Below are 72,089 nucleotides of genomic sequence, written 5' to 3' on the forward strand. Positions count from 1 at the left end.
ATGAAGTTTAGAAAAATGTCTTATAGAAGATTAAAAATTGATTTTAGTTCCTAGACTCTATTTAATGCCAGCGTATTAAATGTCTCTCCTTTTTATTTATAATTTTATAGTGTTCGTAAATTAAATTTTATGAAAATATTATAAATTTTAATTCTCATTATAGTATCTTATATAAGAAACTATTTTCGTAAAGATTTTTCGGTACACATGTTTTTGCATATTTTCTTATGTGCCATTAATTCATTACAATATTTTAGGTACAAATATTTCGGTACAATAGGTTAGTATAATATATTTAGGTATGGACATTTCAGTATACTAGTTTAGTATCATATATTTAGGTACGAAATTTTTCGGTACACTTATGTTTTTGCATATTTTTTTATGTGCCACTAATTCACTACAATATATTTCGGTATAAACATTTCGGTATATTAATTTAGTAAAATATATTATGATACAAACGTAAGGAAGTAAAATAAATATATTTAACCGTACACTTGCTTTAATTGCTTTTTAGGAGATATATTGAATGGTATAATTACTATCCGAATACTACTTGCTTTAGTTCCTAGTCGTCGGGTCGTCAACAAGGCTTTTTAGTTCCTGAGTTGCAGTAGTTGTTGGATCATCGATCTTTGTAGCTAGAATCACTGGTAAGCTACTTATCCTTAGACTTCAATTCATTTCATTGTGTTTATAAACATTTTGCTTCTGTGATTTTATTCTCTCTAATTCTCTGCTTCAATTTCCAGTTTCTCAATAATCTGGTACTTTGAAGCCATAAGTTAATACTTTTGGTAGATGGAGTTTTTGTCTTTTTGTTCTTAGCCATAAGTGGTCTTGATCTTATGATTTTGATGAATTTCTATGTTTTGATCGCATTAGGACGGATCGCATGTCGATTTTTTGTGATCTGTTACGATGTCTTCTTTGCTGTGATGATGAGCATGATAATGCTTATCATTCTCTCAGTCAATTTCCTGCGAAAACCGTTTCCAACAAGCGTGATTACTATCATGAAACTTCCCACAGAAACACTATGCAACCCTTTAAACCGCCATCAACCCAATATACTCATGTCCTATCTCCCTTTAGTTCATCTTCATCGTCTCCCAACCCCAAGCCTGCGTCGTCTTTGTCCAAACTCAATACATCTTCATTATCCCCTGTTTCACGACAATCTTGTTCCTTTGAATCGAATTCAACATCCCTTGCAACCCCAACATCTTCAACTAAGCTGCCCCAATCCACTTTTGTTCATTCATATAATTCATCTGAATCACCCCTCAACCCCACAACATCTTCATTCAAACTGTCGCAATCTTTCTCTAGTTCTTCAGCTAACCCTCCTATACCTTCGGCATCGTCATCTACGTCTTATACTAAAACATCTAATATCGTCTCGTCCTCTAAGCCACCTCAGGCTTCATCTAGACTAAATTCATCATCCCCAAAGCCTCCAACTTCTTCTCCGAAACCACCTTCATCTTCCTCTACACCAACAGCTTCTTCCAAACCATCTTTGTCTTCCTCATTTACTTCATCGTCCCCTAACCCTCCAACGTCTTCGTTTAAACCTCAGAAATCTTCTTCTCTGAATGCATCATCTCAGTTTTCTCCTAAATTATCTACATCCGCCTCTAACCCATCTCCGGCATCTGCTTCGAAACAATGTCCATCTTCCTCTACTGGACGTCCCGTATCTTCCACTAAGCTCCATCCAATGTTTAAGCCAGCTCTATCTCACGCCTCTTCAGATGTATTAGATCAGATGGGGAAGAAAAGTTATGTATGGGTTGAGAAGGATTCATTACCTATCTTCGCAATTCCTGACAATATAAAAGATTTGATCAAAAATGACATTGCGCCGAAGGTTCTAAACCAGCCTCTGTCTCCCGCGACTTATAAGGATTATTTCGCTGCTCTCTTATATGCTGAAGAGTTCTTCTATGAGGTACGCTTGAATATTTGCCCTTTCGTAATGCCTTTTTCCTCTTACTTGTTACTTACAAAAACTATGACCAATGTCTAACCTTTTACTTGAGAAAATTTTGAAAGATACGAGGGATTCTATCTGCTTTTGAAGTCTCGTTAAGTTGTGTTCGTCGTACTCTATTGCAGCCATTGGTTGGTGGTATGAATTACAGATTGAATCATGCTTTCGTTTGAAACAGAAATGGACTCATTTCGATTTGGAGAATGTTACTGTAGAGTTGCAGAGAGCAGCAGTTTATAAAAAACCAGACAGGGAAGAGAAAACCTTTGTAGCATTTGATATGGCTTCTTTTCCAGAGAATCCCCCATTCCTTTTGTCGAGGGACTTGGTCCATGTACGACCATCGGGGACAAATGCCGAGCCATTTCAGGTAAACTACGAGCATCGATCCATAAACATTCATTGGATTCTAAATGTGTGTCTCATTTCCTTTAATTATCCATTGACATGATCTTACCTGTTATACAGGGCTTTATATATCGCGTCGTCAAGAGCAGTGTTGTTTTAGTAGAATTTGAAGATGACTTTTATGTTCATCATTATTCAACCCGAAAATATGACGTCAGCTTCTCATTCAATAGAGTCTGTTTGAAAAGAGCTCATCAAGCTGTACAAAATGCATCTGATGCTTTGTTTAGGAACTTCCTCTTTCCTGAGTCTGTTTTGCGTACGAACATTCCCACTGCACCAGCGCTGCTGTGCACTGGTCATAAACTTGATCTCAATCAATTATCTGCAGTTCGTCATATTTTAAGCATTCGTGGCTCACCACCTTACCTATTGGCTGGCCAGCTCTGTGTTGAAAAGAGCATCTGTGTTGAAAAGAGCAGTTTTAGGCTAACGAGAACTGGAGTGGTGATTAGTGAAGCAGTGCACCAGTTATGCCAAACTTCACACGGAAATAGGATCCTTATATGTGCTCCTAGTAACCGCTGTTGTGATCAGCTTATGAGAAGCTTGTTGAAATGGATTCCTGAGTCGGATATGTTTCGAGCAAATGCTGCATTCCGCGAGAAAGAGGAGGTACCTGAAGACATCCTCCGGTCATGCCTTTACAAAGAGACTTACTTCTCTTGTCCTCCGACGGAGGAACTTTGTAAATTCAGAGTGATCTCCTCCACTTTCATGAGTAGCTTTCGGCTGCATGATAAAGGTCTAACTGCTGGACATTTTAGTCATATTTTTCTGGTGGATGCTTCATCTGCTATTGAGCCAGAAACATTGGTGGCCTTGACTAGTTTCGGTGACAAAAATACTACTGTTATAGTTACCGGTGAAGCAGGAGACCGTTCACGTTGGGTTCGAGCTGACATCGCTAGGAAAAAGGGACTGAAGATTTCATTCTTTGAAAGACTTTCCAAGTTAGGGCGATAATGTGTTGAAGCCTCAGTTCAATGCTCATCACACAATTGGAGCATTTTCGAGAGTAAGACTCACTGAACACCTACAGGCTACTTTCTGAGTTTTTTCGTCCGTCGCCATCGAATATGTACGCGTATTTTATATTATTCAAATGTGTGTGTGTGTGTGTGTATCATCGTACTTACGCTCATCTAGATGTTCTGCGTATGATTTCTTGTGCATTAAGCTTACAACAATTTTCTTAGATGTCTTTGGTTTCTGAATGTAGTATAGGTTTTTTGGGGGGGGGATAAGAAAGTGCAGTAGTAGAAGCTTCATCTTTCAGAAAAGAAAAGGTGCACTTTAAAATTTAACGAGGAAAGAAAGGGCTTATGGAACAATAATAATCGTCAGCGCCCCCACAGATCGGGCATCCTCATGCACAAACTTTGTACGGTTCCAACCGCAAGGAAAATGTGGTGACTTTGTAGACCGACTTTTGGAAGATTCTCGTTTCAACTAAATACTTGTGCAGATGGAAATTTTATCTGCACAAGTTCAGTTGGGGAATTTAACATCTGAACAAGAGTACTCGATTGAGAACGAGCACTGGACTAATTAGTGTATTAACATTCAGAAAGATCATTCCCAGCTTCATCTGATATGCTTTTACATTTCGTTTTCACGGCAACTTGCACGTCAAATTCACAAAACTTAATCCCAAAACTGAATGAATTAACAGTTTGCCGTGCACACACCAAGCATAAGAACACTGATTCAGTTCCGAGTTTAGTGTGCGATTCCCCAGTTAATGGTTGGAATGTGCTTTCAAATGCAGCAGAAATGTAAGTCGCTGTGAAGGCAGACAAGTCTAATGAGTAGCAAAGCAGTCGACGACAATGTAGGAACACATTTTTTTTTTTTTAAATTATTAGCTTTACTCTATTACACGAGAAATTTTTAGTTGTGACGGGTACATAGGTGGTACACCACGTGTTTTTATATAAGTGGTGAGAAATTTTATTTTTTAAGTCATTAACTTTTTAACACACTGTTGACCCTAAAAACTATCAAGCCTACGTGGCGCTCAGGCCGAATAATTAGTAAGCTAACTACGTCCTTCAGTTGTATGTGGGGCATGCCAACTCGTCAGCCGAGCTCGGCCGAGGAGTAAAATTTGTTGATGTTGCGTTGGGTGCACAGCTGACTTCTCGATCTTGCGACTGTGGCCGAGGAAGGAACACGCCTCGGCCTTCAGGTTCTAGAGCTTGAAGACAAAGCTACTAGTTCTGCGAAGTTCACAAATCGTCGGTGCCGGATTCGGTCACCGTGATTATATTCGTAAGAGTATAAGCACGTCTACACCAGAGTATAGGGACACAAGTATTCAAAAAAAAATATATGTCTTGATTGTGAAAGTGGTTAGGCCGTCAGAATGCCGAACTCTAAAACCTACTTGCGAATAACCAATCATAAACGACTTGGCGTTCAATGTGCCGAGTATAGTAACTTGTAACACCTCACTTCGCCAAGAAAGCTAACAAGATGACCCCTGCCGATAAGGATTCAAAAATCCTTCTCGACCGAGACTTGGATAGATAACCAGTCGGCCCTGTCGCAGTGCTGTTTATCCAAACTGAAGATGCTTCACAGTCGGCTGAATCTACGACAACAGTGTTGTTTATCCAAACTGAAGATGTTCGACGGTTGCCTTCACAGTGCTGTTTATCCAAACTGAAGGTGCGTTGGCGAAAAGAGGAAAACAAAAATCTCAAGGTTGTTGAGAGGTTTCGGGTAGAGCTTGAGAATGCGCAGGGCAATTTGTGTGTTGAATTGGAAGGGGTTGTTTCGATGTCTTCTCTCCCTATTTATAGCAGCCAACCTGTATTGAATCCCAATCACTCCCGGATTAGAACTCATTTCCCTAATTTAACTTTACCTCGGCCAATCCTACTCCTACTAGGACTTTGAACATAACTTGTTATCAGGCCATATTCAATTCCAGCATCCTGATCCTATCGAAACTCCTTCTGATAATAGGACTCATCCATATCCCTAATTCCCTGATGGGATTTGGCCAACTTCAACCATGCGACCAGAAGCTAAATAACCCCCAATGGCACCTATACACGACCTCTAAGCTGATAAGAATTCTAAACTCGACCCAACCAACACTGGGCCGAGAACCATTCTAAACTCGGCCCAAAACAATATTTTTTGGCCCAAACACACACATATCCCACCATTTATATAGTGACATGTGGTGTACTATCCTATGTGACGGTTACACTGAAAAATCTCTCCTATTACACAACTAATAATATATTTGTTATTATTTTTTAATTCAGGGGGGTCGAAGTTTCCTGAGATTGACACGTTCAAAGAGGTGTACGTGCGGCCCGGGTATGAGTTTATGGAGGAGCCTATGTAAATTTTTATAATTCTCAAATTTATAATTATTATTCATTTTAAATAAATTTCATATAAATATTAATTAACTTATTTTTATAATTACAAGCTACTATGGTGGAGAGGAGCCAAGCCGTCCTCGAGGAGGTGGCTTCCCAATTTCCCCTAACACCCCGATAAAGGATCTATCCCCCCCGGGATGCGAGTCTTTTTATCATGATGGACACCATCGACTAGAGACTCAGTTCTAGGCCGGGATGGTATATTGGGGCATGGAAAATGCCCACCATTGTGAGACGAGTCTCCTCTTCCACCTTAACCTTAGGACAAGTCATATCGCTGATGGAGCAAGTAGCAGAACTCTAGCAGCAGGTGGCAGCCCAAATGAGCACATTGCGACCCAAATTGCCCACATCGCCACCCAGAGTGCCCATATTGATGCCCAAGAGTCTAGGATAGCCCAGATTCAGATGTTTGGCTTCAACATCCCTGCCGCTACACCTCCTCCTCAAACACCCTCGACCTCCCAGGCCCCTGCCCAAGCTCAGGTGACTGGCAGAGTTGACAGTGATGATTTCATATTGTAGTCTTTTTTTTTTAACATTCCTACTTTTTTAAAAATTTCCGGCTTGTACGTACATTTTCATATTTATTTTAAATAAATATTTTTCCTTATCAATTAATGTTCCTAAATTCATTACACAAACAAAATTATTTTGTTTAAAAATTCATTTTATAAACATTTAAAAGAAAAAAAAATTAAAAATGGTTTGCGCGACGAAATAGGTCATCGTCCCCATTTATACGCACAAGAACGGTGATAAATCTTGTGAGAAGAAATTCTTCGTCCTGCTAAACTATATGCGACGAAGTGACTCTTTGTCACTCTGTTCTTGTGCCACGAAAACTTTCGTCCCTTTACATTTCATGTGACGAATGTGCTTCGTCCCTTTTAACTTAGTGCGACGAAGCTTCAGTTCGTCGTGCAAACACTTTTGCGCAAGGATTGTTCTTCTCTTTGTTGCACAAGACCTTTCTTTACGAGCCTTACGCAACAAAGAGGTGGCAACGAAGATTTCGTCATGTGTTATTTTAAGCAACGAAAATCTTCTTTGCGCGACGGTTATTGTTTTGTCGCGATAATTGTTAACAGTAGTAGTGTTATATGATACTAGTTTGACATATTGACTTTTAAAGCTTCGTGTTTTTTTATTATTCATGCTTTAGTGTTCAATATTATTGGTCAAATAGTACATGAATTATGGGGCAAGTATGCTGGGAAGAGAAATAGAGTTAGAACTTGGGACGCAAGAATTGTGGAAAAGTGAAGCTACCACTGGTAATTTTTTACGCCAATAAGAGCAAATGAGGAAGTTTTAATCGTTAAGGGTATATTAATACTTTCATATCAACTTTTTGTTATAATTCTTACTGAAAATATGAGTACACCCCTTGAAATTCAATTTTCTTTAATTAAAACCCATCATGATAAATTTCTCTAACAAAAACTTAATGACTGGACTCCAACTAAGCAATATCCATAATTAAGTTTGACATTACAAAATATGTATTTTTGGATGTCTAAATTACCCCTAATAACACTTACTTTGGGTCTCTCACTTATTATCTACATTTATTTTACATTATTTCATTCAATTAAATGTTCAAATACCTTATGGGATTTGGAAAAAAAAAATAAATGTCATGATTCCTATGCATTTAATAGCAAAACTTTACATGATACCAATGTTCCTTATATGGTTGTTTTCACATGATGCTAACAGGTAAATTAATATATTCTACAATATAAAAAAGTTATTTTATTCAAAATTATCAATATTTTAAATGTAACATAGGTAAATTATTTTGCACAACATATATAACAATATAAGTTCCTAGTAAATTATGTAATGATACATGCAAATTAATTTACCTACAAAATAAATAAATATTTTTTATTCAAAATTACTTAAATACCGATATTTTGCCAAAAAAAATATAAAAAAATTTACCTACATGCAAAATAATTTACCTTCAAAATAAAAGAATGTCGATTGATTGCACACTCTATATAATAATAACAAAATGTCGCTAGTATATATGTAGTATCACATGAAAAATAATTTACCTACAAAATAAATAAATGTTTTTAGCCAATTGATTCAAATTAATTAATTACATATTATTTTACATAAAAATATAGATAAATTATTTGAAAGCATATAAATAATTTTAACAAAATGTGTCTAATACATACTTGTAACATTCCGGCCCGGGCCCCCACCACATCCCGGGCTCGACTCTATCGCAACACGATATTATCCGCTTTGGGCACCGACCACGCCCTCACGGTTTTGTTTCTGGGAACTCACACGAGAACTTCCTAGTGGGTCACCCATCCTAGGGTTGCTCTCACGCGAACTTGCTTAACTTCGGAGTTCCTACGGAACCCGAAGTCAGTGAGTTCCCAAAAGGCCTTGTGCTAGGTAGAGATGAGAATATACATATAAGGCTTACATGATCCACTCCCTTAGGCGATGTGGGATGTTACATACTTTCAAAATAATTTACCTACAATGATTGTCAAACAAATAAAAGAAATGAAACATATGATGGTAAGAGAAGTATAAAGTAGATAATTTTATAATAATAAGGCACTTATTTCTCACAATTATGGTGAATAATTAAATTCATTAACATAATTAGAGTGTTGTGGCATAATTGTAAATGGTTTGAAAATAATAGGTATTTATTTGTTTACATGGCAGTCTACTTTAAATTTGGATTTTATTTGGATGTTTAAAATGAGATGGGTTTTTTTCAAGAAAATAAGTGTTGCAAGGGCTTATATCTGAAGAACCCTAATTCTTATAAACTTAAAAAGGTGACTATAATTCTATATAGGGTCCAAATTTTAGTATTTTTTTTTTTTCAAATTTCCCATTTGAAAACTCCTACAAATTCCATATGGAATTCAAGGATTTCCGTGGACTTCAGTTTTTGACATTGATAGATTTTTATAGTGACATTTCTTTAGTTACAAAATTTATAAACTATTATAGAATTAAAAATAATAAAAATGATTTTTATTACAAATAGTCCCTGAGAATGACTAACATCATTAAGATAGTCTATGAAATTGAAAATCGATCAATGTAGTTCTTGAAAATAGGTGTCACAAATCAGTGTGGTCCTTCAGTCAAAATTGTGTCAAAAATTCTATTATGCACTGATGTAGCGCATAAATGAGTCCCATAAGTCTTTTTTTTAATATAACAAATGGACCATAAAATTGACCCACAATATCAAGAGAATCCCTGAAATTGAAAATCGATCAATGTAGTCCTAAAAATAAGTGTCTCAAATCACTATGGTCATTCCCCACAATTATGTTAAAAAATTTGTTATGTGTTGATGTAGCACATAAATGAGTCACACAAGTCTAATCAAATTAAAAATAAATTATAAATAGGTTTAATAATTTAATAATTAATTTAAAAGTTTTCAACCTAGAAACCCGGTCCCGCAATCACCTCTGATCCCAACCCACACTCCTCTACCTCCATCTACGGTAGTTTTCACCATCTCTTATCTAAAAACAAATCATCAAGATACCCTTCACCAAATTGGACTAGGATCAAGACCACCTATGCTGATGGCTCGAATTGTCGACAACTTTTGTGTCACCACTGTCAACATTTAGGTGATTGACACCCTCACAACCTTTATCTTGGAGAGTTTGTTGGGCGCTCCCGCGGTGATCCTGATGACTCGGAGAACATCGAACTCTGCCTTGAGATAATTTCACTGTGGAAAAAGTTATTTTGACAACTTTTTTAATTAATTATAATACTACATCAACACATAACAGAATTTTTGGACAGAATTGTAATGGAATGATCTTATTGATTTGGGACACCTATTTTTAGGGACTACATTTATCAATTTCGATTTCAGTGACCATCTTAATGGTGTGAGTCAATTTCAAGAAGCATTTGTTATAAAAACCCAAACAAAAATGCTTTTGAAAAGAAATTTGCCGAAGGTTTCTGTGGTAACCCCTATCTCCTGCCTAACGTTATCCCCCCTCCCCCAACAAATCTTAATGGTGTGGGTCAATTCTTGATGAAGGTTTCTGTGGTAACCCGTATCTCCAGCCTAACGTTCTCCCCCCTCCCAATCACCTCCCCCCCCCCCAAAAAAAAAACCAACCCCCCCCCCAAAAAAAAACCAAAGAAGAGATTAACGTTTTCCCCCCTACCAAAAAAAACAAAAAAAAAAAAAAAAAAAAAAAAAAAACCAGAAAGGAGCGAATCTCTTCTTTGTGTCACAACTTTCAACATTCTCCAGACCTCTTATATGTGTTATTGGTCATTGATAAATGATTTGTATTCTTTTTAAATTTTAATGAAAAGAAAGAGAAACCTATGGGGACTCCCGATGATGAGACTCGCAGTCTTACACGATGATGGGTGGGGTCGAAGTGAATCTAGATTGGTGTTCGTTGGTTTGTCCGCGTCACTGCGTTTGTGGTGGAGTTGGTAAAGATAGGTGAAATTGATCTAAATTGGTCTCTATTTTTTTTATTGGTTGTGGTTAGCTTAGAGGGCTCCCTAGATGGAAATATGGGTTACTTTCGAACTCAAGTAAGATTTTGCATTAGAAGATCAACTTCTTTGGATGACTTTTTTGGTGATCAAAAAGCACATTCAAGAGAGAAGAGCAGGAAGCTCAAATACAGAAACGAGCAAAGCTTTCACAAGTGAAACATGCAAAGCCATAAAAATAGAAAGCAATCAAAGGATTTGAAATTCTAAGGGGTGAGGTGGGATTCTTTTTTGTCTTGGTTATATAAATTTCTTGCTCTCAAATCCTACAAAATCCAGACCTTAATGAAATCCTACAAAATCTTTAATTTTTTTTAATACACCTCAATTTGGATGAACTTTAAAAATATCTATTAAAATCTCTCTTTTTTTTCTTTGAAAAGGGGACTAGTTGACTTCACCACGGCAATCCACCCTTTCGGGGGACGGGCAGACTCACAAAGGCATTTGAGCCTCCCATGGCCACTATTGTGCGATTCACCAATGTCAGAAATTAAACTCATAACGTGTCGTATAGAATACGGACTTGGAATTTATCCCAACCACTAGGCCACCCCGTGGTGGTTATTAAAATCTCAATTGACTACACCTAGATTTGCATTGATTCTAAAAATGTCTATTATAATCCTAGTTGACTATACAAGGATTTTAATGTTGTAAATATGGTGGATGTCCACAATTGCCACTAATCCACTAAGCTACAAGTGGGAATAATGTTGGCCAAAGCTTGCCTCATACGATTCTCATTTTCTATAAATACAATCCCACACAACATCAAAAAAGGTGGTGAGGTTCACGGGTGAGAGAGGAAAGAAAAGAAAGAAAGAAAAGAGAGGAAGGAAGAGGAAGAGAGAAAAGAGAGGAAGAGGAGAGGAGATAATAGAGATAGTTATCTTTGTACTCTTATTATTTCAGATTATAAATAATGAAAGCACCACTGCTGCCCCGATGACGTACTCCAGTCACACTGACTGTAGAGGAACCTCGTAAATTTTATGTTTTGTTTCATTTATTCCACTGCACCCACCGTCGATTTTACAACACGTTATCAGCACGAAAAGCTCTCACGTCAGTGGAAAGCACAACGCCACAAATCATGTTCACCTCCTTCAGCTAGAATCTCACAGATAAGAAAAAACTTTCATTTCATCTTCAAATCTCAGTACAATTGGTCTTCTTGAAGCAACTATATATATTGTTGTATGACTGTATATCATCCTTTGCAGAAGCAAAAGAGTACAGACTCAAAATTCGTAGAGAATTTGACACCCATGTAAACAGCCTCGGAACTCTAACTTGCGGACCTCGGATTGAAATACTTTCTTCTTAAAAGTTGTTCCTCCGCTCAATATCTACAACACATCAAAATTTCAGAAACCTTTAACGGTGCGATCATCGCAGATATCTGAAATACCAAACCAGTTTCCAATTTCCGCAGAAAACTGGACAGCCACCTTATGAGTACCAAAACTCCATTTCGGTAGCTCAGATCGAAATTGTTTCTTCACGAAAGTTGTTCGGTATCCTCTTATCCATATCATATTAAAATTTGAACTAAATCTAACGGTTGGAATTTCTCATAAGTTGCAGACACTCTTGACTCCAAAACTTATGGGAACCGTTTCGACTTTTTCGAAACTCACCGGAGGAGGAACACCAATTGGAACTTAGTGTTACTATTATTTCCTGGATAACTAAAATGACTTCGAACTGTGAAATAAAAATAAAAATAAAAGGAATCAAACAAAAGAAGTGGCAGACCAAGAAAAAGAAAGAGCAAAAGATGAGGACTTAATCATTGCATTTTCTGTTTTGGCATATTTATGTGCATGGTGTTGGTTTAAAGCCTCTGTCACAAGTTCTATTTATTTAAAGCAATTTATTTACAGTGGGTAGAATTATTATCCTTTGCTTTAAAGCTTTGATATTTATGTGAATGGTGCTGAATCAAAGCCCTTGTCACAAACTTTATTTACTTTAAAACAATTTATTTACCATGGACAGTTTTACCGCTTATTGCTTTAAGTTTTGATGGTGCTGAATTAAAGCCCTTGTCACAAGCTTTATTTACTTAAATGCAATTTATTTATTATGGCTGGAATTATCGCCTATTGCTTTAATTTATTTATTGTACTTATCTTTTGTTACAATGAGTATATATAGGACCTAAAGTTCATTGATCAGATCAGAACATGCAGTTTCTTGATCCTCATCATATAAAATGATTGGACCTGAAGTTCCATCATGCAAAAGGACCAGGTATGAAGTCCCTTGATCCTGAAGATCAGGACATGAAGTTCCTAGATGAGTACCGTAAGTTTGAAGTGCCGCAGTGCCTCAACTTAATTGTAATAAAGGACATAAGAGTCTCAGTTCACAGACTATTAAATAAGGACCAGAAGTTCCTCATGTCCATACTCAAAATGGTTTAGCAGAAGCATTCATTAAGTGGGTGAAATTGATTACCAACGCTCTGCTCATGAAAACAAAAGTGCCAGTTTTCTACATGGGGACATGTAAACTTTACATGATGCATTATTAATTCGGTTGAGATATATTACCAACCATCAATACTTCTCAATACAACTCGTGTTTGGGAACAAGCCAAGCATTATACTTTTACGAGTTTTTGGTTGTATTGTCTATGTGCCTGTAAGACTGCCACAACGTACTGAAATGAGGCATCATAGCAGATTAGGCATTGATGTTGAACACCATCTATAATTCAATATTTGGAATCCTTGACTGGGGATATGTTTACCGCGTGGTTTGCGAACTATCATTTTGATAAGACAATTTTTCCGCCATTAGAGGGAGAAAATAACATCATTCCAGAAGAACGATGAGAATATATCATTCCAGAAGAATGATAAGAAAATACTGTTCCAGAAGAACGAAAAGAATTTGTCTTATTTTGATTCACGAAGCAAACAATGAGAAAATGAAATAGGAATAATTGAATGATGCAACAAAAGTGATGAAATCATATATACTTGCTGCAAATGTGCCTACAAGAATTAATGTCCCTGTTGGACAAAATAATGGGACAGTAAATGATTTATCTGTTGCACGCCTGAAGCGTGGCAGACTTTTAGACTCAAAAGGTTTAGTTATTTGAAAGAAGAAGAATATGGCACTACTGAACTATTGCATTCCCGAAGCATAACTATTGCATGACAGTCGCCGCATGGATACACGTCCCAGAAAGGACAATCCGCGAACATGGGAATATTGATGTCTCATGCATGAAGCATGATTGACATATAGGTTCTAAATGACTCAACTCCTGGAAGTGAAGATTAAAATCCAAGCTCTATAACGCTCAAGAAGAGGTTATGATCCGCATTCTTTAAATTATGACTATCCTGGAAGAGATAGTGTAATGCCCTTGAACAGGCAACGGATATCCAAAAGAAATGAAAAGTTTTTATGCATGTGCATGCACATGAGAATATGGGATCATGGATTGATGATAACCAATGGTAATTTTGGTTTTTATAAGTAGCTACTAAATTCATCAATGAGCTGTGTTGATATTGAGTCTCGTTCTTTTTCGTCAAAAAAATTATTGGCCAAAAATGGAGAAAGGCAATTCCATTACAATTTTGTAAGAACGTGGAAAAATGGACCTATATATTTGAATACAATACAAATAGCCAAAAGATGTTGAACCAAGGAGGTTACATATGGGCACTTGTAATACAGTGTAATACACTCACATAATATGACAAAAGGTTACTAATTGAAACCTAAAATTATACTCTTGTAAACAAGTTCATATAAATGGAGAATTATATACGAAGGGTTGTGAGTCGCCTACATCATATCTCCATAAGTAAATCCCTCACGTATACATGGGAGCAAATTGCTCTGTATAAATTCCAAAGGAAAATGTGTCATGAAGTGTAGAAAATCCCTAAAGGATTTAAATTGCTTGAAGTAAGCCCCCGAAGGGTAAAGCATAAAATATGTACTCAATACCAATGGATGGTATAAATTGCCTTAGTGAGTAATATCATTATGATATTGTTGCAACATACTAAAATCTCTTGCAAGAGTTAATGACATTAAATTAGAACTCCTGAAGAGTTGATGATATTAAATTGAGACTCCTGAAGAGTCAAGAAAAATTATAAAGTGTTGAGAGATATATTGTCTCGAGCTGCAGATCGAACAATCTACCAACACGAATCTTATCCATGATGTTTATGATATTTAAAGAACCATATGGATTGAAGATTATGAGTTGAATACTCAAATGATGTAGACACTAAGAATAATCATTTATCTTCGTGAGGGTAAAGATAAATTAATATTTAGTCCAGAAGTACCACTTCTTAGTGAAGTATATGCTTTATTGTATTTGGCACAATACATTGAATGAAATAAAGCTTATCTATTAATATCTCCAAGAAATTACAGATATGTACATACACATGAGTTAAAACAAACAAACAGGATGGAGCCTTCACAAAGGTTTCTCATGTGAAGCCTCAATACTCGGAAGTACCCCAGAAAGGGGAGGCACTAGAGATTGATCATGTGGCACCCCAGTACTTGGCAAAACATCAGAAGGGGAAGGCATCAGTTGCTTTCGGAATCTAGCAACGAACCTCTGGTGATCACTTTGCATTCGACTTTCAGATTCCTGCATTGGTCGAGCTTTCTTTTCATGCTCGTCGAGTAATTATTTGCAAGCACGTGTAACACTCTATTCTCGTGCTTGAGCCCTATGATATCTTGTTTAAGACTTGCTACCTCAGCCATCAATCATTCAACTTGGCGAGTTTGAGCAAGTAGGCGTTGGTCCATATTGGAAACAGAGCCAGCACACTGAACACTGAGAGCCAATGAGTCTTGAACGGTCGACTCATCAGACGTTTTGAAAAGATCATGTTATCCTTTGGAGTGAGAAGATTCATAGCTACCACAGTAACGGTTATGTTATTCTTCATCACAGAGTCCCTAACCGTAAAATGACCATTAGAAGATAAGAAGGACAAGCGTCATATGTTATCCTGACGATGCTCGTCTGTATCACTCCTAAGACTCAAATCTAAGCAAATGTTAGATGGGCAAGTCATTTTCAGAAATGATGAATGGAAAATGAGGTCAAGTAAAATTTCAGAAGTACAAGAAGGGGGAAATTTCTACAAGCGGCAACTTTCTGAGCATACTCTTGAACACAATAGATGTCTCTATAAAAGAAAAGGCAACATAGCCACTCATTCAGAGATCGAAGAGGCATGGCTCTCCGAATTTCAAAAGCCAGATTTTCCTGAATAAAGTTCATTGGTATTTTTCAGACGCAATCTCAGCTTTTTTGGATATCACGTGCAACTTTGTCAAAGATCTCTGACAAAGTTGAAAACACGTAAATCTTACTGTTCTAATTACACCACAGTTGCTGACAAGAGTAAAGGTACAGCACCACCACTTGCTATTGGGAAATCTCTATATATGTCGACCTCCGCTCTCCATAACAAGGCAGACCTGCAAGAATGTCCAACTCTTCCTCATCTCCGAGAATACCTCTTCAAACAAGTCACAATAGAGCAAGATTATCTCATATCTTCAGGGACGAAAGCAAGACTATCTTATATCATGCAATTTCCCTGCCATTTCCTTTGTCTCTATTCTTACCTGCAAAAACAAGGATAAAAAAAGCAATATGTCAGAACCTCCACTCAAACTTCCAGTCAAGAACCGACTGCCTGGAACATTTGCCTGGTTACTTACCTTGCATTGCCCTCGAGTACTCATCTTCAGGCAAGGGTTGCATTTCACTCCTGCATCAGTGGACAAATACTACAAGAAAAGATGCCACACAAGCATGGGGAAAACCAGGAAAAATACCACTTATGCAAGGGAAGCAAGTAAGGCAAGTGAAAATAATAAATTGAAGCATGTGGAGACAAGCACAACAAAACACGTGCCGATTCATCCTAACAGAGCCGAAGATCACTTGTTACATGGGGCTACTCATAGTTCCATTTCATTCAAGAACAAGTCCCAAAGCCCTTGAAGGAATCTCATGTCCGATTCAAGATCAAGTGTCCACCACCCTTGAATCAAATTCAAGCTCCAGATAAAATGAGCAAATTCAGACCTTTGGATCACGTCTAACAGAAGGTCCTCCAGCCCAGTTCAAGAATAAGTCTGTGGAAAGTTAACAACAAGTAAAGCACCTCTTTCAGCAACTCTTCTCACTAAGAGATTGAAGCAGAATGATCAACGATCAGCCTAAATGATTTGAAATCAGAGGGAGATACTCATCAGGGGGAGCATCCAAGACAGATCAAGATTTTAACAAGACAATCAAAGACTTGTGGCCATCCAATGGGGAGTGTTGTAAATATGGTGGATGTCCACACATGCCACTAATCCACTAAGCTACAAGTGGGAATAATGTTTGCCAAAGCTTGCCCCATACGATTCTCATTTTCTATAAATACAATCCCACACAACATCAAAAAAGGTGGTGAGGTTCACGGGTGAGAGAGGAAGGAAAAGAAAGAAAGAAAAGAGAGGAAGGAAGAGGAAGAGGGAAGAGAGAAAAGAGAGGAAGAGGAGAGAAGATAACAGAGAGAGTTATCTTTGTACTCTTATTATTTCAAATTATAAATAATGAAAGCACCACTACTGTCCCAAGGACGTACTCCAGTCACACTGACTGTAGAGGAATCTCGTAAATTTTGTGTTTTGTTTCATTTATTCCACTGCACCCACCATTAATTTTACAACATTTAAAGTCTTTTAAATTTTCTCAAATTATAGTTTGACTACATTCCCTAAATAGTCCAGTAGCATTTTTTGTTAAACACTAAAAAAAAATTCAAAAAATGCTATTAAAACTACTTCTTTTTTTTTTAGGAAAATTTACACATAGAGTACACTTCTAATACTTAATTTTATATTGAGACAACACTCACTACAAGAAAACATGGCTTAGGTGGCTACAGACATTGGTCCCATAAACAAGAAAATTCGTCACATTTGACTCTATGTGACGAAATTCTAGCGTCACAATTTTCGTCACATATACACAGTCACCTATATTCCGTGTGACGAATTTTAAATTTGTCACATATTTATAGTATGTGTGACGCTACTTGCGTCACTTAGTACCAATATGTGTGACAAAGTATGCGTCACAACATACAACATTATGTGACCTATTTTTGCGTCTCGTATCAAATTTATATGTGATGCTTTTATCGTCACCCAATATGATGCCATGATGATATAGTTGCACTTAGCTACGCTGAATTCGTCACATATTCCTTTGATATGTGGCACAACTTAAGTCACATATGTTTAAATCAAATACCTATTTAGGAATAATATTGACAAATTAATTGTTTTTTCCTGCTTCGTAATCTAGAATTGCAGTTCATAACAATTATAGGTAATACTTCATATTTTCATTAATTAACAATTTAAACACATAAGTCGAATACATTCACCAAGTGTACGTCCCAAAAATTAAAGTCATGGTAACCTATCTCAAAAGTGAAGTCTAAAACAGCTTAGTGCTAACAAAAGATAGCTTCAAGTACTAACTGAATAGAAGCCTGCTACGCTAGAATAATGAAGGGCATTAACACTTATAGACAGCTTTGGTGCTATTATAGGCAACTTTGGTACTAACAAAAGATAAGTCTGAGACACATTTAGGTGCTAACAAAAGAGGTATACCATGTGGAAACTTGAAACTAACAGCAAAAGACATAATATTGAAACCAATCCTCTTCCAAATCATGTTCTTCCAGCTCAGGATAAGTATTTTCACCTTCTGAAATATCACCATTTGATTCCGTAAAGTTGTTGTTGGTCTTCCCCTGACTTGCAGCCAAAAAAGCCTTGATTTTTATGAACATATTTTCATCAACATTCTGTAAATCCAATCGAGCTTTTAATTGTTCTTTCTCCTGTTGCAATATGAGGAAACCATCTGATAGAAGCTTGATCTGAGATCTCATATCAGTTAACTCAGAACTTGAAGTCATAGAAGAACAGCAACCATAGGTATCTGTTTGAGGAAAAACACATACACCATTAATAGATTTTCCCTTCCTCCCAAAGTTTTCAACCATGATTCCAAACTCATCATCCAATGACACATGTACGGAATCTAATGGAGTACCCTCATGTGCTTCTTCAGTCAGCTTCTCCCTTAGTTCATCCTTCTTTTTCTTTATGTTATCCTTTCATAATAAAATAGAAATAATTCATTTTTTTTTTCATTTCAAACATATCCAGCTATAATAAGCTTAAGAAAACACAACTTGAGTCCTTGTATGTGATCATTAACTTATTTAGAAGGAAACAAAGTATAATCAGTCTGTAAATATAATTTGTAACTTTTGTTTTAATATTCAACTCATTTGAAATGACAAAACTGAGTGGCTCATGAATAACTTACATATTTGTCTTGAGCAACATCATTGATCCACTTGCCATTCTTGTCTTTGTGGAGAGCTCCCCAACTGTCAATCACAGATAATGGATCTCCTTTCTGCTCAATAATGAAGAAACATGCATAAGATTGCATAATGAATTATTATAAGTACTTTAATTTCATTACCATGTGAGCCTTCCTAGCATGTTGGATGAATGACCTTGCTCCTCCCTTGTGATGATACTTTTGTTTCTTCCTATTATCAGAATTTTTCTTTGAAAGCTCCTACATTAATTACACATGTGATAGATGACAATCAAAAGAAGAGTTAGTATTGTAGACATGTACAATTTGGAAAGCTCCTACCTCCCAGACTTGTAATATATATGCATGTGTTTGAGTTGTACATGCATATTCATTCAAATTTAATAGAATACTATTGTCTAACATCTTTTCCGATCAGTTAGATTCTAATTTCCATAAACACTATATAATACATGTAAAAGCACCTATATATTAAATAAGTTGGTAACATTTAATAGGATATCTATTAGACGATATGGGGTGACTGATGTTGTATCAGTCATATGCAACATAAGTCACCCCATATCGTCTAATCATTATATTAGACGATATGGGGTGACTGATGCTGCATATAACTGATGTTATAGGGTGACTGATGTTGTATATAACTAATGCTACATATGACTAATGCAGCATCAATCACCCCATATCGTCTAATATCCATATGCAATATTAGTCACCCCATAGCATCAGTTATATGCAGCATCAGTCATATGCAACATCAGTCACCCCATATTGTCTAATATTATCACAGCTTTATATTAAAAAAGATTGGATAAGATACATACCAAAAAGTGGGTAGTAGCGTAAACATTATCGCATAACCAGTCCCAATGACTCTTTGGTCGCTCATTCCATATATGATCGTTGGGCAACTTTACTCGTCCTCTTGCAGGTGTTCCACATGACAAGTAATACTTATACAACCAATGCCTAAACACAAAGTACAACTTCGCCATCTTCTTATCAACATATTCAATAATCTTCAGATGGGATAGGTCCACCACAAATAATACCTATTGTTAAACATAAAATATACGAGTGAGTGCTTGAAATTATTATGAATAAACTGAATTAAAATCAAACTCACAAGCAACTTATCCCGCAGTGTCCTCTTTTCTTGAGGTGAGACCTTCATCCATTTCTCCTAGCAAACTGGTGAATGAGTCTGAATAATATTCCCTATCTCGGTAGTGAAAAAGCTTGATACAACCAGATCATTTGGAACTTGAAGTTTGAAATCAAAGATGACCGGCATCTTCTTCCCACCATTGGCCTCCAAAGTATTGGGGAGGCCTTTCCCACATGACTTTCCACATGTCATCTTTTTTGCAGTGAAGTCAAAATTTGGCCTTTCCCACATGACTTTCCACATGTCATCTTTTTTGCAGTGAAGTCAAAATTTGTCTCTATAAATCTTTAAAATATATATATCTTATCAATGTTATAACTTGTTTACAACAACATTACTAAGAAGAATTAAATTAACTGTAATTAGCCTTTCTCAAATACCTAAGTTTATGTCTGTTGGCTCTTTAGGTGAAGGAGCATGTGGTGGAAGAGATGGTGGTGGTGGTGGAAGAGATGGTGGTGGTGGTGGAGGAGGTGGTGATGGTGGATGCGGAGGTAGGACAACCCTGACTCGTTTCACCCTCTTTCCTCGTTGCATAGAAGTCATCTAGTAAATTGGAAAAGGAAAAATAATAGCAGACTAGCATCATAAATAATTATTATTATAAGCATATCGAAGACTCTCCTTACACAATCTCAAGTTGAGACTTTCTTATTTAGAAGTGCTTTCCCTTTATAACTAGTTAATGTTTGTATATTGGTTGTTATTATATTTTCTCCAACTATGTGTAGTGGAGTGTTTCTTTTCATTATTGTATCTAGGGTGGCACAGCTCCTCATGGACCTCACTCTGTTTGAGCTCTCTTTCCCTCTTTCCTATTAATAGGTGTGTAATCTTGTAATGATCATCAAGCATGAATATACAAAGTATTCAGACACAAAATTACTGAAGTATTCAAATACTCTAGTAGCAAATTCAACAATTTATCCATCTATCATAATTCATATCCATACTGAAATTCAACGAATGTAGATGAACATCTTCAATTAAGTGAAAAAAAAATGTTATGACAAACTCTACAAGGACAGAGCACTTGATTGTTCTGGTCCACATGGCGACAAGCAGTGTGAATGAATGACTGGACCCCTTCTCTAATAATCGAAACTACAGTGATTCCGACAACAAATCCATTGTCTATCTTCAGTACTAGTATTGGGCCTCAGATTTTGACATAGTTCAATAGGTTGCCATAACAATTTTTCAAAAGTTTGTTAAGATAGACATATAACATAACAAATATGAATGTCAATAAACTGAATTCCATAAATTCAAATAACATGAAATTCAATAGCAGCTAGATTCTAAACAAACAAGCAGGGCATTAAGTATTCACACCCATCTAGGTACAATTTTTAAAATAAAAAAAAAAGCTAGCATGCCATTAAGTATTCACACCGATATTGAAAACCCTAGTTTAAAAATATACATCAACATCATCCTAAAATTTAATTAAAAACTAAAAATGGAGAAAATCTTCCACCCCAATAACACGAGCGGGATTTCCATAGTTGGGGTTTCTCCAATATCTCGAAAACCCAATACATAAAATAAATAAAAAATTCAAAATTTTCACGATTAAGACAAAATTCTAAGAGAGAAATAAAAAAATGCAGTAATTTCAAGAGAGAGAGAGAGAGATTTGAGTACCTTTGGATAAGAAATTGGGAGAAAGGGTAGCTGATATACTAAGTCGCCTTAGGTCAAAAGAGAGTAGAGTGTGATAGCAAGCAAAAGAGGTATGGGGAAGACGAAAGAGCGATGGTACTCGCCGCCACCAGCAATCAGTTGGCAAATTTGGGAAAGGTGAACGTGAGCTAGGAGAGGAAGTGGAGCGAGAGTAGAACATATGAATTCTAAAGAGTTTGGGCTTTTGGATTCTATTTACTTTTATGTTTTTTTTCTTTTTTTCTCTGTCTTCAGTAAAGGAAATGTGATGATTTGTCTTTCCTCACACTAACCCAGGTGGCCTTATCTTATGTTTTGTGAAGAAGGCAAAATTTTTGTCACCCAATATAATTCATTGGGCGGTAAAATTTGCTACCTAAAAATTTGTGAGGACTTTAAGACTTTTATGTGACAAACAACATTTCAAAAAAATTATGTATCCCGCACAAGTATGTATGTGATGCTTTCTTAAAATTCCTCACTTATTACACCAAATTGTGATGAATTTTTGGGCTTCACAAAAAATGTCGTTACCTATTCCATGTTTTCTTGTAGTGACTTTTTTAAACATTTCAAGAAGAGACAAAAGTTAATACATGTGGAAGATGATATCATTCCTTTTTTTTTCTTTAGATTTTAAGTTACGAAAATACCCTTTATAGTGGTAAAGTCCTTTCACACTTCTATCTCATTCATCTTTTATTCCCCTTCTCTTCCATAAATATTGGTCGGATTTTGCCTTCTCTCCTTCTTTCTCTACTCATTTGATAGCCTATACCTACATTTTAGCACCAGAAAATATTTTCAACAAATTTTTTTTAGAATACCAAGAAAAAAAATAGCTCCATTAGCATTAAGAAGAAGAACGCACAAAAAGAGTTATTGAGGCAAGTTGATAACTGGGTTATTAATGTTGAGAAACTGCAAGGAAGGAAGGAACTTCCCTTCCCTTCCCTTACTGTTGTTGCTGTTGAACAATTTTATTAAGTGGATAAAATTGTTTTCATGTTTTTGGGTTGGGTATTAGTTGTTTTTATATTTTTGTCTCTCCTCGATATATTTAAAAACTAGTTGAATTCCTTGAAATATAGTAAAAAAATTTGTTTCTATATATAAAGCTCATTTTTTATAAAAGTTTTAATAGCATTTAACAAAAATTGCTATCAATTGATGCTATAGAAACCACTTTTTTTTAGTAGTGTGACTGCTCATGAATTGCTTCGGCTACATGATAAAGGCGTGAACTTCAGTCATACTTTTCTGGTGAATGTTTTAGCTGCTGTTGAGCCGGAAACCGTTCACGTTGAGTTCGAGCTGACATTGCTAGGGAAAACGGATTGACAATCTCAGACTTTGAATGACTTTTGAAGTCAGTGCTATATTGTATTTGTATAGAAGCCTCAGTCCAATGTCCATCACGCGATTGGAGCATTAACAAGAGTAAGAGACTCGTTGAACACCTATGGGTTTTAACCAAAACTTTCTAAGTTTGTTTGCCAATTGCCGTCGAATGTGTGTATATCACCGTACTTGCGTGCGTCTTGATGTTTTGCAGATGATATCTCATGCATTAAGCTAGAAACCCTTTGTCTTAGATGTCAACCGTGCCATTGTTTTTAAATGTAGTTTATGAATTTGGTCTAGTGCCGCTCGATCTCCACTTTATTGAAGTTCAAATATCATAGACAGGCTTCAGATGAAAGAAACCTGCTCTCTACAAAATTCAGCATGTACCTAATGCTGATAGGAGGTTTGGAGAAATGTTTAGTAAAACAAAAAGAAATCCCACAAATTGAGCAGTTGACATTCCCATAGCAAGGAAGATGTGGCGTATTATTCTCTCTAATCCTCTGCTTAAATTTCCAGTTTCTCAATAATCTGTGTACTTTGAAGCCATAAGCTAATACTTTTGGTAGATCGAGTTTTAGTCTTTTTGTTCTTAGCCATAAGTGGTCTTGATCTTATAATTTTGATGAATTTCTATGTTTTGATCGCATTAGGACGGATCGCACGTCGATTTTTTGTGATCTGTTACGATGTCTTCTTTGCTGTGAAGATGAGCATGATAATGTTGTAAGTTGTGAGTGTCAAAGAACATGTGCTCATTGTTTCTTGACATACAGTAATTTGGAATATCCCTTTAATCAGTTAATAGGCCAGATTAAAGGGATGAGCGTCTATATATTAAGAGGTCCCTGCACTCACAGCATCATCCTATTCTAGTGCAAAACCCTATTTTTGTGCACAAGGACTCTCAGCTGCTAGAGTGTAGAAGTTCCTCCTTGAAACCCTAGCAGTCATGGCTTCTTCTTCTTCCTCCACTTCGGAAGATAAGTTTATTTCCCTTTTAATTGTTTGATTGGTTTATTGTAATTATTTTGGTTTTATCTGTGATCCTAGTAACTTGTTGATTTTCAGATTACATCTTACATGTGGTATCAGAGCCTCTCAACTCGTCTAGGATTCAAAATTTCGATCATGGTTGGTTTTGAATATATTGGTAACGTTTCAATATCATGCCATTACTTTTATCCTTACAATATGTAAAGCTTCATCGAATAACATGATTCATTGATTTATATTGCTGATAATTCAATATGTGGATTGATTATCGTGTTGGCCTTGCAAATAATTTTTTAGTTATTATTATTATCTGACCCATCTGCAGAAATTACTTCTGCGTGTAGTTGTATTATCCTTGTCTGCAGATACAAATCAGCTAGGGAATTTGCAAAGTTTTGGGGTTCGGATTATTGGTAATCTGTTTGAACAAATTCTTAACAAATTAAAGGCATAATTATTTGTTGTTTTGGTTAAATGTCTTTTACTTGTGGATCCGGAGGCTTCCGCTTAATCTTAGAATATTTTTGTAATTGCTTTTCTAACTACAGTTTTGCAGCATGAATCACAAACATTCATGGCAAAATTTATATTGTGAATGACTGTTGACCAACATGTTCAACTAACTTTATGATTTAGATGTCAAATTACATCATACGACATATATACATAAGATGTATGGTCGGTAAAATATACATTATTCCAAGGATTTTGTAGTATTTAGTATTCCTTTTCGATATCTCCGATGGAGTAAATTTGTTTGGTCGAAGGATCAGAGAGCTCCAGTATGCTGAAGATTTCTCCGTCATGATTGAACCAGCCATGGTTCATTACCCATGCACTAGGGTTTATGCATAGAGCTTGAACCCCATTATGAATAGCTTGCTGCCAAGTCTTGCATAATGAATTATTTGCCATGCTTTATTATGGGTTGAGCTTTACGAGATTTTCATATCTTGCTTTATAATTTGATTGGTAGTGTTAGTGCTGGGTTTCCTAGGACTCGCCCAAAACCCTAGTGAGCATTATCCTTCAAGGGTGAGAATAAATTTTGACCCAACGGAAGTAAAATTAGTAAGTTTGCTCATATTTTTCTTGTTGTCTAAAGCAACCTTTTGAAATTATTTTGAGTTGATGGATTGAATTAAACTTATGGATACTGACTTCGTGGGTGAGCCATTGTATAGGATTTTCATGATTTAAAATTCTGAATTTGGATACCATGACACTAACATGTTTTATGCAGGCACACATGTTCATTCATAGCTTAGATGAATGTGTGAACTGATTCTGCAGGAATTAGAAAGGTTTGAGATCCCCTATCTTGCGATCGTAAGGAGCTTGATCTATATACACATATTAACGTCGTGGCCATTTTGGTATCACTTTTAAATTGTTTTCTTATCTTAAAAGGAGATTTTGATATATCACAATGGACATGCTAAATGTTGTTTTAAAAGAAAAATGAGATTTTAGTAAAGTTATGAAAACAAGACTAGCTATGTTCATGCAGTTTAGAGTACCTTGCAATTTGTCCTATTTTAGTCTCTGATTTTGATAGATTTTTCATAACTCCAAAATTTTATGAAATTTGGTCATGTCATAATATCAAATGGATTGTAGATGCTGGTAGTTTTTCATGTTTCTAGACAAGAAATGGATTTATTTTTTCATGTTTCTAGACAAGAAATGGATTTATGTTAAATATTTAAGTGTGATACCATGTTGCTAGAATAGTCTGTTTGTGATATTATTTTGATATATCTATGTAACTCCTAAATTCATGAAATTTTAGTATGATATAAATTGAGATGTTTATTTCAAATCTGGAAATTTTCACGAGCATTGGTTTGCAAATGAATTATTGGTGTTTTTTTTTTATCAGGACTGTACCGCAGAATTTACGCAACTTCTGCATCACATTCCATTTCGATTTTATTTTTAGCCCACTTTTAAGATTGAAAAAAAATTATGAAACTTTGGCTGACAGTGAATTTATATATCTACTTAATTTCTGGAAGTTTTCATACACATTGGAAAAAAAAATTGATTTTTTGGTGAATTATTTAGTCTCCGGTATGTACTGCAGAAGTTTTTGCCATTTCTGCAGGACATCCCATTTTGTATTTTCTTTTAGTAGACTTGTAAATTCTCAAAAATTATGAAATTTTGGGAATTAACAGATTTGTATGTTTACTTATTGCCTGAAAATTTTCATGCATATCGGATGAACAATGAATATTTGGTGAATTTGTAATCTCAATTCTGTACTGAACATTTTCTGCAGTTTCTGCAACACCTCTCTTTTCGAATTCATTTTTTGGCTCTCTTATAAAAATAAAAATAAATCATGAAATTTTGCGAAACAGTAGTCATATATGTCTAGTTCATACCTAAAAATTTTCATGACAATCTAAAGAGAATTGAGTTTTTAGTGAATTTGCAAACTAAAGTGGTATTGCTGAATTTTTGGTACTTCAAAAACTAGTTATGTTATGCAATATTGTTTTCACTAATTTGTGCATATCCAATAGTACCAATTTTTTGACATGTTTATTTGCTCTAATATGTCCTGGTTTTCATTGCAAATTCTCAATTCTAATTTATTAGTGAACACTGATTAAATTTTGGTTGAAAAGTGTATTGGTTTATTTCGCTCAAACCAATGTTTTGTTTGGTCATCAATTTTGATTATGATTATCATTGTCTTTTGAGACAAAAATTGGAAAGTGGCATCAGTTTACTAATTGATCATTTTAGTCCCTATCGAATAACTGAATAACCATGTTTCCTCTTTCGTGAACTCTATTGTTCAATGTCAATAATGACATATTTTTGTGTCTGATTTAATCTTTTGAGAATCATTGAATATCCAACAAAACGGTTATTTAATACTGTTCTAAAGGATTATTTTGAAAAATCAGAATTCTAATTTATATGGTGAATACTTTTATCCCAAAGAGAATTTCAAGAAATCATTTACCAACTATAAATTACTATTATAGCAACATAAAATACTTCTAACATATTTTCATCTGGCCAAAGCTATTGAAGCTATATGTATTTTGTGTATTTTATGTTTTTGGCTAGCTATGCAGATATTTTCTTTGTATGATTAGTTTCTGCCCAAAGGTGTAACAATCATGCAATTTACAGTTGATTCAATCCTCCACAGCTCGACTACTTCCATGATGAATCTTGCAGAATCGAGAATGAGTAGGTAAATTTGCCAATCTTTTACCTTAATTTTCTCTAAGTTCTAAATGGGATTAAAATTATTGTTGAAAATTTGATGTTATTGAGATATCTAAGTGTTTATTTTAATCGACCTTGTTTTAGAATTAAAACATAAATTTTGAGTTTGGGTTCTCTTATTAGGTTTCATTTTACTTTATGACATAATCTTTAACACATATGTGAGCCTTCTGTCATACACTAAAATAAAATAAAACATGTAGTCATTGCATAAGTTTTTATTTATGAAATTTTTAATTCTAACCTACTTTAAAAAGAAAAGAAAAAATTTATGTATTTGATCTTCATTGTTTCAACTAGCCTATATTTTGTTATATGAAAACCACTTTCTCTAGTGTTTAAACTTGCAATTTTGAGTGTTTGCCCAAGTGGGAGAAATAATGTATTATGGGCTTCACACTCATCAATTTTGCATGGTTTTAATGGTTCATGGTTTTGGTAGATAAAACGTACATTATCATACTTGTTTATATTTTATTTGTTATATATGCAACTAATCTTGCAGGAAATTCTAGAAGGGTTAATAAGTATATTCTGCTCAAAAGTGTTTTGCTTATTAATTCTTGTTTGTTTTTAAGCAATTGGACTTGTGATTTATATGTTATTGATGAATAATTAATCTGCTCAAAAGTGTTTTCTTATTCAATCCAACTATAAATCAGTGAACAATTAAACATGGAATTGACAAGATTGTATATACTTCATCTGCTCAAAAGTGTTGAAACTATATACGTTTGCCCTTGTATTTTATGTTTTAGCTATGAAAACCTAATATAATCAGATTATGTCCACAGATGATTCTGGAATTTTATGTTTTTGTTGCAATCAGAAAACATTCCGTAAAAGTTTTCTATTTCTGTCAAATGTTAGATGAACAAAACTGACCAAATGATTTTGTATAGTTTTTCAGTCACAAGAGTCACTTCCCTACAGATATCTAGAATAAAGATGTTGAGCTCACAAATTTTATCTTTTAGATCCCATGACTAATGTTTTGCTAATGGGAATATTTGAAAGGTATCTGTTTCATTTTGTAGACGATCCCATGACTAATGTTTTGCTAATGGGAGTGTTTGAAAGGTATCTGTTTCATTTTGTAGACATTTTCAAAGTTTTTTTTAACTCTCTTAATCGGTGGGAGTAATAATAATTTATATAATTTTGTCTCTTTTAATCAGTGGGAGTAAGAGATTACCTTTTGTGTTAAACATTTGAAGTGTTAGTGGCTGATATTTTAAGAGTTTTTGTTTAAGTTTTGTTCATAAGTTTCATAAAAGGTCCTAATTTTGTAAATAGTATGTTGTATTTTACTTATCCTCTTATCATATTATAAATTGACAGAAAATATGAGCCATGCTTGCATGAGGCTCAGTTCAGGAGTTGATCTTTTGCTTATCAACATGAATTTAACAAATGATGTCAAGCAACATTTTGCTCGTAATTTGATATTCGTGGTAATAGAGTAAACATGTAGAAGCAATTACATGTTATTTTCTATAATCCAATATTTAAACTACTAGTGACAAGTTGTTAAAGGTATAGTTGCAAATTTTGTGGGACTCAGTGATCACCTACCACTTGGCCAAATAAGGATCATGTTCTTGGACACTCAAGTGGGAGAATGTAAGTTGTGAGTGTCAAAGAACATGTGCTTATTGTTTCTTGACATACAGTAACTTGGTCAATCCGAGTTAATGGTTGAGAAAATTATGGAGCCTTATTTGGTTAGGTTTAGGAGTCCTTATTTAGTGCAATTAATTATGAAAACCTTATTTAGTTGACAAAGAGTTCGTTACCATTTAGGACTATAATGAAATCCTAATTGATTTGGAATATCCCTTTAATCAGTTAATAGGCCGGATTAAAGGGATGAGCGTCTATATATTAGGAGGTCCCTGCACTCACAGCATCATCCTATTCTAGTGCAAAACCCTATTTTTGTGCACAAGGACTCTCAGCTGCTAGAGTGTAGAAGTTCCTCCTTGAAACCCTAGCAGTCATGGCTTCTTCTTCTTCCTCCACTTCGGAAGATAAGTTTATTTCTCTTTTAATTGTTTGATTGGTTTATTGTAATTATTTTGGTTTTATCTGTGATCCTAGTAACTTGTTGATTTTCAGATTACATCTTACAAATGCTTATCATTCTCTCAATCAATTTCCTGCGAAAACCGCTTCCAACAAGCGTGATTACTATTATGAAACTTCCCACAGAAACACTTTGCAACCCTTTATATCTTTTACACCAGCTGCATCACCCCTTAAACCGCCATCAACCCACTATAATCATGTCCTATCTCCCTTTAGTTCATCTTCATCGTCCCCTAACCCCAAGCCTCCGTCGTCTTTGTCCAAACCACCACAAGTTTCTTCAATCAATACATCTTCATTATCCCCTAAATCATGACAACCTTTTTCCTTCGATTCGTGTTCAACATCCCTTAGAACCCCAACATATTCAACTAAGCTGCCCCAATCCACTTTTGTTAATTCATCTGAATCACCCCTAAAACCCCCAACATCTTCATTCAAACCGTCGCAATCTTTCTCTAGTTCTTCAGCTAGCCCTCCTATACTTTCTTCTTCGTCATCTACGTTTCATACTAAAACATCTAATAATGTCTCGTCCTCTAAGCCACCTCAGGCTTCATCTGGACCAAATTCACCATCCCCAAAGCCTCCAACATCTTCTCCCAAACCATCTTCATCTTCCTCTACACCAACAGCTTCTTCCAAACCATCTTCCTCTTCCTCATTTACTTCATCGTCCCCTAACCCTCCAACGTCTTCGTTTAAACCTCAGAAATCTTCTTCTCTGAATGCATCATCTCAGTTTTCTCCTAAATTATCTACATCCGCCTCTAACCCATCTCCGGCATCTGATTTGAAACCATGTCCATCTTCCTCTACTGGACGTCCCGTATCTTCCACTAAGCTCCGTCCAATGTTTAAGCCAGCTCTATCTCACGCCTCTTCAGATGTATTAGATCAGATGGGGAAGAAAAGTTATGTATGGGTTGAGAAGGATTCATTACCTATCTTCGCAATTCCTGACAATATAAAAGATTTGATCAAAAATGACATTGCGCCGAAGGTTCTAAACCAGCCTCTGTCTCCCGCGACTTATAAGGATTATTTCGCTGCTCTCTTATATGCTGAAGAGTTCTTCTATGAGGTACGCTTGAATATTTGCCCTTTCGTAATGCCTTTTTCCTCTTACTTGTTGCTTACAAAAACCATGACCAATATCTAACCTTTTACTTGAGAAAATTTTGAAAGATACGAGGGATTCTATCTGCTTATGAAGTCTCGTTAAGTTGTGTTCTTAGTACTCTATTGCTGCCATTGGTTGGTGGTATGAATTACAGATTGAATCATGCTTTCGTTTGAAACAGAAATGGACTCATTTCGATTTGGAGAATGTCACTGTAGAGTTGCAGAGAGCAGCAGTTTATAAAAAACCAGACACGGAACAGAAACCAGACAGGGAAGAGAACCTTTGTAGCATTTGATATGGCTTCTTTTCCTGAGAATCCCCCATTCCTTGGCGAGGGACTTGGTCCATGTACGACCATCAGGGACAAATGCCGAGCCATTTCAGGTAAACTACGAGCATCGATCCATAAACATTCATGGGATTCTAAATGTGTGTCTCATTTCCTTTAATTATCCATTGACATGATCTTACCTGTTATACAGGGCTTTATATATCGCGTCGTCAAGAGCAGTGTTGTTTTAGTAGAATTTGAGGATGACTTTTATGTTCATCATTATTTGACCCGAAAATATGATGTCAGCTTCTCATTCAATAGAGTCTGTTTGCAAAGAGCTCATCAAGCTGTACAAAATGCATCGGATGCTTTGTTTAGGAACTTCATCTTTCCTGAGTCTGTTTCGCGTACGAACATTCCCACTGCACCAGCGCTGCTGTGCCCTGGTCATAAACTTGATGCCAATCAATTATCTGCAGTTCGTCACATTTTAAGCATTCGTGGCTCACCACCTTACCTATTGGTTGGCCAGCTGTGTGTTAAAAAGAGCGGTTCACCACCTTACCTATTGCCTGGCCAGTTCTGGGATGAAAAGACCAATTTTAGGCTATCGAGAACTGGAGTGGTGGTTAGTGAAGCAGTGCACCAGTTATGTCAAACTTCACACGGAAATAGGATCCTTGTATGTGCTCCTAGCAACCTCTGTTGTGATGGGCTTATGAGAAGCTTGTTGAAATGGATTCCTGAGTCAGACATGTTTCGAGTGAATGCTGCATTCCGCGAGAAGGAGGAGGTACCTGAAGACATCCTCCCGTCATGCCTTTACAAAGAGACTTACACTTCTCTTGTCCTCCGACGGAGGAACTTTGTGAATTCAGAGTGATCTTCTCCACTTACATGAGTAGCTTTCGGCTGCATGATAAAGGCCTAACTGCAGGACATTTTAGTCATATTTTTTCTGGTGGATGCTTCGTCTGCTATTGAGCCGGAAACATTGGTGGCCTTGACTAGTTTCGCTGAAAAAAATACCACTGTTATAGTTACTGGTGAAGCAGAAAACCGTTGGCGTTGGGTTCAAGCTGACATGGCTAGGAAAAAGGGACTGAAGATTTCACTGTTTGAAAGACTTTCCAATTCAGTGCCATATTGTGTAGAAGCCTCAGTTCAATGTTCATCACACAATTGGAGCATTATCACGAGTAAGTAAGACTCACTGAACACCTACAGGCAACTTTCTGAGTTTGTTTGTCGGTCGCCATCGAATATGTACTCGTATGTTATAGTATTCAAATGTGTGTGTGTGTGTGTGTGTGTGTGTTATCGTACATACGCTCATCTAGATGTTGTGCGGATGATTGCTCAGTACGTGTATTTTATATTATTCAAGTGTGTATGTATATATTAGCGTACTTGCGCTCATTTGGATGTTCTGCGGATGATTTCTTATGCATTAAGAAGCTTAAAAGCATTTTCTTATATGTCTTTGGTTTGACTGTTTTGGGGTAAGAAAGTGCAGTAGTAGAAGCTTCATCTTTCAGAAAAGAAAAGGTGCAATTTATAATCCCAAAACTTAATCCCCGGGGAATGGTGGGAATGTGCCTTCAAAAGCAGCAGAACTGTAAGTGGCTGTGAAAGCAGACAAGTCTAGTGAATAGCAAAGCAGTTGTAGGCCTCAATCCCATCGAAATGGAGTTCATCGTATCAAATTATCAATGCAAAGTGGGATTCGATGAGTCGGAGAAAGAAGCAAGACTGGATTAAATATTTTCATCATAAAAATTGAAATTCTGGAAAGCCCTTTCCAGTTACAACTTACAACAGCAAAACCTCCTGCTAAAACCCTAATTCTTCTGCTCGTCTTCTTCATTCTCTCTCCTCCCTCCTCCTCCAACAAACCCCCCCCCCCAAACCCCAAATCCCAAATCCCAAATCCTACAAACAATTTGAACCCCTAAGAGAAACCCTAATTTGAATTGCACTGATACATTTGCACAAACCCTTATTCTTCTTCTTGTTCCAGCCATCCAAAGCCGGTTAAATTCTAAGCTTAAAAATCCCACTACAAAGAAATTTCTTAAAATTGAACAACTCCAACAACAACCCAAAAATAGCTAAAACAGAGACATACACATATTTATATATACCAACAAAACACACCACCACCACCAGCCACCGCCAACGGACGGAACTCCAACCCATTGCCATTTTTTTCAGCGCCGGTCGTCTTCTCTCTGACCCGAATTGCCGTGCCCACCCGACAATGAAGCCAACAAGTTGAGATGTCCTGGAAGGTAATTTCCTACTCTGGCCGCCGACGCCTCGCCCATCGTCTGCTGCTGCAAGAACAGCGAATGCTGCTGCTGATGGTGCTGTTGCTGCTGCTGGTGGGACACCGCTGACTGGTCCATCAGCTCCGGGGGCGGCGTCGCGGCGAAGCTCCATACCTGCCCGAAGTGCGGGGCCCAGAACCCGCCGGGTCCCCCTGCGGTGGGGCCCAGCATGGAGGCCATGGAGTGCCCGACCACCGACACGGCTCCGTCGTTGTTGGCGTGGTGGTCGGAGGGGTTCTTGGTGGCGGAGGCGTCGTGGTTGTGGTTGTTGTCGTGGTCGTCGAGGGGACCACGGACGCGCTTGCCGAGGATGAAGGGGGTGGGACCTAGGAGTTGGGGCTTGTGGTCGGAGGAGGGGGCGGAGGAGGAGGTGTGGCCGCCGCGGAGGGAGACGGATACAGTAGAGAAGGAGGCGGGAGTGGTTCCGGTGCCGGTGGCGGCGATGATGGAGGGCTCGGCCTGGCGGAGGAGCCACTCGATGGTCTGGCCGTCGGACTTGTGGCCGAGCTCCCGTGTGAGCTGGAAGACACGCGCGGCGCAGATGATTGGCATGCGGATGCGGCGGCCTCGTCCATCGACCTTGCTGTGTCGGTCCTTAGAAGGGGGCTTCTTGAGGGCTAAGACGCCGTTACTTGACGGCCTTTGCGAGGTCTGCTCGACCATAGCTCCTCCGCCGCCGCCGCCGTTAGTGAGCTCGTTATTAGGGTCCTCGGAATTTGACATGGGAAGGAATTGTAGGAGCTGTTAAACTTGTAGAGAAAGAGAGAGAGGGTTGAGTAGTGGTGGTTTGGGGGAGAGGAGGGAGGTGGGCTGGGCTGAGGGAAACACAGCTCACTCTAATGATTGAGCTTCCAGACAGGGGCTGGTGGAGACAGAGGAAGCCACATGGGGTGGTGGCCCCCACTTATATACAAACACTCTTCCCCTTCACAACTCTTCCCTCTCTGTGTGAAACACGCGCAACCCCCAATCCCAAAATTAATAAAATAAAAAGTCAAATAACTAAATTTTAAAAAAACAAGTGAAAATTTCATTATTACCACCTTCATGTTGTATGCGAGTTTTCGCGCCTTTGTCCACCTTTGCTCAAACTTTCCTTCAAACAATGGTCATGTGGCAAGTATAAACCACATTTTCAAGCTATATGCAATGCCGAGAAGGCCCTTGAAAAATGACTCTTGTACTTGTCTCGTAACCTTTCATAATGAAAAATGAAAAAAAAAATCACTTAAGACTTCTGCCTAATGATATTTCTCTTCACCTATAAGTAAAATGTCAAGTTTGATTCTCATGTGTTATTGGCATTTTTTTTCTTCTATTCCTTTAGATTTTTTATAGTTGGATTAATCTTGGAGTTGATTTCCCTAAACTTCGGAAATGAGACCATCGAGTTGTGCCACGTGGCACAACAGTCAAAATTTAAACTTTTTTTACGTTGAAAATACAACTGTCTAGAGTATTAGACCATTGGAAATCCAACAGTTAAGGCTCGATGAAGGAGTCATTGAGCTCAATGGTTCGCATGTAGGAGGCATTCTATCTGCTCGGTAACTTCACTCATTGCCAACAGGTGCAAGGCCTGACATTTGTTGGATGGGCAGTCCGATAGGCTTTGTGGAGCCCACTGACTGATTGCCTTTTTCATTTTGGGTCACTTGAGCCACATTTGGTGGGTTTTTGGTAATTCTCTTACCCTTGCCCTTGCCCTTGCCATCCAAGTATGGGTGAACTTGCTCATGCAACATCTCTAAAAAAGACGTCAAATACGCCAACTAGGACTAAAAAACATCAACATTTTCTCCCAAAGAAATCCCACAATGGATGTGGTAACTGAGTTATTTGATTTCTTACTTTCTAGCAGTCTTTTGTATAGCAAACAAGAGTCAATTTTGTTATTTAATGTGTGTGGCTCCATAATTCACCAATAAGATACAACCTTTAAACGATTTAATATTTTTTTCTTAGAAACTTTGGCTATAGGGCCCAATATATAATATAATAAAATAATAATTCAACATTCCTTGGAGGGAAAAATATTTTGACATAAATTTCAAATACCATACAAGCCTTCAAATAAAATTTTTGAGAATTCATATTAGACATCTCTATTGGAGATGCTCTTAGTACTCTAATTTTGTGATATTTTTCATTATGATATATAGGAAGGGAGATAATCTTCATACCTTACTCTTTTTATTTTTGGGCATCGGATTAAATAAGTCAAACGTAAAAACAATCAAGATTAAACATGGGGTGTGTGAAAGGGTAAAAAGGTATGTGTTTATCAAATATCTATAGGAATCATGCACATTGAGTCAATGTTATATAACACGCTTGCTACAATGGAATTGGATCCTCTCCTGAGTAGAAGATCAGGATCCTCTTGACCCACTAACAAGAGCCGTTGGATTTTGATCCAACTGCTACAATTATTATAACTTTTAGAGAGGGCCCCTATTTGTAACCGTTGGATCAAAATCCAATGGTCCGTGTTATTGGGTCAGGAGGATCCTGATCTCCTACTCAAGAGATGATCCAATTCTTGCTACAATTGTGTGAGTTTGATAGAAATGAGTTTAATATATTCATTGTGGAACCCTTCTACTTTCTACTATACTATTGCTTGTTTTAATTATTTTCTCTTTTAAAAAGTTGGTTAAGAATTAGAATCACTCTCATAGAACTCAATTTTTTTTGTAAGAATTTGGTTCCTGTAAAATTGAAATCAAACTCAATTTTTCGATCTACTATGAAGGGCCTAGTGAATAATTTTATGTTCGATTATGTAAATGATGATGTTTGAAACTCTTATTAATTTGTGAGTTGATACATGGTTTTTATGAGTCAAAGCTGGACTTGAACATCATGAGTTTGGTATATAAAAAAAAAAAAACATAGACAAAAATAAAAATTTGTGTAGATTATTGGATTGACTATAATACAATCATGTATTTAATATGATCATCATCTTACAGTCAGATATCATTTATGTAAATATATATAATTAGAAGACCAAATATGACCGTTGAAATAGTAACTATATTAATTAGGAGTAAGTACCTAAAACCTCTCAACCTTTAGTATCATTTCAAATTAGTCTCAACATTTTTAAACATTCCAAACAAGTACCCAATCTATTGAAATGTCACATCCATTAAGCCCGAATTAAATTTTGTTGAAGTAACTAGGGCTTACTTTGTCTTTAATATCAATAAGGACTTGGATTGTCTGCCCTCCCATTTCGGTGCCCTCCTCGTGCCCTCCTGTTTGTGTGGTTATGGTTAAGTCACGTTAACATTTTATATTATTAGTTCTTTTTGTTTTATTATTTTTATAAAAAAACAATATAAAATGTTGACGTGGCTTAACCGTGACCACACAAAACAGGAGGGCACGGGAAGGGCACCGAAATGGGAGGGCAGACAATCCAAGTCCTATCAATAAAAGGTCATAAAAGCATGACTTCCACCAAGTAAGGGTAACCACCACCCTTTCAGGCCATCACCTCCAAACACAACGCACAACCAAAAACTCCACCCTACAATTGACACCGCCAACACCGAGAACAAGTTCATGAAGGTGGCTAAAATAGTATTGACTACAATGATGCGGCCACCACCATCTTTATGGCCCACAAAGAAGAATTGGAAGCTTTACTAGTCGAAAATATGCAAATGAGGAAATCACATGAGCATAAACAAACTCCTTGAAACCATATCCAAATTTTTAACCTCTTCTTGTTAGAAATTTTCCGATCTTCATTTTTGTTTTCGATTTTATTTGTAAATTTTGTTTTAAATTTTTTTTTTTTCATCTTCATGTTTTTATGAAGTTATTTTTTTTTATCATTGTAGTATCTAAGTAATCAAATAAATGTGATCCATTGTTGCCACATGTACATTTTATGAAAAAAAATTAACTGGGACCTAGTGGATGTGATATTTTCAATAGGTTGGTATTTGTTTAGAATGGTTAAAATGGATGAGACCAATTTGGAATGATGACACACCCCGACCTAAATCAAGTCATGCTGGCCGTCACGTGAGGGTGATGTAGCCATGTGCGCCGTGCGGAAGTAAAGGTGATGAGATAATGTGGGTAAATAAAAATCAAACTAACTAACTTACACTAGACTAGTATATAAGTACGAGTGGAAGTGTTAGAGTGTAGATACACATAATCAGAGCGTAGGTACCAAAGTGCAGTCCAGCAGGTTAAAAACTAATTATACAGGATATGAAGGAAAACCCTACATTGATGGATGTCTATCAGAACCATCGTAGAGTCCTCGTGAGCCACCAACACGAACTTCTAACTAGAACCTGGAGGGGCACAAAACTGAAAACGTGAGTGGGCAAAAACAAAGGTTTATAAAATCATTTCTCTTTCCAAACATAATAACCCTTCATAGTAAAACCCGTATAATTTCCCAGAAAATAATAATACATATGTAGATAGAAATCATGCTCGAGAGTAGTGAAAACCAAGTATATGCCATGTCAAGTATTCCAGTAATGAAATAAGTAAGTCAGGTGAAATAAATCAATATAAAGTGATATGTCAACCAGAGTCATCTAACGTGACCTGTACGGCTGAACCTACAACTCATCTACCAAATCCTACACACGAGTCAGAACTACCTAATGTGGTTTGTACGACAGGCTGGATGTAAATAGATACACTCAAGTGCTACGATCACGTGAAGGTTGTGCAAAGTATCGCAAGTCACCTACAATTCGGAACCACCTAATGTGGTCTGTACGACAGGCTGGCACCTGCCTTGGATCCCAGGTGAGCGTGTGGTGCGGGAGGTGAATGATCATATGAAGGCTAGGCATTGGCCTCAGGCAGAGCACTAATACCAGGGTGCAGGATAATAAGCACTAAATGCCTCTAAATAATACCATACACGCTACAATCACTACCATTAATATATACTCACCTGAAGCTTACCTGGGCATCCACAGCGTTATGCAATAATATGCATAGCTATAGTAATGCACATACTAAAATGTAATGCAATTGACATGGCATTTAAGATCGTAAATCCATTTAAAACAATTTCTGGGAAAATGTAAAACATATATATATAGAAAACCAAAGCCCATTTACTAGTATGTAGCAGGATCGTAGCCCCCAAGTCTCGCCTGGCTACGCTCGTCCTCGCCTATATGTGAAACCACTGATTTAACAATAATTTAAGCACATAATCAAAACCGTATAATAACTTCTCATACGTTGCTCAATTGGGATTTTTGAATACACCATTGTGGCCTACTCAATACCACGAGCATCCCCATATTTTTAGAATAATTTTTCGATGACCCATGCGCAGGCACGTGCCTGGCATATTGGACATAAACTTTAATGCCGTTAGAGAATATTCTGTTAAATATACCTGATGGAGTTAGTATATTCCGTTAAAGTTGACAGAATGTTCTCCTTTCTTCTCCGGTGGGTCACCGGATTCCGTCGCCGGCCGCCGCTGCGGCATCGGTTTCTGGAAAAAATTTAAAACTTCAATATCTCACTCATTTTTCAACCAAATTCCACGAATTTTATATCAATTTGAAGCCCTAAACGAGAAGAACATGTTCTTACCACTTAAAGGTCCTAAAACAGACATAAAACAGTCAGAAAGTAGCTCGACACAACCGGCCAAACTTGAAACTTGACAAACCCAAATGTTCCGACGTTCTAACCACTCCAAAATTAGCCTAGGATCCTAATAGAATTTCTTAGGACCCTTTTTTAGCCTTAAAATCCCGTGAAATGTCCACGATCACGTCGGAGTAACAGGGTGTCTCGCCAGAGCTCACGAGTTCTAGGGTTCTCAAGGTCCTTACGTCAAACAAATGGTATAAATGGGATCATGAGCTTACGAGGAACACGATGGAAGTCCTTAAAGGTTCGATATGTGGTGTTTAGGTGATGTTTATGAGTTGGAGATCACGGTTGTACGAACATGAAGGAAATTTCAAGATGAGAGAGGAAAGATGAAGGTTGCACTTGTGCATGTGTGTTTTGTCTCGGGTTGGCCAGCAATAAACAAAATCATAAGCCCTAATTGGGCTATGGAAATTAGGCTATGGAAATTAGGGCATAACAATTGGGTCCAATTGAATATAAAACCAATCCAATTTTGATTGGGTTATGAATTGTAGGAATTAAGGTGATTTGGCATATGATAACAACCCAAATTATCTTTATCTATTTGTAACATTTTCGTTACAAATCCGATTCGACCCTAATTCACGTCAATGCTCTCGTGATGTCGAGCACAATTTAACTACGTTGGCGAAAAATAATTTAAAATTATCTACGTACATCCACGTCACAAGGCCAACGAGGGAAAAATAGTCATTTCCATGCATTCGAGGATAAATATATAATTATTCGGGACGGGTTGTCACAAATGATACCAAAAGATTGAGGGGTTTTACGTACTTAATCCTATTAATTACACCCTTGTATTTTATTAATACAATTTGGCCAAAGTAAAATTTTATGTGGGAAAACAAGACTAAAGAAAATGACACAAGACATTTTTTTTTTAAGTACATCGATATTTTTACTTTAAGATGAGGGAGAGTTCAGCTATGCCACATAATGGGTAACCTAATTTGGTGTTGAATTCATCATCCACGAGATTCAAATTTAAGACCTCTCACTTCCAAGTAAAGAAAAATATCATCAGATTGTAGTATTGAGTGGTAAGGCAGGTAGATATTTAACAAAATTATGGCATTTTCCATTAAAAGAGAATCCTTGCATCAAAACTCAAGTGATATATCATCCTATATATGTGTGTGTAGCTTAATGACACTTTAGGGAGAAGGCGACAAGTATGTTGGCCAATAAGATACAAACGTTGCATCGCCTCCTTCAATAAATCAAAGGAAATATGGCCCACCCATATATATATATATATATTCAAACCTCCCCTTTTCCTTTTCTTTTCCTTTTTAATTTCTTTCTAACCTCTACATTTTTTTATTTTTTATTTTCGACCGGATGCTAATTCCTAAATTTAATTTGTAAGAAATTATCTGTCTCCTTAAAAAAGAGCTCACATTCCACACACAACAAACCGAAAAAATCTAGATCCCAAACCACAAAGGTCTCAAATCGAAATTTTCAAAAGTTTCAGTATGTCATACCGAATCAATCCCGAACCATTTGGCATAGGATTTGGGATTGTCTATTCAATGGTTCGGGAATCCTGAATCGAATCAAAACTATATATTATTATATATTATTTTTTAATTATAGTTAGAATTAATTGCAACCGTTGGATTGTTTCAAACCGTTACGGGCCGTCCATTCTTTGTTAGGGGTCTCCAACCCTAAGTCACTCTCTCATTTCATTTTGAAGCTCAGCCACCCACCCATCTCTCTATCTCAAATTCGAACTGAACCTCAGCTCAACTCCAGGCCACCACTACCCCACCACCACGCCATACCGTCTTGACTCTCCAGCCTCCCTCCACCACACACAACCACCCCTCTTGCTCTCGCCATTCTCTCTCCTAGACACTCAGAATCCGACAGTCTGAGATTGTCTCTCGAATCCTCGATCCAGCGCAAACATTCTGCGCCCAAATTAGGTACAATTTTGGAATTAATTCGGATTTCGAATTAATTTCTAGGGTTAGAGAATGTGAAATTCATTGATATTTAGAGGTGGTGAAATTCATTCATATTGAGAGGCTGTGAAATTTACTGATATGGGCAACTGATTTGAGTATGCAATATATAGTATTAGTTCGAAAATCGATGCACCAAGGTTTAAAATTTTGTTTCTTTCAATCTAGTTGTTTTCCGTGGATCCTTGTTTTAGAGTTGCGATGGAATGACTGCCCTTATTGGTTCGATGAGAGTACGCTTCATGTTGGTTCTATGAATGTGTGAAGCTAATATTTGTTATGTGAATGTTCGTCCCGACCCATCCCGAAATATTAAAAACATTTTGGAAATTCGAGAATACCGAAATTTTGGTTCGCAGTTAGTCTTCAGATTCCCATCTCGAAAATGATTGATTCGAGATTCGGGATCCCATACCGAATCAGTGCTACAAACAACAATGGATGTGGAGAAATTCAAGACTTTGAGTACAAAGATAAGTATTATTAACTAATTGAGATACAATTCACGCTCTAATGTTGAATTAGAACAACAATTGCCTTCAAAATATTTGTGAAGGAATTTCTCTTCAAAATATTTCATGGTCGATTTACGGAGCTTTGTACATGTTCGAAACTGTTCATTTTATAAATGTAAAATTTATCTCCTTAAAAATAAATAAAAATAGGATTACCCATTAACGGTTGATCAGTGGTTGATATTATCCCTCCAAGAATGGAACTTCTTGTTTCAGAGGATGAATCCATCAAACTATGAAATCGTATATGATATAAATACAGATGATCGTAATCGGTAAAAGCATTACAATATGTATATTTATTTGCTGCAATTGATTGATTATACAACTTTAGTTTTGATCATTTTTCTTTTTGCCTATATGATGTTCAAAGAGTGATTTATATTATAAACAACTTTTGATCATACAAAATTATGTGAATCGACTATGAACGATTTAAAAAATAAATTCCTTTCTAATTTGTAGAGCCAAGCATTGTTGGCTGAATTATATACAAAACCCAATTTTATAATATTCAAACCCTAAAACTGTCAGAACTTGGTCCCAAGATTCAGTTTCCTTGAAGAAACCAGATTATAGTTGAATGGCCAAATCGGAGACAGCTGCTTGTTTCAATGTTATGCCACATAACATTGTTCCATTAGTCAACCAACTTTCTTGTGATTGGGTTCAAATCTAAATTCTCGGCTGGATTTGGCTTATAAAATTAACAATCATTAGTAATGGGACTTCCTACCCTACTAACCAACATATAGCAGCAAACCAACAAATACTATTTCATAAGCTCTCTTAACACATGTTATTAGGACAATGATTTCCCTTGCAAACTCAGAGGTCTATGTTTGGAGACATCTCAGCTTGATTGCATTGCTCATAGCCCCTTTCTTGACAGCTTAAACTCATCCTCGCACACTCTCTCACGTGTAGCAACACTCAAGTCAAATTACATGGACACTATATATTTGATGACATAGAGCATATGTGGTGATTGTGCTTCAAAATGTAAGTCAGCCTGCTCTTATACGACTCAACTGATCTCTTAACTTTTCAATGTGAGAAGCGTCCATTCACATACTCACAATAGTCTTTGCATTAGACCTTCATAAATAGAACAAGAGAGCATAAAATTTCTTTAACTCTATAGCGATGGATTCAATTACGCTTCTATAATTGACTTTAGTTGTCTTATAAATTAGGGTAAAATATAAAAAACTACCTCAACTATTGGTGTCACGACACTTTCATACCTCATCTTTTAAAATGGACAATGTCATATCTCATCTTACGAATTTGTGCCAATGTTATACCTTCCGTTAGGGTTGGCGTGAATTTCTCAGTTAAATACTGATGTGGTTTGATCTGGGGCCCATTTTCTATTAAAAAATTAATTAAATATTATTAAAAACTAAAAAAAAATTTAATATTTTTTAAATATTAAAATAATAAAGAAAAGTTAAAATAAAAAAAAACACTCAGTCAATTTGTCCCCTCCCCCTTCTCTCTCTTCTCCCCATCATCATCTTCTTCCCCCTTCCTGCAACTGCAACCCATAAAAAAGAAGAGAAAAAAAAAAAAACCAATTTGTCTTCCCCCTCCTCACCCCCCTTTCTCCCCGCACCCACTCGCCACACCCAACCTCCCCACCTTCGCACCCAACCTCGCACCCATTACCTGCAACCCAAAAAAAAAAAAAAACCCAAATCCCGTCGAGGTGGAATCGGGAAACCTTCCCCAGGCCGATTTCGAAGGTTGAGAACCTGGGCGCGGAGAAAATGGGGGGAATGGGTGTGGAGGGAAAAGGGTGGGTGTGGCGGGGACGGACGAACTGGGTTTTTTTTTGTTTTTTTTTCTTCTCTCTTGTTCTTGTTCTTCTTCCTCCTTCTTTCTAGGTTTGTTAGAGAGGGGGGAGAATTGGGTTGGGTTGGGTTGGGTTTTTTTTTCTTTTTTTTTCCTTCCTCCTCCTCTTCTTCTTTCTGGGTTGCAGGAAGATGGGGGGGGGGGAGAGAAGGGGGAAGGACGAACTGACCTTAGGTTTTTTTTTTTAACTTTTATTTATTATTTTAATATTTAAATAATATTAAATAATTTTTTTTAGTTTTTAATAATATTTTATTAATTTTTTAATAGAAAATAGGTCCTAGATCAAGCCACGTTAACAGTTAACTGAGAAACTCACACCAACCCTAACAGAAGGTATAACATTGGCACAAATTCGTAAGATGAGGTATGACATTGTCAATTTTAAAAGATAAAGTATGAAAGTATCGTGACACCAATAGTTGAGGTAGTTTTTTGTATTTTACTCTATAAATTATCAAGTGTTTAAAAAGTGCACAATTTAAAAATTGCGCAATTGATTGATAAATACTTGACATGTGGCGTGTTTGGCTACATGAGATGGGAGTATCTCGTGTAGGGACTTGGATTCTCTGCCCTCCCAATTCGGTGCCCTCCCCGTGCCCTCCTGTTTGTGTGGTCACGGTTAAGCCACGTCAATATTTTATATTATTATTATTTTTTTGTCTTATTATTTTTATAAAAAACAATATAAAATGTTAGCATGGATTAACCGTGACTACATAAAACAGGAGATTACGGGAAGGGCACCGAATTGGAAGGGCAGAGAATCCAAGTCCCTCGTGTAGATGCCAATGCCAGTTTACAGGTTTCTTTTGGTAAAATATATTTACTTTTGTTTTCCTTGTGATTTACGTTTTTTAAAAATAAAAAAGGTCTTGATTTACGTTTTTTAAAAATAAAAAAATAAAAAAAGTCTTAAGCGTGGAAAACGTGTTACGCGGGTAGACCTGACCCGCACTGTCGAAAGAGGGCGCGTGAAGTAGAGAGCTGTCTTGGCTTTAATGTGGTCAGTGAGTGAGTGAGTGAGAGAGAGTGAGAGTGTGGAGTGGGGTACAAAAATGACACGTCAGACTGACATAATGCAGTGTGTTTTTATTTATGTAATTTGCCACTTTTGTAGGTCTGAATTTTCGACTTCAAAATTTAGCATTTACCCATTGCGAATTAGATTCCTTCGAGACTGTAGTGTCTGAAATTTAAAAATCAACATACTTTAATCATACAAATTAAATTTGACGGTTTTCATTAACTTATTTTAATAATTTATCATTTACAAACCAACAATTCTGATTCTTTTACATATCAATTAGCAGTTCAAATGTGTTGATTTTTGAGCTCCTGACATTAAAATATGAAGAATCCAACTCCTACCCCCTTCCCCCTCTTCTATTCCGACAGTGGATGATGTGGGCCAATTCATATTCTTAGCAGTTGGATTCTAAACCCTAAAGATCAAACGGTGGATGATTGATGTCTCTTTTGAATTATTGTGAGCTGGAAGTCTCCGGATTCAAACCCTACGCTGCAAAAAGTCAAGGTCATTAATTTTGGATTAGAAAATACTTGTTGCCCGCTTTATGAAGATTAATTAAGAGGACAATGACGTTTGCTGGTGTGATTAGTTTGGGATCAATTATTTTGAAGAACTAGGTTGGTTTTTCCTTCTTTTTTTTTATTTATTTATTATATTTAAATTGGACATTCTAGTTCTCAAGTACGCTACGCCACCGGATTTTCAATTTCAATTAGGATAGGTTTAGGTATAGGTATAGGTGAGGGAAATCCAAGTTTCAAGGAATTTAGGTCAAAGTTAAAAAGAATGAGTGATATTATTCTTATTTTAATGTCTTATATTCTTATTTACTTTTTAATGAATTTTTTTAATTATAACTTTGTCTATTTGTAACTCCGCCTATGTAAGTTTATCTTACATTACCGGTCCCAAGCTCGGATAAAAGAGGAGGGGGAGGGCGTCAGGTAGTCGACAGCCGGCACTCCACAGTTACGTCGAATCCTTATGACAATGAATCCAGAACGAAATCGCGCTAAAGCTAGGACGTCACCCGTAAGTGGCGCGCTGTGTGGCCCGAGCACAGTGATAAGTGAGCAAGGGTCGCTGTATCTCCATCGGCACCCGGATGCAGTGTTAAATGAGCAAGGGGGCCATAGAAACTTCTTTTCAAACGACTCCACTCAAAGTTGTTTGGGAGCATATGCTCCTATCAACTTTACACAGGACACACAAAAGAAGTACTTTGATCCTATTAGACGGGGGATGGTGAAGAAGCTAGGACAGAAGGGTAGAGTTCAAGAGAGTAGAATGCGTTTAGGAACGTGGAATATAGGAACCTTAACGGGAAAATCTATGGAAGTAGTGGAAGTTATGGTGAGGAGAAGGATAAATATTATGTGCCTACAAGAAACTAAGTGGGTTGGTCTTAAGGCAAATGATCTAGAAAACTCAGGGTTTAAGCTTTGGTATTCGGGCACAAATAGAACGAGAAACGGTGTTGGCATCATTGTGGACAAGACCTTGACACAAGATGTTGTAGATGTCAAGAGGGTAAAAGATAGAATCATGGCAATCAAGATTGTAATAGGACAAGAACTCATCAATGTGATTAGTGCGTACGCACCTCAAGTAGGGTTGGATACAAGTTCGAAGGAGAAATTTTGGGAAGACCTTGGAGACTTGGTGCAAGGAATTGTTCAGACGGAGAAGTTATTTATAGGAGGAGATTTAAATGGACACGTGGGCAGGGAGACAGGCATCTATGGAGGTTTTCATGGTGGCCATGGTTTTGGGGAGAGAAATGAGGATGGGGAAGTTATCTTGGATTTTGCAATGGCATATGATCTCTTCTTAGCCAACACCTTCTTTAAGAAGAGAGAAGAACATGTGATCACCTACAAGAGTGGGTCGTCAAAAACACAAATAGATTTTCTTCTAATGAGGAAAGGGGATCGTAAAACTTGTAAGGATTGCAAAGTTATACCGGGGGAGAGCTTGGCTAATCAACATCGCTTGTTGGTGATGGATGTACATATCAAAAGAGTGAGAAAAAAGAACAAGACTTGGAAGTGCCCAAAGACAAGATGATGGAATCTAAAAGGAGAAAAACAAGTCATTTTCAAAGAGCAAGTAATCACCCAGTGTGTGTGGGATAGAGAGGGGGAAGCTAGCCAAATGTGGTATTCCATGGCTAGCTATATCCGAAAAGTAGCAAAAGAGGTATTAGGAGAGTCGAAGGGCTTTGCTCCACACCAAAAGGAATCTTGGTGGTGGAATGAGGAGGTACAAACAAAGGTGAAGGCTAAGAAGGAATGTTGTAAAGCCTTATACAAGGATAGGACCGATGAAAATGGTGAAAGGTATAGAAGAGCGAAGCAAGAGGCGAAGAAAGCTGTGAGAGAAGCTAAGTTAGCGACTTATGACGATATGTATAAGCGACTAGATACCAAAGAAGGAGAGTTGGATATCTATAAACTAGCTAGAGCAAGGGAAAAGAAGACAAGGGACCTAAACCAAGTGAGGTGCATCAAGGATGAGGATGGAAAGGTTCTTGCTACATAGAACGGGTCAAAGACAGATGGAGAGGTTATTTTCATAATCTTTTCAATGAAGGACATGAAAGGAGTACTCCTTTAGGGGAGTTGAGTAGCTCAGAAGAGTGTAGAAACTACTCATTTTATCGTCGAATCAGGAAGAAAGAAGTGGTTGTAGCTTTGAAGAAGATGAAGCATAGAAAAGCAGTGGGCCTAGACGATATACCGATTGAAGTGTGGAAAGCCTTGGGAGAGACAGGTATAGCATGGCTCACTGACCTTTTCAATAGGATTTTGAAAACGAAGAAGATGCCAAACGAGTGGCGAAAGAGCACCTTGGTACCTATTTACAAGAATAAGGGCGACGTACAAAATTGCATGAACTATAGGGGTATTAAGCTAATGAGTCATACAATGAAGCTCTGGGAGAGAGTCATTGAGCATAGATTGAGGCAAGAGACACGGGTTTCGGACAACCAATTCGGGTTCATGCCAGGGCGCTCAACCATGGAGGCAATCTATCTCTTACGAAGATTGATGGAAAGATATAGAGATGGGAAAAAGGATTTACACATGGTCTTTATAGATTTGGAAAAAGCGTATGATAGGGTCCCAAGAGACATTCTTTGGAGGATTTTAGAGAAGAAATGAGTACGAGTAGCATATATCCAAGCTATAAAGGATATGTATGAAGGAGCAAAGACTGCCGTAAGAACTCATGAAGGACAAACCGAAAGCTTCCCCATAACTGTAGGATTACATCAAGGCTCATCCTTAAGTCCTTACCTTTTTGCGTTGGTAATGGATGAGTTAACAGGAATTATTCAAGATGATATTCCTTGGTGTATGCTTTTCGCAGACGATATAGTGTTGATAGATGAAACTCAGGAAGGGGTAAATACGAAGCTTAACCTTTGGAGAGAAGTGTTGGAATCTAAAGGTCTTCGCCTAAGCCGATCAAAGACAGAATATATGGAGTGCAAGTTCAGTGCAAATGGAGGCCAAAATGAGTTAGGGGTGAGGATCGGAGATCAGGAAATACCAAAGAGCGACTGTTTTCGCTACCTAGGATCTATCTTGCAAAAGAACAGAGAATTAGATGGAGATCTCAACCATAGAATACAAGCTGGATGGATGAAGTGGAAGAGTGCATCCGGCGTGTTGTGTGATCGTTGTATGCCAATGAAGCTTAAGGGAAAATTTTATAGGACGGTAATAAGGCCGGCGATGCTGTATGGCACAGAATGTTGGGCGGTGAAGCACCAACACGTACACAAAATGGGTGTAGCGGAGATGAGGATGCTTCGTTGGATGTGTGGGCACACGAGAAAGGATAAGATTAGGAATGAGGATATCCGAGGTAAAGTAGGAGTAGCCAAAATTGAAGGAAAACTGAGAGAAAATCGGTTACGGTGGTTTGGACATGTGCAAAGAAGGCCTACTGACGCTCCGGTTAGAAGATGCGACTACGGGACAGAGGTTCAGGGCCGAAGGGGTAGAGGAAGACCTAGGAAAACTTTGGAAGAAACTCTAAGAAGAGACTTAGAGTACTTGGATCTAACGGAGGACATGACACAGTATCGAGCACAATGGCGTTCTAAGATTCATATAGCCGACCCGACTCAGTGACTTGGATTTTTCAAGTCTCCAATCGAGAAGTTTTCCCCACTCGGGAAATTAAGGGAACACTACCTCAACCTACATGCTCCACTCACAAAGCTTCAACATACAAGCTTTAACAAAAGAAAAATTCAAAGAACTTAGTGAAGAAGGCTTTGGTGTATTTAACACAATACGTTGAAATGAAACAAAACTTATTTATTGATATCTCTAAGAAGTTACAAATATGTACATATACACGAGTCAAAATAAACAAACAAGAGGGAGCCTTCACAAAGGTTGCTTAGGAGAAGTCTCAGCAGTCGGCAGAGCCCCAGAAAGAGAAGGCACCGGAGGGGGATCATTCGGAGCCTCAGTACTGGACAGCACCCTAGAAGGAGGAGGCATCGGAGGTTGATCATTTGGAGCTTCATTACGCGGTACAGCCCCAGAAGACGAAGGCAATAAATGCCTTTGGAACAAACCCACAAACCTCTGATGATCATGTAAAATCTGACCATCAGATTCCTTCATCTGGTCAAGCTTCCTCTTCATGTTTGTAGCATAGTCATGAGCGAGCCGGTGCAACTGTTTATTCTCATGCTTGAGCCATCTAATCTCCTGTTTGAGACTCATCACTTCAGCCGCCAACGATTCAACTTGGCGGGTTCGAGCAAATAGGCGTTGGGCCATATTAGACACAGAACCTGCACACTGAACACTGAGAGCCAGAGAATCCTTAACAGCCAACTCATCAGACCGTTTGGAAAGTAGTTTGTTATATTTGGGAGTGAGAAGGTTCCTGGCCACCACCGCAGCGGTCATATCATTCTTCATCACGGAATCCCCAACGGTAAGAGGACCAGTAGGGGATAAGAAGGATGGGCGTCATATGTTGTCTGGAGAAGGTGTGGCTGCCTCTTCAACAAGGTTCAAGTCAAAACGACGGTCGGAGGGGCCAGACATTTTTCAAAGATGTTGAAGAGAAAAGAGGTCGGACAAATCAAGATCTTAGAAATGCAAGAAGGGAGCTTCTACTGGTGGAGATTCAAGTGGGCTTTGGAACTTAATACCAGCCTCTATAAAAATCCGCACTCGATGGAGCTTCAGAAATCGAAGAGGCGCCTGCTCAGAAATCGAAAAGGCGTTTGCTTTCTCAAAAGCTGGGCTGTTCAGAGACCACGAGGGCCGATCTCAGGAATCGAAGAGGCGTTTGCTTTCTCAAAAGCTGGGCTGCTCAAAGACCACGAAGGTCGATCACAGAAATCGAAAAGGCGCTTGCTTTCTCAAAAGCTGGGCTGCTCAGAGACCACGAGGGCCGATCTCAGAAATCGAAGAGGCACTTGCTTTTTCAGCCTTGTCAGCACCTGTCACATGCACACTCAACTTTGCGGAAATTACAGGCATTCTGTTGAAGATTTCTAGTGAAGTAGAAAGCATGTGAATGTTACTGTTCAATCATTCACTTTCCACACGCAACATCGACTCACGGGTACCACAGATAACTTTGCCAAAAATCTCTGACAAAGTTTAGACACGTGAAGCTTGCAGCTCCCATTACATCGTTATGACCAAGAAGGGTAAAAGAATAGCAAAGAAACAGCATTAACAAAGTTTAGACACATAAATTTTGAAGGTCTAGCTACCATATTATTACCCACAAGGGTAAAGGAACAGGACCATTGCTAGATAATTGGAAAGTCCTGTGGGTCAACCTCTGTGCTCCGTGGCAAGGTAGACTAGCAAACATGCCTAACCTTTACTCACATTCGAGAAAACACTCCCAACAAGATTGCTTGCTTCAAGATCGAAGAGGCACCGTCCTCCGAATCTCGAGAGCCAGACTCCCAACATGATTACTTTCTCAAAAAGCGACGAGACACCGCTCCCCGAATCTCGAGAGCCAGACTCCTAGTAGGATTGCTTTCTCAAAAATCGAAGAGGTACCGTTCTCCGAATCTCGAGAGACAGATCCCCGACAGGATTGCTTGTTCGAAAACCGAAGAGGCACCGCTTTCTCAACTTCGAGAGCCCCTTAGATAAAGCTTGTCTGTAATCCTCACATCGCTTTCTCAACTTCGAGAGCCAGATCTCCTTGGATAAAGCTTGTCTGTAATCTTCATACGTAACATCATCTTTCCAGATACCACAGACCACTTTTTCAAAGTGCTCTGACAGAGTTAAAACACGTGAAGTTGGCAGCTCCCACTACCGTGCTATGACCAAGCAGGGTAAAAGAATAGTATTACTCCTTGTTAGGGAGACTCCTATATATGTCGACCTCCATCCTCAACAGACAGGCAGACCTGCAAAAATGCTCAACCCTTCCTCATATCTGAGAGGGCACTTCCAACGAAGCCTCTCGAAATACTCAGCTTTCTTTCCCCCCGAGAATACCTCTGCAAACAAGCTACACTAGAGCAAGAATATCTCATATCATCAGGGTTAAAAGCAAGAGTATCCCATATCATGCTTTTTCCCTGTCTTTTCCTTTGGCCTTGTTCTTACCTGCAAGACAAGGAGAAAGAGAGCAATCAGTCAGCACTTGGAATCAAGCTTCCAGTCCGGAACTGACTGCCTGGAACCCCATTGCTCTCGAGTACTCATCTTCAACATCTTATGCTTCCCGAGAAGATACCACATCTGCCTGAGGAACAAATAGGGCAAGTGAGAATGATACAAGGAAGCATGTGGAGACAAGCGCAACAGAACATGTGCCGATACATCCACTACTTTGTCAACAACAAAAGTATCCCATATCAGCAGGGTCGAACGTACTCTAGATTTGATGGACTTGTTTTGACCCTCAAATTCTTCAGTCGGCCTTATACTCTGGCGGAAACAAGAAAACCTTCCAGCTCAGTTCAAGAATAAGCCTGTGGAAAGTTACTTCTTCAAAAGCAAAAGTATCTCATATCACCTTTTCTCATTTTCTTCTCTTTATCCTTCATGCTACCTGCAAGATAAGGAGAAGGATAACAATCAGCCGGAACTTGAAATCAAACTTCTGATCTGGGACTGATTGCTTGGAGCTCTGATTGCTTACCTTGTCTGTCACCTCTTTCAGCAGATCCCCTAGCTCGGCGACTTGGGGGACTCCTACTACATGGTTTGTATCGCGCTTGACCAAGCTTGAAACTACAAGTAAGCGTCAAGTGAAATTGATACATTACCTTGTGCATCTTCACCAGTTAAAGATACCACCCCTGGAGGGAGGAAGAGTACTTCCAAAGAAGATGCCACATCTACATATGAGACAGATAAGGCAAGTGAAGACGATACCACACTTCGGTACTTAAAAGTTTCGTGATTACGAGATCATTCTTCCACAATATTTCCTAATGTCATTTGTACTAAATCATTCACTTGTACTCACTAAAGGAGAGCTTGAACCTATATACTGTGTAAGCCCTTCACAATTAATGAGAGCTCCTTTACTCCGTAGACGTAACCAATCTGGGTGAACCACGTACATCTTGTGTTTGCTTCCTGTCTCTATCCATTTACATACTTATCCACACTAATGACCGGAGCAATCTAGCGAAGATCACAAACTTAATATTTAAGATGATATTCTTTGGTGTATGCTTTTCACAAACGATATAGTGTTGATAGATGAAACGTAGGAAGGGGTAAACGTGAAGCTTAACCTTTGGAGAGAAGTGTTGGAATCTAAAGGTCCTCGCCTAAGCCGATCAAAGACAGAATATATGGAGTGCAAGTTCAGTGCAAACGGAGGCCAAAATGAGTTAGGGGTGAGGATCGGAGATCAAGAAATACCAAAGAGCGACCGTTTTCGCTACCTAGGATCTATCTTGCAAAAGAACGGAGAATTTGATGGAGATCTCACCCATAGAATACAAGCTGGATGGATGAAGTGGAAGAGTGCATCCGGCGTGTTGTGTGACCGTCGTAGGCCACTGAAGCTCAAGGGAAAATTTTATAGGACGGCAATAAGGCCGGCAATGTTGTATGGCATTGAATGTTGGGCGGTGAAGCATCAACACGTAGGTGTAGTGGAGATGAGGATGCTTCGTTGGATGTGTGGGCACACGAGAAATGATAAGATTAGGAATGAGGATATCCGAGGTAAAGTAGGAGTAGCCGAAATTGAAGGAAAGATGAGAGAAAATCGGTTACGGTGGTTTGGACATGTGCAAAGAATGCCTACTGACGCTCCGGTTCGAAGATGTGACCACGGGACAGAGGTTCAGGGCCGAAGGGGTAGAGGAAGACCTAGGAAAACTTTGGAAGAGACCCTAAGAAAAGACTTAGAGTACTTGGATCTAACGGAGGACATGACACAAAACCGAGCGCAATGGCGTTCTAGGATTCATATAGCCGACCCCACTTAGTGGGAAAATGCTTTGTTGTTGTTGTGTATAACTTTGTCTATTTGTAAAATGACTAATAAGGACCTTATTTACCCTCTTTCGTTATTTTTTTTTTTAAAAATAAAAGTTTTGGCATGATAACTCTTATGCTCTGTTTAGATGATTTGTCTTTTTTAGGGCTGATTTGATATTGATGCGCTTTAAAATAAAACTGCTTCTGCTGTACTGTGAGAATAATTATATTTTTGCTGCTTCACGTTTTCAACTTTTTTTCACCCAAAACTATGAAAATATGTTGTTTTTAAGTGTTTACCAAACACATTTTTGAGCTCAATTTTTTTGATACCCATTTTTTATAAAAACATATCAGTACCAAACCAATACTTAAACTCTAACTCATCGTCTCATCTCCTTTCATTCTGATAAAGCAAAAAGAATAAATAACTCTCGTGTTATGTTGAGACGATTTTTCTTAATATGAAAAAATCATGTATTTTTCTAATGTTAGATGAAGCAGAGGGATTTGCAAATGACACATTTCAAGTGGAGCTTTGCAAATCTCTATCACGTACGTGGTTTCACGTGTCTTCGTAATTGTTAATGCTCAAAATTGGAAAGTTAACAAAAACTAGTATCGTCAATCCTTGATGGGCTCAGGATGTAAAGCTAGATTATGAACAAAAAGATTTAAGTGATTCACCTCTAAAAGTAGGTTACGTCCACAGTAGTGATATGATATATATTAGATGTGGATTACAAGCAATTTACAACAATATAATGCAATTTTCCACTCGTGCATAAGGCTGCTTATAAGGGGCACTCGACACCTTTACATAGGCCTTTAGTGAGTCCCAGAGGTCATGAGCCCTTAATTATTACACCTTCCTATCATTTAATGGGTTGAACATGTAAATGTGACATATAAGTTATTCCTCCATTATCTACTCAACATGCAGAGAGGAAGTAACATTTTCACAGAGCTACTTGGATGATTTCTCGGGTCGAGCGTAACAAGCACACCGCTTGTTAAAGAGTGGTTAAAAAGCACTTTACCTGAGCACTAAGACAATAGTTATGTTCCTTCATAGAATTATATTCCTATTGGTGGCCACCACTTAGCATTGAGTTGATGCCTAGACAAAACTGTCTTTGAAGATCTGTGCCAAAAAGTTGCCAAGTCTGCCAACTAGTTTGAGCAGTCAGTTTGTACTTTTGAGTTTTTCACTCGGCTCTTCTTGTTGGTAGACAATCCAGGATTATGAGTGGTAATTTGACGGCAGTCGTCTTTGATTCTCATAATGACGCTTTATCATCAGAATTCCTTGGGCAGGTTTGCAGCTGCAGGCTCACTGTCTTGACCTTTTTCTTTCTTTAGCGCCTTGCATGTTGATTAACTCTTGGGTTAACATGGAATGACATAAATATAATAGCTAATCCAATCATAATCCATTTCCGCATATGTTATAACACCACGGTGGGTATGGACGAAGCCAAGATTTTAATTCACAATAGTACACTAAGCTTTCAGTGGCATATTTGACCCAAAAAAAAAAACAGAAAAAAAAGAAAAAGAAAAGCTTCAAGTTGTGGAGCAAAAAATAATCACAAGGCGACACGTGAATTTTTGACAAAAGAAGACAAAACTACCATTGAGGCATACCAGGATTCCTACGCGCAAGCAGCAGACAATTATCCCTTAACCAAGTCAAAAGTGCCCAAAATAGGTATCAACTTAAAACCTAATTTATTCATATATTTCCCATTTCATTATTTAGCTAATCAATTAGCTAAATAATATACTTATTCCTTTCATATTTCCTAAAATAATAATAATTGACTAATTAAGGGATTAATTACCTAATCAATCCCTTAATTATCAATTGAAACACCCATCCAAACCTAAAACTACTAAAGTGGCCGGCCAATCCCATCAAGAAAAGTAAACCATCTTATTCTCCACCTTTTCCACTATTTTCCCTTTTTAATTACCCTAATTAACTAGCCAATTAATTCCAAAAACCACCAAAACATTCATTTTATGTTTAATAGCCAAATAAATTGGCTAATTAAACCTAAATCAAACACAAAAACCCTAGCTAGGCCGGCCACCCCTATCCCTATAAATAGATTCCCATTTTCACCAAAAGATCATTCCAATTCTCTTACAAAAAATCCCAAATACTTTAAACACTATTTCTCTCTAAAATTCTAACTTTGGCATCGGAGGTTCTTCGGCCAAAGCCCCCCCCATTCATCGTGGGCGCGTGAGGCTTTTGGCCTTAACCTAAGATGCTAGTTGTTTTGTAGGTGCAAAATCGTCCAAGATCGAGGAGGAGAAAATTTGCATCCACAAATTGGTGCTTTCATTGAGAGTTGAAATCCATACTCGTAGAAGACTCTCACACAAAAAGGTTTTTTTCTTTATTTTCTAGTCCATTTGAATATTTTTCATACGTTCTTATTGTTAGAATTTTTTACTTGCAAAGGTTCTTTGATAAAACATATAAGCAAAATATAATGGCTAGAAATTTAGAAAATTCCACAAGTGAAAATTCTAATGTTCAAGAAATGGGATTGCGGAGATCCGTAAGGCTAAATGCGATAATAAGTGGAGCAGCACCACAACCACGAGTTTCCACCATGGGAACCACCATGGTGGCTACCTCGGTAGCCACCCGTGGCGAGGTCCATGGTGCCTTCACCACGGCTCGAGCCGTGCTATCCAAGGCTCACAGCACCAAGGCCACGGTCCAAGTCGTGCCATCCAAGTTTGCACGGGCCCGAGCCCAAGCCTCGCATTTGCATGCATCACATACTAAGCAGCCTACTCCCGCCAAGCAACCTGTTCTCGCGGTTCAGCCTACTCCCGCCAAGCAACCTGCTCTCGCGGCCCAACCTGCTCCTGCCAAGCAGCCTGCTCTCGTGACCCAGCTTGTTCCTGACGAGCAGCCCACTCCCGTGGTCCAACCTGCTTCCGTCGAGCAGCCCACTCCCGTGGCCCAGCCTGCTCCCGTTGAGCAACCCACTCTCACAGCCAACCTGTTCCTACCGAGCAGCTTGCTCTCGTGACCCAGCCTGCTCCCGACGAGCAGCCCACTCCCGTGGCCCAGCCAGTTCCAGTCGAGCAGCCCACTCTCACGGCCCAGCCTGCTCCCGTGGCTTTCTAAGCAGCCCAAGTCAGCCCAAGACTATCTCAACCATCCGGACCTACCATCGAGTTGGGGGCATTCTCACCACATTTGTTTCGTGGATTTGACATTTCTCAACTCAAATCTCGCGCCCGGAGTCTACCTCCCTTCCACTGCCCAAGGAGGCACATTCTTTCCAAGCTCTTCCAATCCAAATGGCGAACAACACTTGTCTCGACAAGTCATAGAGTTGACGAGTGCCCTTGCACAACAGACAACCTTGGTGAATCAACTTTTGCAACGCATCAGGATCCAACGTGCCCCGGACGAGGTATCTTGAAGTAGGACAAGGGCAGACGGACCTTTCCAGCAGTGTCCCGGTAAGCAGCCACGAGCCGAACGTTTGGGCAGTGTACATTCCCGTTTTAGCGCGCGGAGGAGCATACACTCTCAACTAGGCCCACGGATGAGCATATTCACGGTTAGGGTCATACTCTGATAGTCAACATGAGCAACCTTCCGGGCAAAGTGTCCATTCGCGACTAAGCCCACAAAGAGCATCCTCCACCTCACATCAGAGTAGGCAGCACGACGGACGGAGAGAAGCAGTCACTCAATCTAACTCAAGTTCAACCAGCAGCCTGCGAAGAACTCGCTCGCCTGCTAGGAACGCACCATATGCATTGCATCCGCGGCATAGACGAGCTAAACACATGGAAGAGCAGCCTAGACCAGCAAGTCATGGCTGGAGGTAGCCGAGAGCTCCGCTACCCCAACAAAGGAGAATTCAAGAAAAAGTAGAGAGACTCTTGACCAAGCGATTGCATGATTTCCAACGCAACGAGGTCACCGACGAGGCACTACGACGGAACATGACCAACATAAGCAGGTCACCCTTCACGGACGAGATCGAGCAGGCAGAGCCTCCACGCGAGTTCAGCATGCCACATTTCACATCTTTCAAAGGGGATGAAGACCCGGAGAGACTTAAAGCGCTACCGAAGCGCAATGATTCTTTATCGAAACAACGATGATCTCATGTGCAAGATATTCGCCACCACTTTACAAGGAGTCGCTTCGCGACTATGTGAAGAGGTTCAAAGTAGAGAAGGCAAAAATAGTCGGATGCAACGACTCGATAGCTAGAGCAGCCTTCCAAAAAGGACTTCCAGCAGACCACCCGCTATTCAGAAAATTGATCATGAAAGAAGATCTAACTCTGGCAGACTCTTTTGCTTTGGCAAAGAAGCATGCACTTTGGGATGAGGCTCGCCAATGCACATTCAAGGACTTGAAGAAGTACCCGACATCATCTCCCTAGAAGCAGCGGAGGACTTATTCGCATGTTTGACGGTATCTAAAGTAGCAATAAGCTGTACCATCATGCGAGAAGAGCTGGGGGCCCGACTACCTGTATTCTACAGTTCAAAAGCTCTCCTCGATGCTATTAAAAATTCAAAAGCTAACTTTGGCGATAATTGTTGTAACCCAAAAGCTTAAGTTTTACCTTCAAACGCAAGCAGTCATCATCATGACGCACTATTCCGCCGAATCCAAACCAGCGACGATATAGGCGTAGATCCTGGCAGATGCAAGTTTTTTTACGAACGCAACAACTCGGCCCAACGACGCCCCGAAGGCAGCCGAGCACACTTTAGCCACACCTGCTCCCTCAGTGGAGATTTCTGGCGTTTGCATGTCGATGGTGCATCCAACTACGAAGGCTCATGAGCAGCCATGGTTCTTGCCACCTCAGACGTTTCAATGCTCAAGTAGGCGATCACTCTAAGCTTCAAAGCATCTAACAACGAAGCAGAGTACGAAGCCCCATTAGCAGGCCTTCGAATGACAAAAGACTTGGTGGTGAAAAAGCTTTCAATTCATTCCGAGTCCTAGCTAATCACCAGCCAGACTACTAAGGGCAAAGGCATGATGATCGTGGCAACCGGCTACTTCACCAATAAGAAAAGAAAATGGCCAGACGAACTTCAAGGATGTCTATAGGCATATCGCACAATCAAAAGACGAGCAACCGAAAGGAGATGGCCATAAGCTTAGATATGGCAAAAGAGAGGTGCAAACAGACTATCACTCGCATCGTAGCCTACCAGTATCAGCTCCTCTCCAGCTACAACAAAAGGGCCAAGATCCGGTAGTTCCAGCCTGGAGATCTGGTCATAAGAAAAACCTTCATCACTGCTAGCAGAAAAGGCTCCAAAAATATGGATCCTATTTGGGAAAGTCCGTACAAGATCAGCAGAGTAGGTGGCAAGATTCGGCAGCATCAACTCCTCTCCAGCTACAACAAAAGGGCCAAGATCCGGCAGTTCCAGCCTGGAGATCTGGTCATAAGAAAAACCTTCATCACTGCTAGCAAAAAAGGCTCCAAAAATATGGATCCCATCTGGGAAAGTCCGTACAAGATTAACAGAGTAGGTGGCAAGAACAATTACACCCTCGCCACCATAAAACGACAAAAAGATCGAAAAACAGTGGAACGCCTACAATTTAAGGAAGTACCATATGTGACCTCTCGCTACATCAAAGCTCGAAGACTCAAGCAGCTCGACGGGTACTACCTCACCAGCCAAAGATTATCCAGTTGTTATGTAGTTCTTACCTTACATCTAAGTTCTCGTTCGTTTAACTCGTTTTTCAATGAGGAATTTAGAAGTCATCACGACTTGGCTTGGCTGTATGCTTACAACAATTGATCACTCATGCACATCAAAAGAAGACCGCGCCCTTCTTAGGGACTTACCGCAGGAATTGCGCCCTCCCCGAGGGACCAACCATGCTCTTCAGTGCGAGAGGGTAAACTAATTGCTCTCCAACGCGATAGGGTAAACCAATTCCCTGACACCCACATGGGTTAGCTCTCCAAGAACGGGAGGATAAACTCTACACTCCGAATATCCAGACATGGATGAGCCGGGCTGCCCTAGTATAACTAGATGCACGATGGCTTGCGCCGAGATTCCTAGAAGTAGCCGCAATGGTCTTTTTCAAGGCTTAGCTAACTGAATGATTTTGGGTCTCTTGGCCTAATCCGTGGGGAACCGGGCCCTAGAGACGGAGAGAGCACATTACGCAGTACATCCGATGAACGGCTGCCCTGGAATCCTAAAGTTGCTACCGAGTGCATTAAGGTAGCCTACGGATTCCGGAAGACTGCCTACGGCTTGCCCTTCGAGCAGTAAAGCCACACTAGACTTATACAACCGCACATTCTTGTGAAAGGTTAAACAAGCTAGCACGCATATACGAAGTTTTATCCATTGTCGACATGCTACGTAGTCGATAAGCTTCATCTCTGCCAAGCGCAGAACAACCTACACCAAGTCCTAAAGTGTTGTGATACTTGCTACGCAACCTACAGAATTGGAGAAAGTCAAGGTTAACAGCCTAGTGGTTACACGGACTTGTCTGCTTCTGTAAGTAAGGCATTCGGCTGTCAACCCAATGGCTAACAACTTTACAAAGTTCTACACCAACACCTACGACTGCATAGGCTACGCAAGCTTGTCTGCTTATAAAAAAGTAGCATGCTTGCCACTGGTCTATCAAGTCTAAAGGTTAGGGCATGAACAAAAGAAGCAAAAATGAAGAAAAGCTAAGGAAAACATGTTTATAAACAACTAGCAAAGGCCGAAGAAGTTCAAGCAAAACAAGAGCTACAAGGAAAAACAAAGAAAATCTTAAAGGCTACTTAGATGACTACACTTTAGCAGCCTGGACATCCAACGACTATTCGGTCGCCACACCTTCAGCAGCCCCAAAGTTCTTAGCAGCGACATCACCCCCGACTGCTCCAGCATAGGCACCAACTTCTCCAACTACTTCACCAATACCAACATGGACGTGCTGCAGCTCATCCATTTTTTTCTTCAAACTTTCGTTGATCTTCAGTACACCTTGAAGTTCCAACACTTGGGATTCAAGCCTATCGACGATTCTCTTGAAGTGGATCACTTGATTATAAGCAGCAATCAACTTTTCATCCTTTGCATAAGCAGCGAAACAAAGCTCAGAAACTGCAAACTCAAGATCTTGAATCTGAGGTATGTAACATCTAATCTCCTTCTCTGCACTTTCATGCTTAACTTGGATCGCGTCAAGCCTAGTCTTCAAGTCAACGATCTTTTGGCGAGCAGTCTCAAGCTGCAAAGGAATGAGGGCAGACATATGAGACCTTTTCAAAGCAACAAGCTCAGAATCTGCCATAGTATTGGCCGTCTCCTTAGCAGCCTTGCTATATCTGCATCATAGCAAGCAGAGCAGTCATTCTATAATTGGGTCGTATACTTCGCAAACGAGCTTGGGCAAACGCCTTTCTGACGCCATCAACAAACTTGGCACAAGCGTCCATGTTTTCAAGAGATCTGGTTTCAAAAGCACATAGATCTCAGCAGCCCCTCCAGAAGCAGGCTTAGTGGATTTCTTACAGCTGCCTACGCGAGCAGTCTCTTCATTCCCAGCAGGCGAATCAGTCTTAGAAGCATAAGGAATGGGCCTTGGCGCCATTTTAGCAGTAGAGTCCACCTTATTGCTCTTCATAATAGCAAGCCTCTCCAAAAGTGAACCGGACTTTGCTCCCAACAGACGTCTTGGTACAAAATTCAGCACTAGGGGCATGACAGAACCTTTATGTCGAACAATCCTATCAGCAATCGTACTAGCCATTCTTGACATGGCAGGCGCCACATGCTCAGATCTAGCAGCCTCATTTTTCATCCCCTTGGAAAAAGTCAAGTCAATCACAAGCCTGGAGGCAGTCGGCGAACCCGCGCGAGCGAAAGAAGTCTTTGGTTTTTTCTCAACCGGCATCTCTTGAGCAGGCAGGGAAGATCCATTTTCCCACTTACACTTGCAGCAAGATCCACAACAGTGATTGGATGAGCCAATGCATCCGCCTTGATCCTATTCACCTCATTTTTCGAGAGCAGCCCACCTTTTTCTCAGCGAAGAGGACTAAGCAGCCAACGACATTCATGGTACTCAACAGGGGAGCTCAACCCAGCATTTCAGCAGGCAGGAGGCCTGCATGCCCAACATTCTAGCAGCCCATAAGGCCCGCGACCTCCTCATTTCTCTCAATCACCGGCCTAGCCCGTGTTAGATCCAAGAGCCTAAAGGAAACGAGACTTGCGACTCGCCTAGCACTGCACTCCAGCGCCACAATATGTGGCCCCAGCCGCACAAAATGCCTATGGCTTTAGCCAAATTGAACAAACCAACCAGTGGTCCCTACCACAACACCTCTTCGACCCATGCCGAGCCGACTCCTGGCCCTTGCCAGCCGACGTGTTGCACCACCCCGACGGCTGCCCCGCGACAGTACTATCCAAAAAGAAGGCAAGAAAACTTAAAATTTTCTTACATCGGTGCGGCACGGAAAAGACGAAGAAATCAACGAAAGACGGTCATTTGCAAGGGCAAGATGTAGAAGATTGCTAGAGGAGGGGGAACAAATATCCTCTAAGCTCTCTCTCTCTTGTAGGGTAGAATAAACCTCTTTCCAAAGTTGATTTAATAACCCACTTAAGGTGGACTTAAATAGGCTTTGGGAGAAATTTATTTCCCTTTCCTAGAATGATCTAATTTCCTATTAAAGAGAGAATCAACATCAAAATAGGAAGTAGTCTTAAGTTTCCTAAAGCAAGAAAATCTCTACACCTGTTGCCCTTTCCTACAAGCAGCCCAACAGGTGTTGGGGCATTTGTGGAGCCAAAAATAATCACAAGGCGACACGTGGATTTTTGACAAAAGAAGACAAAACTACCCTTGAGGCATACCAGGATTCCTACGCGCAAGCAGCATGCAATTATCCCTCAACCAAGTCACAAGTGCCCAAAATAGGTATCAACTTAAAACCTAATTTATTCATATATTTCCCATTTCATTATTTAGCTAATCAATTAGCTAAATAATATACTTATTCCTTTCATATTTCCTAAAATAATAATAATTGACTAATTAAGGGATTAATTACCTAATCAATCCCTTAATTATCAATTGAAACACCCATCTAAACCTAAAACTACTAAAGTGGCCAGCCAATCCCATCAAGAAAAGTAAACCATCTTATTCTCCACCTTTTCCACTATTTTCCCTTTTTAATTACCCTAATTAACTAGCCAATTAATTCCAAAAACCACCAAAACATTCATTTTATGTTTAATAGCCAAATAAATTGGCTAATTAAACCTAAATCAAACACAAAAACCCTAGCTAGGCTGGCCACCCCTATCCCTATAAATAGATTCCCATTTTCACCAAAAGATCATTCCAATTCTCTTACAAAAAATCCCAAATACTCTAAACACTATTTCTCTCTAAAATTCTAACTTTGGCATCGGAGGTTCTTCGGTCAAAGCCCCCCCAATTCATCGTGGGCGCGTGAGGCTTTTGGCCTTAACCTAAGGTGCTAGTTGTTTTGTAGGTGCAAAATCGTCCAAGATCGAGGAGGAGAAAATTTGCATCCACACAACTGGGATTCTAAGAAATGTTGGACAATGGAAGACTAGTTTCATCCGAAGGGATGCCACTAAACACTAGTACAAAACAGTTCATCTACCACGTCAATTCTATCACGGGCATATATAGCTCGTGGTAAAAACTATTCAATTATCACGGCCAAGTTTAACTCGTGGTAGATAACATTAATCCACCACGGTCAAATTTTGGCCCGTTGTTGAAAGCGAATAATCTACAACAGACATTTATATTCGTGATAAAATATCATAATTACCATGAGATATGCTCGTAGTGGTTACTTCAAATTACCACATCACCTTTTGTGAAATCACCACGCCTTTGGCCCGTGGTGGATGTTTTTATCTTCATAATTGAAAACATTTGGAGGAGGCGGGAGATTAAAAATTTGGAGGGTTGCCAAAATTTTGGCATGGCGCCCAAAATCTCCAACTCCCTATTTTCAAAGAGAGCGCGTTAGCTCTCCCTCCTCATTTTCATTTCTTTCTTCCAGCTTCTCTGTTCTCTTCAGAAATTTCCAAACGCCTCCACCTTTGCATACTTAAGCCAAATTCAACATTTTTGGAATAAAAAACAAAACCATCTCTAATTGCAAACCCGGTGAGTTCCTCGCGAACTTGTCCTCCCTTCTGTCGACTGCTCACCCAAGTCCGCGGCTTCTTCTGTAAGGTAAAAATCCCAAAGCTTGTTCTAATATGCTCATGTATGTGTTCTGTATATGAAAATCCATACGAGAATTCTCTGAAATTCGATCACGGTGGTGGCTCCGACGGCTCTTATTTAGATGATAGGTATGAGGGATACAACTGAAGCCGATCCGATTTTGGGTTCGGATCCATATGGGAAGCGGTATGATGCTAGTCCCGATGTGGGTATGGCGACGGTGTAGGATTTATCCAATATAAATCAACCTTTAAGTGGTCTACTACATGTAATAGGAATGTAATATTGGAGAATAAATGTTAATTGTGATTTGATCTCTTAAAGATAGCAATCCTATAGAAGGTGTCTTATATTGGAAATAGGATTGATGGAATCCTTAATTGAATATGATTATGATACTTGACTTGGATGCTAATAAAGTAAGTTTAGGTTTCCTTTATGGATGGAAACCCTAGCTTTTAGCCTATATAAAAACACCGGTCCCTATAAGCCCTAGAACACACAACATAATGCTTCTCATAGAGTAGTTGTATTCGACTAGGAGTTTATAGAAGATCTTGGTGTTGCCGTGCCCTGCTTGTTTTCGTGTTCGACTTTCATGGTCGCCGTTGGAATCAGATCAGTCACTCATTCTTTTGTGTTTTAATTGTATAACCTTATAAGGCTAACAGACATTGTTTATGCTTATGGAGGTGGTAAGGTGGAGCTGTATGGGTCGTGATTTTTAGTGCCCAAAATGGAATGTAGACATTCTGCATTTGAAGTCTATTCGTTTGTTAGCATAAAAGGTTTAGTGTTTAGGAGGGATAGACAATTTCATTATGATAGGTTCAATTTAGTTATAATCACATTTATGTACGTATATAACTGCAAAGGAAGGCACCAAAATGGCCAAGAGTAGTAGCAATGAAGAAGATGAATGTGATTAAGGGTGCACTGCAGCAAATGTGGCATAGAAAATGACGAGATGTCCGAGACGAACAATTCCCATACGACGGAGCACAGTGGATGATGTGCTGAGGGCCAAGTCTATGGTTGACTTTGGCAAGAAACAACACCGTACCCTAAACATTATTGCTAATCTTGCTTCCATACGCATCGATGCCCCTGATGTAGTCAGCGGGAATGGCCATGAGGTAAACCCTAACATTAAGTATTCTAAATTGAGTGTTGTTTCTTGTTACCTGTTGGGGATATGCAAAAAGGATAGAAATTTCTACAACAAAGTCAATTTACAATCAAACAGTTTAGTGTAAGAATGTTACAGAAAATAAAGATTTTCAACTTCCAAGTAAATGGTGATTAATTGATTATGTTGCATGTAATCGCGTACACTGGAACATCCCAATGAGTGTATGGCGCTCGGGCGACAATCAATGTGTGGTCCCCTTCGATTGAACACGTAAACGAGTTCAGTCTCGCACACATCCAATTCTCAATTACTCTTTGACGCAATCTCATGATTTTGCAGACTCATGTGAGAACAGAAGGTGGTGATCTACACGAATGCATATAGGTATGGATGAATTCTGATATCATGAATTTTGATCGCATTTTCATTTCTCCATTTAAGTTCCTATGAGTTTCGATTGCAATTTAATATAATCATTGTATATTAATGTAGTTGTCAATGTGCTACATTTGACAGAGCCCAGAGTGGTTGTTAAAGTATATATGAGAGCATCCTAGCAAGTAAAGGAACATGTAATTTTTCAAGAGTTATATTCACTTTTCTTAATTGAGATCAAATGTATATTTCTACCTATACAGGTACAAGAATTTTTTCTTGATCCATATGCTTATGTCCATCCCCATAGAGAGAGGCAACAATTACTAAGGCTCAAGCATTAGATTTAGGGGCAGTAGTTCACTCCCAAGGTCATTTTTTTGGAGGTGTTCAAAGAAATGTGAAGTCTTCAAGTGACAATGTCGTTGTTTGTTGGAGGTCTCTGGATAGTTTGGTATTTCTTTGTATATCTCATCGTTTTGTTGTTAGATTTAGTTTAGTGTACAACTGTAATGTTTGAATCTATGATTTTTTATTTAATTGTTATATTATAGTAAATGTGTAATTTTGTTTATAAATATTATATAATACATTTATGAAACAATATTTTTTTTTTAGAATTTTTTTATAACGGGCATTAGCCGTGGCTAATTTGTAATCCACAACGGTAGTGCACGTGGTGTTAGATCTTAATTTACAATGGGCACAACCTGTGGTTATATTACAATTGACAACGGGCATAAGCCGTGGTAGAATCTGTGACTTTCTATCACATCCAGATTACTAACGGGCACAATGTCCGTGGTGGATTGCAATCTACCACGGGCATCGACCGTGATATATAAGCTTTTTTCTACTAGTGAAAGTTGCTCATCGCCTAGCTAGATTAGGCTGAACTCTAGCTCACCCAGTCTATTGGTTCGAAGAACCTCCTGATATAATTTTTGATCTTTTATTTGAGGATAATATTAACCATTAAGTTGTTTGGTGCAAAATACTCTTTTTCCCTTCGACCGAGTTAAAATCTCCAGCAAGGTTTTTATCGAGGCCCGTTTATGCACATATCCTCTGTTTGTACGTTTTGAGTATTTATCAAATATAGCAAAAAATTAATCCCTAATTTCAAAAATGTCACTTTTTAATAAAATCTTTCAAATATATCCAAAATTTCACCTAAATAGACACCAATACCCTCAAATTTAACAATCAAATAAATTAAAGGTTTTTTTAGCCAAAATGATTCGTGACATTGACATAACTCCTTAATCTGGTCCTTAACAATTAATGATAATCAATAGTAGTGTTCTTGAATTTGTCTATCGTGAATTATTTTAGTTTTTTTTCGTGAAAAAATTGTCAATTGCTCTGTTAGTGTGATGATGTGGCGCCACGTGGGTCTCACAAATACAATCATATAACGACATGTGGATTAACTTAAAAAACTATTTTTATAGTTAAAACTAAATATGATATTAGTAAGAAAAAAGACATTGAAGGCATGATTGAAATTCTGTTGCTCCCATTTGCAGTAACCGTGGCGGCACTTAATGTCGGTGATGAGAAGGTAGAAGGGGATAGGGTTGTGGTGATGGAATGTAGAATCAAAGGTGAAGTTGGATCGGAGCTTGAGGCGACAGTAGCTAAAAAGCCTTTAATTCATTTAATTGTTAAATTTGAGAGTATTTGTGTCTATTTAAGTGAAATTTTAGATATACTTGAAAGCTTTTATAAAAAGTGACATTTTTTAAATTAAAGGATAATTTTCAGCTATATTTGATAAATACTCATGTTTTCTTCCATATTCAATGAATATCGTATTTTACTTAAAAAAAACAAACAAAAGAGCTGAAAGTTTTTCACAATAAAACGACAGCAAATTCTTATAAAAACACAAAAATAATTCTAGAAATTAAGTGTAATAGAAGTAGAAGAGTTGATTTTTGGATTATTAAATATTTCCGATCATTAGATTTGATAATCTAAAAGTTAGGCATAAATAAATATATATGTGAAAAAAAGAAATATTGTGAAAATTATTTCCGTAAAAGTATTTCTCGCACCCCTTCCCTTCATATCCATAATGAGGAAATAAAAATGAGAAGAAAGCACACGATTTTTTTTATTTTAATGCTAATAACTTTCTCAAAAATCGCTATGAGTAAGATGTGGTATTTTTTTATTTTTTATATTTTTAGTTGGCAACCGGGCATCAAGACACATTCAAATATTACGAGGTTATAAGACCCCATCTTTATCTAATATAAGTAATCGACGACAACAAGGAAGAGCTTATTAAAAGAAGACTAGACCAAACTACATGAAAAATCCAAACGACCCAAATCATCAACAATAGAATTCTTTTCTTGGTAATATGTCGAATTTGACAAGACCAACTTTGTTGTATAAGAACACAACAATTCAATACTAAACTTTGTGGTATAGTTTTAGTACTATGTTTTGACTAATGGAAAGGTCTTGGATTATCTGTGCCCCACATTGGTCCATGTAACACGGTTTCTATCTTTTCACATTGTAAAGCAGAGGGCATATTACACACACGAGGGGACGTCATCATATCAAAATATATGTTCCCGTATCCTAATAACGCGTTATTCTCAATTATTTTCATTTGAATATGTTTTAGTTGTATCTTTTTCTAACCACTACATTATAATTATGTTATTTTTGTGATTTTATAATCCCCAGTTGGGGTTTTGATAATTTAAATAAATCCAAGTTTTGACGCATGAACGATGGAACATTCCACTGTAAGCCCATAAATAGTACTTGTATAGTTGATCATATCATGATCTTTTTAATTTATACAAGAATTGACAAATATTAAATTTAAATTTAAAAGTCTCATCAGTATGACTCAAAACACATGTTTCACAAGAATACAAAGGAAATTGTAAACAAATAATGGAATCCTAATGATGTAAGAGCATTTCCATCCATGTTTTTTTGACATGGCTAGATCCCTAATCTCACCCAAAACACATTTCTTCCACCTATTTTTGCATGACAAGGCTCACTGGTCATGGCTCCAGCCTTGTTAATTCTGAGTCCAAGACAAAATCTTGGCACTGACGCCTCTTCTTCTTGGATTGTGTTAACCGCTTAAGTGTAGCCAAAAGGGGAGGATTTCCGAAAGGCTTCAATCCAGTGAAAATCCGTTTAAGCTCTACCTTCACCCCCATCCCCTAAAGTGGTAAAGAAGGGTTCTTTTTTTTTTTTCCGTCAGGTGCGTGCACCATAACCTTCCACATGGGAGAATGGCGCGACAAGCCCACCACAACAGTTGGCTAGGCTTCCAATGGCTAAAGTGGATACATGCCACATAGCCACCACTACTACAAAAGAGGCTATCACTGGCAATGTAAAAACCGACAAGAAACCTCAATTACTGTCGGATTTTTGGTAAAAATCCGACATCAAATCGTGCAATGTCGAATAGGGGAACCAACACCACTGCTAGTGTCACAAAAAGGGTATTGACGTCGGTTAGTCCCCTTAATCCGCCACCAAGAAGCAAAGTAATATAAAATAAAAGAGAACAACAGTGTCGGTTAAAAGTGAAATCGAACCTTACGTCGGTTGGAAGCGACATTAAATTCTGACATGATGGCGGTCCTAACCGACATCAAGTAACAATTAAACAATTAAAATATCAAACCTATTGTCGGTCCTAACCTTCAATGATTAAAAATCCATACTAAAAGGTTCCTAGTTCCTACATCAGCCTTTCTGTCCCTCTCTCTATTCTTTTTTCCTTTTGTCAAATTTTTCTTCAACTATATCAATTGAATTGCCCTTTTTTCATCAATTGGATCTGATGTGCTCGACGATGATGTTGCATACGCAAGGCAAACTGGCTGGAAGCTTGTGCCAATTTCACTTATGCTTGATTGCCGCCGAAGATTTTTCATCAGATATAAAGCTCTGTCTGGATAACTATATTGCAACTAAATTGATAACACCAAATAAGCTTCAGAGAGCCCGATTTGAAAAATAGCTATACCTGAGTCTTTGATAACACATCGACATAAAAGCCTTTGCAAGTTGCTGCCCATTCAGAAAGCCTATGAGCGATTTCTCTAATTAGCTTTGCTTCTTTTTGTAGTTCAGTTATCTGTTGATTGAACTAATTGATCATTTAGTTGTCTCTTCCAAAATTAGACTGACAGGAGCTTCATCACTTGGTGGGGAGTCATTTGAAGGTAATCAAGGTCAGGTATGAAACCTTTGTTCATTTTCAACCATGTGTCTCCATCAACCACATTGCTTCATATGGAAAAGGGCTAAAACTGGGCTAAAAGCATGTGGAATAGGGAGTGCTGAAGATATCCCCTTGAGAGAAAGTGCTGAGGGAAGGACAAGGAGAAGGGGAAGGGACCAACGGCGCGAAGAAGAATGGTGTGAAAGGAGGAGAGAGATGGGTTTTAAGTAGGGGTTCAAAGTTTCAAAATTTGAAAATGTCGGTTAAAACCGACACCACACTCCATTGACATCCCCCTACCCAGTTTCGCGTGCAAAACTAGTGGGAAAATTCTCGCCCAAATATTGGATACACTATCAGTCGGATGAGACTGACCTTAACCTGCCCATTGACAAGAAGTTTGAAAATATTTAAAACAAATGGTGTCAAATGAAAACGCCAAATAAAGTATTTCATGTGACAATAACTTTATGTCGGTTGAAAGCAACACGATTTTCTTTTTATACGACACCACCATTTAAAAAGATTAAAAACTATGTTGGTTATAAGTGACATAGACAGTTTATGTCGCTTATACTCGGCATAGACAGTTTATGTCGCTTATACCGGACAGTAATTCCGACACCATGTAAGAAGGGTGTTGGAAATGTCTTATCCATCAGTATTTTATATAAAACCGACACAATAAGCCACTTTTGTAGTAGTGCACATCTCAAACGTCCATTTTGAATTCTAACTTCAATCCAACAGTTCTTACTATTTTCCGTGATAATAATTTTTTGAAATCCAAAAAATATAAAAAAATATTTTCAAAGACACAGAAAATAGGAAAAAATTAATTAAAAAATTCCAACGGTTACTTGTAAATATGTGAGTAGGGTATACCGTATACAACACCAATGATAAAATAATCTTTTAAGAGATCATTCCTTGGGTGTGCCTACATCTATCGATATTTGGTGCATGCTCAACACATGAACCGCCGTATCGTTGTTGGCTTTCATCATCAAGCATACCCACCGAGTAATGCTATTTGTACCATGTTTTTATATACCACATTTCTATACCACCTTAGGTGGCATCTGATGTGGACAGCCACATCATTTGAAAAATTTGCAAAACCCAAGGAAATGAAGGATAATGACTCCTCACATACCACAATTATCATTTAATTAACTAGTTTTTCTGAATTATTAGTTTATTAAATAATGAACTGAATTTAAAAATCTGATTAATTCAAATGATGTGGCTGTCCATATCAAATGCCACCTAAGGTGGTGTGAAAATATGGTACAAAAACATGGCATAAATAGCATTACTCATACCCACCACTAAAACAACTTGGAGTTGTGCCTCTCACTGAATGTCTTTATTACGCCACATGAGAGCATCCGAAATCTACTTGAAAATGTAAACAAGATTTTTTATAGACATGGACATGTGGTATATATCATAGTCACATATTCTAAATTAATCTCATCGGTTCACAATGGGTGGAGAGTGAATACTAACAATCATGGCAGTTTACTATTTAAGTAAATTGTAATTGCAATAATTCACGCCCCACACCCACCTTACTTAAACCCTACATCAAACTCTTGTTGACTGCATTATTCAAATAAATTTTTGGTGTTTTGTTTTTCTGCAGAGAACTTGCTAGAGTTTAGGGAGAAGAGTGTCATAGATTTCTCAGATATGTGAAACACATTATGAGGAACACAGTATGCTCATATTCTCTTTCTTGCTTATTTTATGTTAGAATATTTTTGGGCAACTGTAGGATCAAAAAAGAAATTTGAATTTCACGATTCATGCCCTGGTGTCTAAAGCTCAACCCAAAATGTCCCCTTTGCATATCAATTAGAGGCTTTTAACGATTTTCATGCAATGCAAACTATATGTCATGAAATGTATTTATGAAGAAATATATAAGCACATTCATTTTTCTTTAAATTCTGACTATACAATAGTTGGAGATGACATCTTAGTTACAAACTTATAGGTAATATAGATGTTGGAGTCAATGCCGAAGTTACACATGATATAGATGTTGTGATCAATACCGAAGTAACAGGGCTACGAATGACGTCGAAGCGCCCAAATATTGATTCATGTTTCATTCGTCAAAATTAACCTCTTTTTTTTTATTAACTGTTTTGTGCTTAACCATGGAGGTGGGAGTATCTTCAAGAAATTAAAAAAAAAAACAATCTTAGAATACATACGTTGACAAATAGTTGGGGTGTATTCATAATTTTTTATTTTTTTATTTTTAAATTCATATACGGCCTAAATTACATTTGAAATGTCTAAAACTGTACAAATCATTTTGGCACGAAAAATAAAAAACCAAATCCCCTGCGAAAATTACCCAATTTCACTCCCTGACAATGTTGTTTGGTTCAAATTTTCAAGATTGTAATTAAAACTCACAATTTATTTAACCTATCCTTGTATTGAATGCTAAAAATCTTGTCACGTAATTGAAACTATAACGCTTTTTTCAACCTAGTTAGCAGAATTGAGTAAAGAGACGCGAATGATTTTAAATTCAAAAAACAAAAGTTGCATTAGCCTGTCAATTAGAACTTAGAAGGGAACTCAATTTAGCGCATGTATGTCTGTATGTGTGCACACGTGAATCTGTTTAAATTTTCATAATTAAGTATAAACGGAGATGATGAATAACGGTATTATTAATTATATGGGTCCAAACCAAATGACACAAGACTTACCTTCAAAGAACAAATCATGATAACATCTTTGATTTTATTCATGTCGCTTGTAAATCGCACAATGGTGGCTACATACAGATTAAAATGTCTCTGTGAATTTTTTTAGAAAACGGACTGCTGTGATTTTTAAGAAAGATACTAACAAATAGTTAGTAAAAAGCAATCAGCTAATCCTTTTTTTTTTTTTTTTTAAGAACAAATGATGATGCATGTGAAACTTAGTGATGGGTCTACATCTACTGAGAATATTTTTTAATCTTATTTTTGTACGAATTTTAAAAATAACTTCCAACCAAACCAAACTACTCACTCACTACTGCATGCATGGATTCTGAATGGACAGGGAACAACCCAACACAGGACCAATGGATGGTCGACTCTTAAATTAATTCATTAATTGTTCTTATATTTGATATATCTTCTTTTTTGTTGTCCCTTCGTAATTTGATAAAAGTGCTCAACTCTTTTTTTTTTTTTTTTTTTTTTGGTCGAAAAAAGTGCTTGACTCTTTTGTATGTGTGTAGTAGTTTCACGTTTTTAAGCAGAATACAAATTTTCTGCATTATTTTGTAATTGTTTTTAGAAGAATAATATTTGTTAAGTAAACCAGCTACTGCTATGGCCATGTAATATTTATCTTCATTTTGCATGTGAGAGGTATTAGATTCGATTCACATGAATGACGATGATGTATAGTATTTATGTTGAGTTTAATACCTAATTATGATTGGTCATTTAGTACTACGGTAAGACTGTGATATTTCTCTTCACTTGTAAGTGAAAAGTCTTAA

General features: G+C 38.1%; 2 protein-coding genes across 2 annotated transcripts; one reads left to right on the plus strand and one right to left on the minus strand.

Annotated features, from left to right (window-relative positions):
• The first annotated feature begins 516 nt into the window (after positions 1-516).
• LOC103441949 (probable RNA helicase SDE3) lies at positions 517-3,607 on the plus strand. The gene is made up of 4 exons (XM_008380665.4): positions 517-656; positions 889-1,957; positions 2,178-2,369; positions 2,468-3,607. Exons 2-4 carry the CDS (start codon positions 899-901, stop codon positions 3,371-3,373), a joined length of 2,157 nt encoding a protein of 718 aa, XP_008378887.3. The 5' UTR covers positions 517-656; positions 889-898; the 3' UTR covers positions 3,374-3,607.
• Positions 3,608-32,474: 28,867 nt separating this feature from the next.
• Positions 32,475-34,013, minus strand: LOC114821998 (transcription factor TCP7-like). Its single transcript, XM_029095780.2, has one exon. It carries the CDS (start codon positions 33,772-33,774, stop codon positions 32,932-32,934), a length of 843 nt encoding a protein of 280 aa, XP_028951613.1. The 5' UTR covers positions 33,775-34,013; the 3' UTR covers positions 32,475-32,931.
• Positions 34,014-72,089: the final 38,076 nt, after the last annotated feature.

Source organism: Malus domestica, chromosome 16 (assembly GCF_042453785.1).
Source record: "Malus domestica chromosome 16, GDT2T_hap1".
Lineage (NCBI taxonomy): Eukaryota > Viridiplantae > Streptophyta > Magnoliopsida > Rosales > Rosaceae > Malus > Malus domestica.

What these genes read in the sequence shown, in the direction of transcription:
- LOC114821998 (XM_029095780.2), bottom strand. Translation starts at nt 33,774, where the DNA reads ATGTCAAATTCCGAGGACCCTAATAACGAGCTCACTAACGGCGGCGGC.
- LOC103441949 (XM_008380665.4), top strand. Translation starts at nt 899, where the DNA reads ATGTCGATTTTTTGTGATCTGTTACGATGTCTTCTTTGCTGTGATGAT. An exon ending in CTGAAGAGTTCTTCTATGAG is followed by an intron (nt 1,958 to 2,177) that starts GTACGCTTGAAT and finishes CGTTTGAAACAG; the next exon opens with AAATGGACTCATTTCGATTT. An exon ending in CAAATGCCGAGCCATTTCAG is followed by an intron (nt 2,370 to 2,467) that starts GTAAACTACGAG and finishes CCTGTTATACAG; the next exon opens with GGCTTTATATATCGCGTCGT.